The following is a 70988-nucleotide window of genomic DNA, read 5'->3' as shown; positions in this document are numbered from 1 at the left end:
ATCCTTTGTAGACTGTCTCAGAACAAGTTTTTCTAAGAGTATGACTTAAAAAAAAACTATCTGAATATTATTATACCATTTATGGTAATAAAATGGTTAAAACTAAATAAAGGCAAAAAAAATGAACGTTCAAATATTCTTTTTCACAAAGCGTTTTGGTATGAAGTCATGTTGAAGTAATTCAACATTTGGAAGAAACGTTTGTAGTCACTATGATTAGTCATGTAATGTGAAGTGTAGATTCAATATTAACAATTACGGAAGATTTGGAAATAATTGTTCAAACAAATAATTTGTGCCTATTTTAGATTACAGAAATTACGTAAACTTTTTTTAACCTCACATGACCTATGCAGATGTGTGGTTTCTGATTAGACTACCGTTACATTTATGCTGAAAAAACAGAAAAAGCGATTTTCTTATTTTGCCAGATCTGCAGGATTTATTGCGTAAGACAAAAAGCTTATTTATGCCAAACTTATAGGAAATTTCTTACTAAACTAGTTTTAGAGGAAGTGAAATACGTGTCTGAGTAACCAGAGGTTTCTAGTGTAAACAAGCTCCAGTTTTGATCGGGGCCACTATACACTGCTAAAACTGGCCCCAACCCAAAATTCGGACCCCCATCTGCAGATTTTTTTAAATAGGAAAAAATAAATGAATAAATAATGGGGTAAGAAAATGGTCTTACCAAGAATTCATATTTTGATAAATAAATTATTGTCACTTAGACATGTTATCTCACACTAAAGCTATTTTGCTAATAAAACATTTTCTTGATAAGATGATTTTTCTTGCAAGACAGAAAATAAGACATTGAAAGAAGGCTCTTTTTACTTTTTTAAGATTCCGTTTTTGCAGTTTTCTTGATTTCTTTCTTGATTTTCCTGATTTCTTTCAATCCCTTTGAGGCATGTTAGGTTTTTTTTTAACCCTTGTGCTATCCTAGGCACTTTAACAATGGGAGTTGGGTCATCTAGACCCCACTAGACAGTGCTCTGAAACTTTGTTCTTTAATGATTTGTTATCTTCACTGGTGTCCATGGATTACATGAAATCCTATTCACCTTCATCCACCTTTGTCATGGTAGGGAGAACACGTCAATGTAAGGGTGGGGTCATAGGATAGCATAAGGGTTAAGAGGTTTTGCTAAGCGTGTTCACACCAGGTTTTAGTTAGCAATCACCATAGCTGCTTTGTGTTTGCTGACAACCCCTCAGTACATATAAGTCCATGGTTTCCTTTTGTTTGATTTTACCATTGTTGAGACCTTTGTGGCATTCATGCTCATCTTATTTAAAAAACTGTTTGTTCATTTATTCAATTATTTTGGCTTCTTGATAGATTAACCACTGTTTTTTAATGTAAAGTTGCATCAAAATGAGGAAATGTTAGATTTGTTCTCTTACACTAAATTTAATAGAGAAGTCCTGCCTTGTTTCCCTTGGTGTCTTATTTGTGAGGAATGTCTTTTTTTTTTTTCTTCGCTGCTGCCAAATGGATTTTTGGACCACTGACTGTCCTTAAGTGTAAAGCAATTAGCCATTTTTGACAATTTTCAACTTTTTTTTTTTAACTGCTGCTCTGGTGAGGGAAAATCACTATGGGCTGTCACAGGGTGAAGGGAAAAATATGTGGGTCCATGTAATCTGCGTGTTTGTTTGATAGGCAGAAACCAAAAAACCCGTTTTTACTGATCCTACAGTTTGAGCTTTTACAGTATAGGTGGATTAAAGTCAAACACTAGCGTCAGATTTTCCCCTCTGAGCAAAGACAATCTAAAGAAACCAGCTGTTCATTTTACATCCAAAAGCTGACTTTATTCTCATTTAAAAAAGGATTTCCGCCCTCTCCCCGTTTTGTACTTTATGTGCTGTTGAAGAGGATCAAACCTTTGAGAGCTCACATCGGATCCCACTGAGGAAGAGGAGAATTATTTAGCAGCCTTCTTGGTGATTTGCCTGTGGGATGGGGGCCAACACCTCTGGGTATTAAATTGTCTTCCCCCTGCGTTCCTCTGCTGTTCTGGCTGGGGGTGCATTTAGGAGGTCCTGAGGAGGGAGGAACCCCCAGAGTCCCTGATCCCCTGAGTTCGCACTGTTTGATAATTTGCACTGCAGACGCTCACAATACATGGCCAGATGCAACCCTAAAAAGTGAGAAGATGAGAGGCTGAAAAGTGGGTAATGATTTGGTGACAAAGAATTAAACCACAGTGGAAAAGTTTTAGGATTTTTTTTTAGTTAGCTTCTGTCTAAATGCCCCAACTTGGAGTGTTTCGCAGAAGTTGTGGGTCAATCCTGAATGCAAGCTGGGGGAACAGTCAGTTTCATTTCTCTATTCTACAATTTGATGCCAGTCAAGAGGCTCGAATTTGCTGGATCAGCTCTTCACACAACAGAAAATCATGGTTCAAAAAGAAGAAGCTGCATCTACTGTGACCAAAAATGGAAAAAGACAAACAGTTTGAGTTCCCTCAAACTATGATTTATGTTTATATGCGTATTAGGGTCTTAGGGCAGGGATATCCAGTTTAGTTTAGTTAGTTCAGTTTAAAATCTTTCTACTGAATTGTGTGTGTGTTCACGATCCTTTTGATTTTATGTTTTACCCTACATCCATCCGCACAAAGCCCATCGAGACAACTGTTGTTGTGATTTGGGCTATACAAATAACATTGAATTGAATTGAATTATATGATCCAATAATTTGCAGGGATTGCATTTAATCTATTCATCTAATCTATTTGGCTATGATTTTGGTTGCAGTGCTTAGGTTTTGAAATTTCAAATCTTACTCACTGGTAAATAAGCCACGTAAACCTTTTAAAGACCCACTGAAAATTGTGTTTTTGGTGATTTTTATCATATACTTGTAGCTTTTTTCTGATGATGGAGGTCAAGTACTTGCAACATTTAGGTATGCTCCCCTAATCTTACTTTATTATTCATTCATTCATTTATCTACTAAGTCGTTTTGTCTCTTTCGGGGTCATGGGGCTGCTGGAGCCTATCCCGGCCACTTGTGGGCGGAGGCAGGGGACATCCTGGACAAGTCGCCACTATGTACACTCACATTCACACCTAGGGACAATTTGGAGTAACCAGTTAACCTAAGAAGCATGTTTTTGGATGGAGGGAGGAAGCCAGAGTCCTGGAGCAAACCCACGCATGCATGGGGAGAACATGCAAACTCCACACAGAAAGGTCCCCCACTGGTGTTCTGTTTTGGGTCCCCAGCCGGGGACTTGAACTGGGGGCCTTCTTTCTGTGAGGCAAGAGCGCTAACCACTGCACCACTGTACAGCTCCCCCAATCTATACTTTACAAAAAAAAAAATAAATAAATAAAATAAAACCTCCCTGCTCTGCTCCATTCCGAAGCATTCACTTGCAGACAAATGGATCCATGTACGTTTTCATTTTCCTCATCTGAGCTGGAATCTGGCTCGTAACTGGATCGCTCTAATGTGGCTCGCCATTTTTGTTGCACCTCTAACGTTAGGTTGGGATTGTGAGGGGCTATAAGCTAGCGGGGGAGAAGGGGGGAGGGGGGCTATAAACGATACAATCAGAATTTAAGAAATCACTGGGAAAGCTTTTACAATAGATCAAAAGATGAGTGAAGTGGGACTATAATACAAGGTGGTGTCTTGAAAGTGCAACTCTGTAATTTTTTTTGCTCTTTGTTCCGTTTGTTTTCTCTGTTTCTGCTGCCTCAAACAATCACAGTGACCTTCATGATTGCTCCTTCTGTCTTTTATTTTCCTCTCCTTCCTTCCATCTTCTTCAATGGATTTGTGGAGCTGCTACAACAGGTTTTGGACCAGCGTTTGCTTGTGCAGTAAAGAGAGGAGATAAATGATGGGAGGATTTTATTGCTTCATGTGGAACTCCTTTTGAGTTTTTTTTTTTTTTACTGGATTGTTAGAAACTCTGATTCTAATTATTGGAGATGTTTGTCCATCTTGTCTGTTCATTAAAACCTGGTGGAGACAAAGGCACCATTATGCAACAGATCGACCCCCATAGTTGCAGATGTGGGAATCTAGATCAGCTTTGGTTATTTCACTCGTTCTGCTTTTGTCTCCAAACCCACAAAAGAATTTGAACCAAATTTCCACAGAGCAGCTTCAGTGGAAATTCATCAGGTCTTTCCAGTGTGGACGCCTGAGGCCGCAGCATCCCAGCCTGCAAACATATGAGCTTCACAGATGAAAGTCAGCAGCCTCAGCCTTTACGATTAGAAGAATTTTGAATATTGTGTGGAAATCTAGCGAACTTAATCCTCAAACCTCCCTTGGTAGTCATGTTTAACCCTTGTGCTATCTTAGATGACGGTGGGGGGGTTCATATTACACCTGAGCCGGGGGTGTTCGTGTCCCTGGGGGGTGTGTCCTGGTCCTTGCCCCTGAGCGCTGGGCCCCGCCAAACTTCCAACATGGCCGAGCCTGGTCGGGCCATATTTATAACACCCCTTGTGGGCCACCCTTTTTTCCCCGGGGTTCCCCCCTCCTGGGCGGGGGCGGCGGGCCCCTGCCTTGCTCCTCCCTGGACCAACCGTGGGCCGGGTGGGTGGCTGCCTGGAGTGCGGAGCGGGTCTTCCTTGGGGGGTCCTGGCTCGTACCTGGGGTTGGGGCGGGGGGATGCCTGGAACTCCTGGGTGGTGGTGGGGTGCTCGTTTGGGGCTGTGGGCGTCCTTCTCCGGTGGGGCCCTGCGTTGGGCTCTTCCGGCGCGGCGGGGGGGCTGCTTTCCTGGCTGGGCTGGGGCGGCGCTCTCTTTCCCTCCGCGCCTCCCTGCTCTCTGGCTCTGGGGGCCTCGGGGCGGTCCTGCTGGCCCTGGCCTGGGTGGCGGTCTTGGTCGCCCGGGGGGCGGTTGTTCCCTGCCTGTTCCCATGTGGCGTTGGGGGAATTCCGGCTGCCGCTGCTGCTGCGGCAGGGGTCTGGGTGTGGGGGTGGCTGGGCGCTCCTCCTCCTTCTTTTCACATTCCACCATCCATTTTAGAAGAACATAAACACTCACCTGAGCACAGGTGTTAGCTCACCTTTGCACTTATAGTTTGCATGATTGAATGAATGAAAGATTTCACACTAGTTGGTTTAAAGGCATAAGTATGCGTGTGTGAACACTATCTGTTTTGTGTACATGTTGACATGTGAACATTTTTTGCAGCTAGCAGGTGTGTTGATAACATTTGAGTGTGTGTGTGAACAGGCCCCGCCCTTTTTGTACTACATTTGAACCGTACCGTAACGATAAACAACCAGTAAACCTGTCTGCTCTATGCTGCTTCATGGTCTTACCCCCCCTCTCACTATCACCCCCCCCCCCCCCCCCCTCTGACATCCCTCCCTCTTCTTCCCCTCTTTCCTTTTCCGTCCGGTCCAACACCAAAGATTTTCAATCATGGTTGAAATGAATAAAGTTTGGCCTCAATTACAAAAGGGGTTTATTCAGTCATACCTTTGGTTTGTCTGAAGATTAATAACCCCTCTTGTTAAAGTAAAATATGTCCAACACAAGAGGCCCTCAGCTCTCATCTGCCTGCCTAGCTGTTGGACAGGACAAGTTAAAAAAAAAAAAAGAAATGCATCAAAATATTTGACAAGACAAAAAAATCATTTACAAAATAGGAAATGATCAGATAGGCCATCACTAACTTATGATTGTACTGTAGGTATAGTAAAGAAAGCACAGTGTCTACAGTACACAGGGTATTCGAAGCATTTCAGTCCAGAACATGGATTTTATGTACTAAACAGAAGAAGGGGTTTTTTAAGTGTCAAACTTTACATTAAAATTTGTCCTTAGTCCCCTTTCAAGGGACTGAAATCATAAAAAGTTACTAAACAAGGATGCTGTAATCACAGGTACGTGTATGAACCTGGGCACTTTTGGGAAGAGGAGGCGGGATCAAAGAAAATGTGGTTAAAAAAAGGAAGACCCACCTCCATGTAAACAGGGGATCTCCTCACCAAACACAAAAAAGCCTTCAGCAGCCAGCTCACATCCAGCGGAAAAGAGTAGAAAGGGCTTCAGAGCGCTTTAAAACATTTTAAACGGGCGGAAAGGCAGAGTATAATCATTGATTAGTGTAATTACAACCTGAGCCCACTTACTCTTTCATTTACCGAAATGAGAAAAGAGGGAGAGCGGAGGCTGAACTAGCTTATGGAGATGTTAGGATGCTGGAAAAATAACAGCTACATCTTTCTTCAGATGACATCACACAAACACAAGGAGCTGCTCATCACAGTAAGGCTGTTTCTGTCTGTAAAACAGACATAAGAATTACTGAAAGTGAATGCTTACAATTAAATCCCCCCAACGTTCTCATTTACATCTCCTAAAAATGTAAATTGAAGTTGCAAGAAGTTCCAAATGGTCTTTAGCTCCAATGGTGATGGCTTTTAAGACGAAATATTGTTTTAAAGCCCAAGCTTAGATTTGTAGGTTCATTTTAAATACATTTTTTTGTGTCTTCATATTATAAGTATGCTCAGCAATTTTCCTGTCATGATCTCAGAGAAAAATATTGATCCAACTGTGATGGGTGACACCTGTGGGGTGTGGCTCTGGCATCAATTGTTTTTAAACAGGAAGGGGCGGAGCTACCTGGTCCAGTGCCAGATTCTTGTGGGTGGCCAGGACAACTGCATGTGTGTCAGTTGTTTGAGCCAATCTGGTAAATATGATTTTATTTTAATAATCGTGTGTGAATGACTGGGTGTGGGTGATAATTGTGTATTTTAACGGATGATTGATTTTTTTAGTTTTGTTTTTTGTTTCTGTTTCTACACTCAGTTGTGTTCTATGAGCACGTGAGGTGATTTTTGCAGTGTTTTGTTGTGACCGTTCTCTGTTTTTTGGTTACCCGTGTGCAGTGTTTACAGCAGCTTTGTCTGCCTTACTGGTGTGGGAAGTCTTACTTTGCTCTGTGACAGCTTGCTGAAAAAAGACGAACAGATATGAGACCAGAATACACTTTTTTTGTGTTCAATAAATATGATTATTTGTATGAATGTGCCTGTCTTCAATATATCCAAAATCCCCAGAAGCACTTGTAACACAACCACCATGGCCACCAGGTTTTTCACCTTTACCAACATCCATGGGACGAATGCAGGGGGCATCTTTTCAGGGGGGTATTCCAGAAAGCAGGTTATGCTAGCACCCACGGTAAGTTTGAGGATAAGGAAGTTGATAACCTCAGCTTTCGGTTCCAGAAATGGAGGTATGTTTCAGGGTATGTCAAGTTGCCATGGCAACTCATGCTCTGAACATAACCCGGTCTGGAGCAGGTTTAGTTGAAGGTTAGTTTGTTTTCAGAGAGGTGAAGCAGCATGGAGTGTCCATTTGAAGATGATGAGTGGATGAAGATGCTCAGATAATACATTTTCCAGTGTGAGAGGGTGATAAGACCACATATGGATGTTGGGAAAATATACTTTTTTACTTTGTTTATCTAACTTAATTATTTGCTTCAGTTAAGATCATTAAAAATCATGTTTTTTGTTAAGTCGGTTTAAAAATAACACATAGTTTTCAGACAGTTATTTTACTTTCATTCAAATTAATTCAATTAAGTAGGTGTAACTTTGGTGCTGCTGTTAGATCGGCAAAGCAAGGGATTGTGGGATATCATTCCCTTTGCCTGTCTGGACGGATTTGGGTTTAAGTGTGGCTTTTTGACCAAATGTTTTTAGTTGTTTAGCTGTTTTATTGTGTTTTGCCGAGTTATTTTTTCCTACTTTGCTTAAGCCTTTGCACCATGACTGAGAGGGAGGGAGAAGAGGATGAGTTTATATAGCACCACTGCTATCACACTGCATAATGACAATGTTGGAAAATTTCTAAATGAATATATGTGCTCAGTGCACATTATTTAGTTTTTTTTATCTGTTATTTAGTTTTTTTTATCGCTATTAAAATTAGTATATTTGCTCAAACTTAGACAAATGAGAGTTCAAGAATTGTAATTCATTAAGATGAAAAAAATATTAATTGAACTGGAGTAATATGACATTTAGTTAAATAAATATGTAAATTTCAGTTGTATAAACAATTATTGAGTTTTATAGACGTAAGAAATTAGGTTGAATACATTTAACTCAATAAATTGTTACCAATAGAAGTAATTCATTTAAGTTGGAAAAATTGGATAAGTTTTATATATATATCACAAGGAAAATGGAAATAAGATCAGAAACTTGTGCGTTTACTTTCTCTGTTCTACTACAAGCAGAAACTCTTTCTTTTGCTGATGCAGCCGTGTTACTTTATTGATGGACTTATAATCTTCATACCCCGTCATTAATCTCAGACTCCGTCTCACTGAAGTATAGGGCTCTATTTTTTTCACCACATGTTTCCATGGTGACTCCGGAAATCGGCGATCAATTGAGAATGTCTTTATGTACTTGCTGTGCACGTGCATTAACCCAGGGTTACCCAGTCGAGCATAATTACGCCAACTCATATCCAGTCTTTTGGAACCGACATACCCAGAGTAAGCAAGTTCAGGCAGATTTCAGCCAGAGTTCAGGGTTAAAGTCAGGCTAGTTTAAACATGCTTCCTGGAATACCCCCCAGGGCCACAAACACAACCACACACTTTCTTAACCTCGGTTTTAACAATAAACTCAGTCCAAAGCAAGAGACTTTCTCTGTTTGCTCAGATGCTGAAAAGAACAACTTTCTATCTCAAATAAGCCTTTACCTTTCCAAAAGTAAAAGAAACACCTTAGCTGTTGTCTCACTTTATTTTAGATGATTGCTCAATCTGCAGTGAAGCTGAGCTCTGTGATGCCTCACCTGCAGCCTACGTTGAAATTGAACAGGTAATACCAATAAAAGTAAAGATTTTGATTGTTAAAATGCACAAATCCATTGGAATTGTACAAAAATTGCATCTAAAGCAGAGACCAGTGGACAACTGTATTTTAAACATCTCGACAGGTGAGGATTTCCCAACGGTCACATTTCCATAGTCAGTTTTGCATAAATCCAGTAACTCCCAGTTATCCAAATGTTATTCGTATGTAAAACAGGTTCAACTTTTCGTCCCTCTGTGTTTGGTTTAAAAGTGAACATAGTTTATGTTTGGAGGCATTCTCAATGTCATTGTGGCATATTTTACCGTCAACTGATGAAGTGAGAAAGCAGCCAACGCGAGCCAAGTTCCTATCAGGCAGAATCCATTAACAAAAAGGAACATCTGGCCTTGGTTTCACATATTCCCGCATCAAATGACTCTGCTGAAGTTACGCAATTTAACCGTTTGGCTCCGGGAGCTGAAAAGTGACAGTCAACTTGATAAGTTCATTTTTATTCATTTGACTTTGAGCTGGTTTCATAATTTCTGACAGACCTACCTGACATCAGGGCTGCATGCTGGCTCTTTTTTGACAGCACAAAGCAACACATGAAAGGAGCCTAATGTCTTAACAATGCATTCTGCGGTGGAGGCACGTAATGGGGTTGAAATGACATGCATATGCCTTCAAGCTTATCTCTCACTGGTTTCATTGAAAAGACGTCTCCTTCTGCACATTTGAAAGTCATTCTGAGCTGATGTCAGCGTCCAAACACCATCCTGTATTCAGATCTCAACTTAAACATTTGGGTTTCTTCAGATTCTCAAAGTTAGAGGAACTGGGAGCAAAAGTTGGAAAAGAAAGTGCACCTTTTCAAAAATATCCCAATTAAGATGACATCCATAATTGATGACGCCATGAAAGAAAAGGCTTAATGACTGGAGCTTTCACACATTACTGATATTAGAATTTAACTTACTTTACCACCATAAACCCAAATTGCTCAGGGAGAAACTCCATCCCTTAGAGGTGTCCCCACACCAGATATGTCGTTCATCTTTTATTCAGGAAGTTATCACATCAGCGTTCTTGGTAATGTGACTCATGCATGACTGCTATCATCTGAATCCTTGTAATGCAGCACAATGAGAGGACGATGAAGTAACTTTTACTAGACCGAGAACATCCTGAAGTACTCTTTGTTCCTGTAAGATCACATTTGGGCTTGATCAGATGGATTTGAAAATACAAAACAGAAAAATGATGACATTCAGTTGTTGTTTTTTTATTGAATGGAATAACCTGGCTGACTTTGCAACAGCTTCAGTTTTTTGGGTTTGTGTGTGACCTCATGTCACTGTGTTTTTTCATCTCCTGCTTTGTAAGGTTTGGGTATCACCAATCATTTCCAGAATCGATTCTATTCGATTCACCAGAGTCTAGATCAATTCGATTCACGATTCTTTCAATCTACTCGATTCAGTTCAAATTTGGATTTGCATGGTTTACACATTTAGACATATTTGTATAGAAATACATTGATAATCTATGTAAGTTTTGAAGATATGCATATTATTCTGATACAGTTCACATACTGTAAAATGTATGTGTGAAATAATAAACAAGGGAAATTGTTAACACTGTACAGTGTTCCATGGTTTTTCAAATGTAGAAGCTCCAATGAAAATGTGCAGATTATTAACAAGCTCCAAACTGACACAAAAATAAATGTCTCTCTGGAGGAGGTTTCAGTTTAAGTTTCCTTAAAAGCCTTTGAAAAATTCAGCTATTAAGTCAAACGAGTGTTAGCATTAGCCGTCCAATGGGAAATTCCATTATACGTTAGCATCGAGCTAGCAGACTTTGGCTTTACTGCTGTTATTCGTTAGGTCAGCGGTAAAGGAAAGGCATAAAAGATCGATCTCTACTTTTATGGATCAATTATTGATCTATCAAGCTTGGATGGATTCGGATCCGTTCATCGATTTTATCAACCCAACCCTTCTGCTTTGTCTTAACTTCTCAAACAAAACCTAGAGAGAGTGAAGAAGGGAAACCGCAGTCCGATTGGGTCTGACAAAACCCGCCAAGCTCACCTGCTGAACCACATTCCTCTGCGGTGATTCAAGTAATTCAGAGAACCTACAGGTGTTCAATTCACAGAAAAAGACGTCATTTTTCCTGAAAAGCTTAGATGGAAATCTCACATAAATTCATAGAAAACATAAAACAAACTACATGCCAATAATATTTCCAACGTAAAGAGACACTATGAGAAATTTAAAAAATTTGTTATTTAATAAGTAAATCTGTTTTTTCAAGTTTTAAAGTGAAATGTGTAAACAGGTTTTCACTGGTTAAGACTCTGTTTAAAGGAGGTTTATTTAAATAGGATTTAAAGTGAAAGCTTACCGTACCGCCATGCATCACTGATGATGCTTTGCAGCTCAGATTTTTTTCTAAAAGCTCGTGTCGTACTCACAAAATAAGATTCAAGCTTCTCAGACAACCTAATCAGAGTCTGCGTTTCATTTTTTTCTTCATCCAGCTGTTTTACTAAAAATGTTTTTGTACTTTTGGTTTCATGCGAGAATCTTGATCATCCTGGCTCGATGGTTTTGTGCTTTCGTGCTTTTATGTAGTAGTCTACCTTTTGCAAATATCTCTGGGAACTGAGAAGTCCTTTACTTTGAAAGGCATCCTCACTTGTTACCAATACTTTTCTTTACTATTTTTAAGATTTGAAAGACTGTGTTTAGAATATTAAGCAAAACAAGTTCAGGTTAAAGTTTTGAGAGTGATGTTGACATTTCGGAGGCTACATTTATGAGTTAAAACATGTTGGTGAACGGCTCAGGCAGAAATGGACACATTTCTGGCACAGATATTGAGGATTCTGTTGGTTTTCTTGGTTGTTTTCCACCTGTCACAGCCTCACCTGGCTTCATTTGATGATCATCCACAGCTCTCTTTGTTTACGTTTTCTTTGGGTTTAAAGTTTGTTCATGTTCAAGTTTATTTATTAAAACCTTCAAGTTTCTACCGTGAAGTCTGGTGAAAGTTTTATTCAAAAGGAAAAATTCCACATTTATTAGACTTTATGCACAAATGTTCAATTCTATTTTGATTTGATCATTAAAGTGACATGAAAAGTTTTATTTCATAAGTGCAACTTTACATTTTAAGCATAAAGTTGAAATGTTTTTCTTTTTGGATGACCATAATCCAGAGGTGGACAGAGTAGAAAAAAGTGGAATTTAATTGGAAATAGGGGTAGTTCAAGAAAAAATCTCCAATAGAGGCAGAATAGATTTATCAAAACCATTCTAGCAAGTTAAATTTAAAGAGTAAATTGAGAAAAAGAAGCTTTGACACTAATGTGACAAATGAATAAGTATAACTTTTTAATTAATTTGTAAAAATGTTATTTTTATGTTATAAAATAAAAACAAAAGTGTGAATTTTGTTTACACTTTTTCTGGTGACAAGAAAGTGGTTTATAGAACAAAATTAGAAACAATAATAATAAATAAATTGTCAAACATGAAGTTCATCTTCATACCTCCTTTCTCACTGCACTGTTCTTTCTGAAAGTGTTGCTGGCAGGAATGTCTATAATTTTAAATTTGCAAACATCAGTGACAACATGGAAACTCCTTTCCTTTACATGTTCACCCCATAAACAACACGCAGACATTTCTATTCTTACTAGTGCAGAAACAACCCATAGAGGCTAAAAAGAAAAACAAGATAATCTATGACATTTTTGTTACTTTTCCAAAAATCAACCAGGTTTTAGAGGAAAACGTTTATATATTGTGTTTAAAGATTATAAATGATTGTACAGATGTGTTTTTCATGTGTTGCTGTTTCTGAAAATGGTGTAAAAACTTCTTCTTCTTCTTCTATGGTCTGCTGGCAGGAGAAACTTGTGAGATCACTGCAGTAAATCCCTGCAACAAAACAGTCTGTGGTTTCTTGCAGCGCACCAGTGCCACCTTATGGATGCAAGAGGTACTGCATAACTGGCATCCAAAACTGGTTTTCTGTTTATTTTTGTTCAATGTTTTTTTTTATAAGATATGTTTTTATGATTGTCCCTTTATGTTTTAGACTACAATGTGCTTTCAAAAAGCTGACATATTTTACACTGTAAAGTTTTTCCACACATCTAAAATATTCTCTTTTTACCTCTCACTGACCCTTCCACCAGCTCAACATGATAATCTTTGGAAGATTTTAGCCACTAATGAGTCACATTTGTTAATAAATGATGACAAACTCATTTTGTCATCAGGAGTGCCAGGAGTTCTCTGACGTGGATTTTTTCTTTGCGGTTACTGATTTGCTTTAATAAAGTTTAAAAACAAACCACTTTGTGGCCTCTTTATCATTCAGGTTTCCCCGCCTGGAGGTCAGATCAGTTTTATCTTTTAAATGTTGATGCTTTCAAACTGAAAGCACAGGGAGAAAAAAGCTGCTTTACTGGTTCACACCACACTGACTTATTTTCATCTATTTATGTCTCTAATCCTTTACTTTTTGGTGTTTAGTTAAACCCCCTCTGATCTGAAGAACTATGCCCACCATCCACAGCTATGAAAAATAAAAAGCAGTTATTGCAGTGTGCTGCTTGTATTAACTCCAGTAAAGTTACACTTTGCTCTTTATTTCCGCCCTCAAGACTCCTGTTTGTGGTCAACTTGGTTTGATGCAAAGACACAAAAGTGTAGCAATGTTTTCCGCATAATAAAACTTCTTCCTTTCCTTCTGCCTTTTTATTATTTAACACATTGGATAGCAATAATACAATATACAAAAAGGTTGTCGACAATTTGTGGTGGTTACACTAAGGGAAAATCCAAAAGATTCTGCTTTCTGTTTTTAATCCTTTCTTATTTATATAAATGTATGTAAACTGCTTTAAAATCTTAGTATTTATAATATTGCATTTTTTGAGTGTAGTTTGTCCTACAACTTCTGCTAGAAGTCTCTATGGACTGTTTAGACCTACTGTTTAAACCTGTTTAAAAAAATAAACAACATGTATGTTAATTTAAAGGTTATTGGTATCTTCAGAAATGCAGCAAATGTAAACAGTGGTGTATTTTGATATTTACACAAAAATTAACAATAAGTGGTTATCTGTAAGTTTTTGCAACAAAACATTTTTTAGATTTGACCGGAACTGGAAGTCCGGTCAAATCTTTCCAACTTTACCAGTTAGAGTTGTCATACTGCCCTCTAGTGGTCACATTGTATAACTGCAGAATTAAGATTTGAAGCACTAACAGACGTTGCCATCTAGTGGCCACATTGCGTAAGTGCACAAACAGCTTGACACACGAAACAAATTTTATATTTTATTTAAACATAAACAAGTGAAAAGGCTATCCACAAACGCTTTCAATGATTCCACACAATGTATAATGAATAAAAATACAATAAGGCTTATTTTAGTATTAATAGGTTAACAGATAAAATAAAAAAAATAGAGAAGAAAAAAAAACAATTCTGTTATCAACTCAAAAGTAATGGCTGATTTTGATTGTTTAATTTTCAATAAATTTTAATTTATTATTACTTTTGAACGTTTCAAGTCATTTCAATGAACATTGTGGACTTTCTTTCTTTAACTGAGGGGTACCAACAATTTTGTCCACCACTGTGCTTTGGCTGAGGCAGAATCTCCCACTTAGCAGTTTTGGTTCTAATGGCACAACATAGAACCAGAGAAATTTACCAAGGCTTCCTAACTGCATCATAGTCAGCACTCCAATCAATATTAGGTGGTGAAATATATAAAATAAAATCATGTATACTTGAATATTTCTTTCCGAACTATGAGAAACAGATGTTTTTATTTGGATCTTGTATTGTATTATAAAATAAATAAACAGAATATTTAACAACAAATTTTTATGTATATTTGACTATTTAAAAAAATGCGGTCAGAAACTTTGAAAGCTATATTTAAATTAGGTCTGACTAACAGAAACTTTCTTTAAACTTTTATTTTGTTCGATTTTACCGGAAGTGAAAGTCTGATATTTTTTTTACTACAAGTTTCAAATCTGTAGCATTCAAAACAACAAGAAAACTACACAAATATATAAAAATATATCAAAAGGATCATTATTTTGAATTGTTTTTTGCCTTGCCTTTGCCTATTTTTAAAAATTTTGTTTTGTTTTTTTCTGTATGCGCATTTATAACGTTTGTTCACCCTAACTTGGTTTGTATATGAGCATTTAAAAAAAATATTAACGACACACAAAGGGCCTATTACTATTATTGTTGTTTGGTCTTATATGTGTGTTTGATATTAGCAATAATTTCTTTATTGTGCAACTGAACGTGAATTACTCTAAATTGAAAATGTGCAATAAAGTTTATTGGGGCGAAAAATTCAAATCTGTCTCTATGTTGCCCTCTAGTGGTCATAATCTCCAACTACAGACCAGATGTCAGCAACCGCCTTTTATGCCCGTCAACAACACCCATGCAAAAGATGATGCCCCCTTGTGGTCTTTTAGTGTAAGTACAACGTCAATGCTTTACAATGAAGCAAAAGCTTCAAACTGCCATTGAAGATAAAATCCAGATGATAGCCCTCTTCTCATTGAATAATCTGAAAATATGAGGTTTAGTGCTTTTTATTGTTTTTTTCGTTTTCTTGGTCACTATCAAGTTAATTTTGTTTTTGTTTGTGTACATAGCTGTTTCAGTTTATTTAAATAACATTTGTGTATTTAAGAATCTGGTTGCAGAGTTTCTTCATCAAGTCCTCTCAATTTCATATGCGGCTTACTACACGGTTGATCGTGTTTTTTTTGTTTCACGACTAGAGTTTAAGTTCTTGGTCATAGGATGTCTAACAACATTTGGGTCCATCATCGACCACACTGACGAGAAAATGGTGAGATCCATAAAATACAGTTTTGTTAAAAAATGTCGATTACAATTTCTGCGCAAATGTTGCACCGACTTCCATGCATGGTGGTGGTAACATCATGATTGAGACAAACTTTTATTTTGTACTCAGAGTGGAACATGAGTTCCATAAACCAGAGTATTCTATTTAAACATGACTCCATCTGTGCAGCAGTACAGCCTGTCTTATATGAGGTCATGTGATGAAAGCAAAGCAGCAAAAATCTTACAAACAAAAGGAGGTGTTGTGATGGTGTGAAGTACAAAGTTACCAAAAAACCAAAGTACTTTTCTAATTGGTTGGTGATACTATTTATTTAATCTGCAAATTAGTGAACAAATAGGTAGCTAGTATAAACCTTTGCATGGATGTCTTTGGACCTCCTAGAAACCGGAACATCTTCAGACTAGGAAACCTTTGCACGTTGAGGAGCTGCAGATCAGAGTCTGAATCCACATCCAGATCCTCTGAAGTTTAAACAAACGGACTCGAGAACGGTAAACAGATTTGTAGGGGTGTTTGGGACGCCACTGTCAGTGCCACCTCCATGCAGGGCTGCTGTTTCCATAGCGATGAGACGGTTTCCCATCTACCCCAGCAGTCTTCTCAGTGGCACAAGCACATGTTTGATCTCAGCTTTTTCCTGACAATTAGGATGATGATGCTCAGGATTTCAGCTTCATCCTTCCATAAAGGCAAAGACAGGAAAAGCAGGACACTCTACCAAACCAAAAAAACAACAACACCTAAACTAAAAGATTTACTTTAGCGCAGATGCTCATAGAGCTGTTTCCACGGCAACAACCTCCATATACCTTCATTATTCATACCTAAAGATAGAGCCAGAGGTACAAGAGGTGAAACTCACAAACATTGAATAATTAAAGTTGAGGTGATGGAGAGGGGGCAATTATAAAAACCCTATTTAGAAAAATGGTGATGAACAATTATTATGTGTGCAAACATTTAAATAGCTCTCAGATTAAACGATGCTCTAATTACTGATTAAAATGTCATCTTATTAGCTCTTTCCACTGAAAAGTCAAAGACGAAAATGGAAAAAAAATTAGGTGGAAGTTAGAGAAACCCTTGCAAGTTTTGATTAAAAGTACAGTAATAATGAATACAATGAATATATGAAAGACATGTATTAAAAATAAAATAAAACACGTTAAATTCAAAATAAAAAAAATAGTAAAAGTAAAATGCTTTTACTACAGACCGCGTGCAATTGTTGTGTCAATGTAAAAGCTTTGAATGTTTGGCACAAAGAAACTTATGAAATAATGAAATATTTTTTTGCTTTGTAAATTGTGAAAAATAAACAAAACACACTAAAAATAAATTTCTATTATGTTTTTACAGTTTATATCTTTCAAAGAGCAGTTTTATCTGCCAGACTTTATTTTTTCTGTTTTTACAGATAGAAAATATATTTTATTCAATCACTCAAAGCATAAAATCACAATGAAAAACTGTCTGTTAAAGCTGTTAATGAGGTTTATTTAATTTTAAATTGACGCTTCTTTGGCTTTCAAATACAGAGGAAGGGGGCGGAGTCCTGGTCCTGGCCCCGCCCACTGCAAGCAAGCTGCTGTTAACAGAGCTGCGAAGACATGGCCGAGCCTTTGTCTCTTGGCGTGATGAGAGCTTGCTGCAGAGATCTGCTGACTCTGGTGAACAGATGAAAGACGGCTCGCGCTTCGCAGGCGGCCGCGTGCTTGCAGTGAAACGCTCAGACAGCCTCCGCCTCTGCACGCAGACGTCTGCAGGTTGACAGCTGACCGGCTGAAGTCCGCATGCTTCCACTGTTCACGCCGTGAGTGTGGTGGGAGGGGAGGGGAGGGGAGGGGGTCTGCCATTGTTGTGAATGAGGGGAAGCGTGACGTCATGAAGCCAATGTCAACAATGCAGCTCCTGGAGAAGAGCGGGCGTTCATCCAGCATGAAGCTGCGGAGGCTCCGTTACCTCTGAGGCGCGCGCGGACCGCGGACGTGCAGGGATAGCGGGTGAGTGAGGCGGCGGCCCCGCGCGGGATGGAGCCCCTCCGCCGCCTCCGGCGTAGGGCTGCGGGAGTCCGCGCTGCGTGCGGCGCTTTGTCAGTGCGCGCGGGCTGCATGCTGTGACACCAGTGAGACCAGCTCAGGCTGGCGCGCGGGAGCTGCGCCCGCCCTCGCGGGACTTAACTTTGTAAAGTTTGTATTTGTTCGCGAGTAAAAAACGAGCCCCGCACGCTCCAACGGCAGACGAGGCAGACAAACCCGCGCGCGAGCCACGGACAAAGGAGGCAGCCCACCCACCGCCGCGGCTGCCGCCCTGCCGCCGAACAAAGCCCCGACCGCGGCCGCCGCGGCCCAGGGGGAGTCGCTCCGTTCAGCAGAGTCCACCGGAACCGTCGGGGATGCGGCTGCTCGCGGCTTTTCCACGTTCACGTCGTGCATGAAAGCTGGATGGGCTTTAATTGTTGTGCGCACGCGCCCCGCGAACAGATGAGCTCTTTGTGTCCGTAAAGCAGCGGGCTCCCGTCCGTCTTCCAACTTCTCCACGCTCACCTTTCACCTTAAGGCTTTTCTGCCGGCAGATTCGCTCCATTATCGATCCGTCTGAAGTGATCAGCTGTCAGTTTGGTCACCGTCACTGCGCAGGCGTGCAGCAGGTTTATCTGAATCAGTCTGCAGTGATGCTCCCAGATGTTTACCGCTGACGCGGAAAATCCCGCAGATCTGAAGCCAAGTCTTCTGGACCCGACTAATCCGAACAAAACTCCTCCTAAAGAGGCCAACAACGCACTTGGTTTTTATTAAAGAAAAAATAGATATTAGATGTAAAAGAAAATCAACTTAACCCGGAAAATTCCGCTGTTTGAAATGGTACCAAGTTGTGAGAGCTTATTTCAGCCCCCAAATCGGCGAAATGTTGAAAAACTTAACAAACAAAGAAAACAATCATTTTAATTTTTTTTAATTTTTAAAGATTCTCCTTCCCATTGATCAAAGTCTACCTGACTGTAGTTGTAATGCATCCAAATCTCCCTGTCAAAGGAAATGTGCTGATTGGACAATCACAAATTCCTTTCGTCTTCCTGATGCTTTCTTCTGTGTATTTCTACTGCTAAGAACAATTTTAGTGAGTGAAGACACATTTTTAAAGCAGCATGTAAAGCCGATATGAAGGTGTTAAAGACCCACTCAGACAAAAAAAAGTGTTTATGGTGTTTTTAACTTGTTCTTGTGGCATTTTTCTGATGATGGAGGACATATATAAAGAAAATTAAGCTCAAAATTGCATTTCTGAGTATTTATTTAAATTATGAACCAGGAGCAAATGAAAAATGGAGTTTGAAAAAGAATGTATTTGTGATGTAGAAAATCCACTGGGCGGGGCACAAAATCCCTGCTCTGCTCCATTCTGATGCATCCTTGCAGACAAATAGATCCATGTACGTCTTTGTTTTCCTCGTCTGACTACTGTGCGGCTGCATATTGCTCAACATTTTTGTTGTATAGTTGGAAATGTATAGTTGGGGGTGTGAGGAGCTGTAAACTAGCATAAGAGAGCGTAAAGTCAGCTCAGTTCTGGCTGATGGGAAGGGGGGGCAGTTGCTCTGCTCCAATTGCACCGCCCACAAATCACATGGGGATTACTAAAGAACTCCTGCTGCTCTGCAGAAACTATGTCCAAACAACACAGGTTTTCTGATTGTTGCTAAAAACATCCTAAGTAAAAGACCTCTGGGAACGCTTTTAAAATAGATCTGCCTTAACGAGGCTGTAGGCAGATCACTCTGACCTCGGAGAATCTGAATGAGTGCGGTGAAAGTGAGAGCTTCCCCGAACAAAGACGTGAAATCGAGGAGGCACTGATGTCATGGGGGATATTTCCGGAGCTCAGGAGCTCCTTGAGGGTGGAGCTGCTAATGGAGCCTAACCCAAGGATATCTTCATCTGAGATTGTGTTTCATCTCTGTTTGTAGTAAACTTGTTGTGCAACAGAAAGCAAGACAACCACACATCTTTTAAAGGGATGGAATTAACCAGAATTTACCGGTGAACCTACCTTTAAACACAGGTTTATGTCTTTCAAACAGAAAGCTGTACCAGAGAATATACAGAGATATTTGACATTTTTGGATTTTTTTTTTCACAATTGTTTTTTAAAGTCTTCCTCCAAAATGTTGTTGGTTAGATTTTGGTTTATTAAGGAGCTAAAATGAGAAGCTATTGGTTTGGATTTGAAAAACACTCGTACCTGTGCAATATTGCTGTTTACATGACAGTGTCAACATTTGTTTGGTTTTCACCACCACAGCTCTCAGCATTTTCTTACATGTTGCCTGAAGATATCCCAGCTCTCAGAAGTGGATCCCTCTTCTTGACAAATGACTCAAACATTGTTAAGGCTAGTGAAATATTCAGTGTCTTTCCTGTTTGCCCCGATAATAATTTGGATCCTCGTTGTGCTGAATTGCTTCTCATCTGCAGAGATAATTTATTTTTATTGTTATTTTCTTGGGTCCTTGTACATTTATTGAGTTCTTCTAATAGTAATTCTACTACCTCTGTGTTTCGACATTGTGATTGGAGTGGCCCATATTTACTGTTGTAGTGTGGGGGGGTGGGGGTCAGCAGAGTGGAAGACCAGGTGGGCCGGCATAGGGCCCAAGCAAATAAATTGAGAGGCTCAAGATTTCATTTAAAAATATGGCTTTTGTTGTTTTTGCAATGCTCACATAAACTTGTTAGTGATTTATTAAACTTTATCAATAATTATGCTAATATTGACTCAAAAATTGGGGGGGGGCAGTTCGGGAGGCAAAGCTTTTTGCTGTGGGGGGGGGGCTGCTTTGCCACCCCTTGCAAAGCAGGGGGTAGCTCCGCCCCTGCCTGCCACTGATGTGTTTCTGATAGTGCTTTGACACAAAAGTGGTTCAAAAACAAAGAGATCACAGCTACACCAACATGTTATCTGCTTCAATGGATTAGATTAAAAAAAAAATACTATTTTGGTGCAATTTTTATCCTAAAAAAATAAATAAAAGCATGACACACCTGAATATGAAGCTCAACACTTCAGCTGAACTATGAATATACTGTCTTCAGGCAATCTCAGCAGCTCTAGGCGTCCACAACACTAGTGTTATGTCAGCTCCAACTACAACAAAAACAATGGAGGTTCACAAATTCAATTTAAGATCCATTATAGCCAAATTAATTTACTGTACCTGATGACCCGGGACTGTGACCAGCAGAGCACATACTGGCTGTACCAGCATCTGCATTAGCTTGATGGTAGTTGGCATCAACAAAAAGAGCTCTCATTTGGGATTTGAACAGTTTGTTGGGCAGAATTTACATGTGGGGGCATGGTGGTGTACCGGAACGGTATGCTGGTCCTCCAGGTAACCTGGTATTATGCTCGTGCTGGTTTTTCAGCAGACCAAATGTTCTTCTCCAACATTCATCAGGTTTCTTTCTATTCAGTTCAGTTTACCTGCAGTTACGGGACAAACAGGTTGATCTATGAGCGAACATGGGACAGCACTGTGTGGACAGATGGTCTGTATAGACAACTATATCCTACAAATACCTTCAGATGAACATCAGACATAATCAGGGCAGGAAGAAAGTAGGTCATAGCCCTACGTGCTGCTATACACATCCTCACATAGTGAGGCCAACGGATGAATTACTACAGTTTGTTGATGAATATTATTTGCTGGTGTTTGTAGCTTTGGGGAAACCTTTGTGTTTGATGAAGCTGCTGCTGAGTTGAATTATTAACAGCTGTAGGATTCTTTGTGTGTTTGATCAGGGAAGTTGGAGTCAAAAAAAATTTGAACTCTCTTGATTCTTCTGTGTACCGATATTTGGTTTGGTTTTGGTTTAGTACCACCTGATTTGAGGGCGGGGACATGTCAGGAGAAACCATATTGATCAAGAAGGTCATCTAAATACAGAAATGTTTTTAAAATCAAAGCCTGTTACCTATAAAAGTACTTTTTACAAAGACTGTGCTCTACGATTAGGTAGAAACGGCAAACTTTTAGAAAACATTAGAGCTGAATTTGCACTGTTCAACAAAAGTACCAATTTAGATTACAGCTGATTAAAATAGATGTGTTGCCCCTTGTAGACTTAGACTCTGGAACAGTTTTGGGATGTTCCTTTGCCCAGCTGTCATTAGACACATATCAGTGAGCTGCCTGTCAGCCCAACAAGCTGCTTAAACACACTGTCCTCTCATCACACTGCAGACAGGATGATGAAACCAGCCGAAACGTGTTGTGCAGAAAAGCTCCCCATTGTTCCTGAATGGTTTTACCCTAAAGGGAGAAAACTCAACGTGGAACTTGTTCATGCAGTTGTTGAAATGGTTTTAGGCATTTGAAGAAATTGTTTGCACGGTTCTAACTCTGCATTCCAGCAGGTTTCCACTTCTCATTTACTGGTGTACATGTTAATGGAACTGAACGAGCAGAGCACACTGAAACAAACCAAAGAAATTAACGCATTTCTCTGGGACTGAAACATGGACTGATCTAGCACTATTGAACTCTTTCGGTGTGTGGCATTGAGTCATAGGCTTTCTTGTAATCAATCTAGGCTGTTCACAGGTTGGTGTGACATGACCTGCAGTCTTGAGCGAGTTGGTGTTTGGCTCCTCTGGAGTCTCTACCAATGCCCTTCTGTGTGTTGCTCATATATTGATCCATGTGCCTATTTATCTTGGTTGCAATGATGCCTGATATGAGCTTCCATGTTGTGGAGAGACAGGTCATTGGCCGGTAGTTGGATGGGACTGCACCCTTTGAGGGATCCTTCTTTATCAGGAATGTTCGCCCTACCATTAGCCGTTCAGGGTTCTCTTAGCAGCTGGTTCATTTGTGCTGCCAGGCGCTCATGGAGTGCAGTGCGTTTCTTTAGCCAGTAGACATGTATCATGTCAGGGCCCGATGCTGTCTAGCTCTTTATACCTGAGACCCAGCTTGTGGCTGCCCAGTGTATTTTCTACATCATAATGTGTATTTTTTAAACAGCACTTTTTTTGTCTGCTCCTGTTTCACAACCATTTTTAATAAAGACATACTCTGTAGTGTTTTTTTATCTTAATTTTCTTAACAAATGTCCTCCTTCATCGGAAAAATAAACGAAAAAAGGTTAAAAACACAATTTTCATTAAAGTGGGTCTTTAAATTTGTATTTTTATTTATCTAATAAAGGAACAATGCATACAAAAACATTGTGAAGTTCTCTAATAAAGAGAAACACCGAAATCTCCTCATATCTCAGGATGAGTAAATCTATTATCTGTTCTTACCAACCAAACTGAATCCAACTGATTGGTTGTTCAGAGAAATAAAAAATATCAAAGGGAAGTTGAAGCTCTTTGGTCTTTTAATTCTTTTTGAACCAAGCACTATAACAGCTCATGTGGGGGATGTTTTAGTGTAGTAAAGATTAAGAGCTGATGAGACGAGGTGAAGGATCCACCTGCAGCCATGAGACATTTGGTCCATCAGCCTTGGGGAGTGTCTCATTGCCAGCCCCCAGTGCTGCCATTTTAAAGCTCTGACTCAGCAGAGAGCTCCGCTGAGTTCCTGCTGACACACACACACATACACACACACAGTGTTGGCTGATGAGACAGGCAGACTGCATGCTCAGCTGTCTCCGTCACCCATTATGAACTACAGACCTGAACGGCACACAAAGAAACAGCTTCTCTGCTTCTTTATTCACCTCTGCAAACGGCATACAGACTTTTTATGAGTGGAACTAAAAGTACTGATGTCTCAAGGTGTGGACCAAGCTTGTGGAAGTAAACCCACTGTTTAAAAAGGGAACATCAGACTGTGCCGTAACAGGTGGAAAAAATTTATACAATATTTTTTACATCCATTTTTTTCAAAAGTGAAAAGGCAAACACTGTTGTTTTCCTGGAAATGGTTAAACCTCATCCAGTAACCCTTCATTATGTCCACTGTTTAGACCAGGAAAATATTCTTTATATTTTACATGCGGGTAAAAATTGAAGAAATAACGTTTATAGACTGTCCTGAATAGGACCTTTGATGAACCCTCCTTTAGTGCTGATGTTTTTATTGTGGTGTAGTTTCATTGTCAAACACCATATGATAGTAACGTTAATTTTGTTTTAGCTGGCGCTAATGAGGTTTTTCATCCTAATGCCAACATCTAACCTCTCTTTTCTTCATTTGACATCTGGATGGTGTTGGTTTCAATTTTTCTGGCTTTCCTGTTGAGCCTTGATCTTGATTGACTATCGATTATTTTTGGGTTTTCTAAAAGCTGCCCCATTATTTCAAACATTTTTGGACTGGAATCCTCAACTTGCCGTGGGCTTATATGTATACAGCGTATATGCTTTGTCATCAGTGAAGCCCAGTGCAGTCATGATGTCAGTTATTTCTTCCTACAGGATATTCTATTGGCAATTACAGTATTACATGTATTTGTGTGCACATGTTGCTGTTTTGTCATAGCTTGTAGAAAAACTGAAATGGGTTGTAAATGCATGGATTGCTTATGCTCCCTTCACCTGATCTCCCTTCTGCAGAGGGTGTCGGTGGAGTGATGTCGGAGCAGCGGGACGGTGAGGCGGCAGCGCCCCTGTATGTGTACGAATCCAAAGTGCACTGTGCCAACGTGCTGTTGAGCATGGACGAGCAGCGGCAGAGGGGGATTCTCTGCGACGTGACCGTGTTGGTGGAGGGCAGGGAGGTGCGAGCGCACAGGGCCGTCCTCGCTGCCAGCAGCCGCTACTTTCTGCAGGCGCTGCTGGGAAACGATGGGTCAGCAGGTGATGCTGAGCCCATCATCACACTCCCAGACAAGGTAGGAACTTTTGGTCGTTCTCAAGCATTTATTTTTTAGAAAAGAAACACAATGCATCATTGTGTACAATGCACGATGGAACCAGCATCTGTACTATTTATACTCACGGGCCACTGTCCGTAAGTATAGGTCCAGTTCGTTGACAAACCTCTAAAGAAAAAAGTCTGACACCACTGGTATAAACTTTGCTTTGTCCTTTCTAGCTGCATTAGTAAAACTGTCTAATGATTTTAAATGTTTTAATATTCTTGGAGAACCCCTAAGTTTCTTCTGGACAGTATTTTGTGTCTCACACTTCAGACACTTTTACCCTGCAGTCTTGTTGAAAGTGGGCTCTACTTTACACCTTGGGGGTTTTCAAAGCTAATACTGTACATCCAATCAGACCCTCACTCTTCTGTGATTTACCTTAATTTTACCTTAATTTTACTCCGGGATGCCATGCTCAATTGCTTTAGTGCGTCAATGGCACACAGGAAATCAAGGATCCATTCCCAATGGGCTTCATCCAGAGTGGGTCCTTGGGCAAGACTTTTCGCACAACTGCCTAATTATGTGGCCAAAAAGGGGTCCTAGTCTGGACTCCCCCAGGCTGGATAACATGCAGAGTTGTCAGGAAGGGCATCCGGCATAAAAACCTCAGCCAAATCACCTGTGCGATAAAGTGAAAGCTGATATGCAATGGCGACCTGAAAGGTGTACAGAAAATATTTGCCAGAAGAAGTTCAAATCAACAAACAATTGGAAAAAATCTGAAGGGCAGACATTGAGAACTGAGGGACTGCAGGTGTTTATTGATGTGAAAGCCAGGTTTTGTGTTTTCTTTACTCTATTTTCTTGCTGTCTACTTTTGGTCAAAACATCCCCCGTATGAGCTGTTGTGACTGTGAAGCCTTTCCAAGAAGTGCAATGTGAAACCATCCAAACCAAATGGTGTTTAAGTTCTCTGCATCCTCTTTTTTAATTGAAACAAGCCTGCAGGACTATCCTGGTTGGAAAGTTCCTGCTGCAGAGAATCAAGCTCACCGTGAGTTTTCCAAAGGCACAGGCTTTTCAAACGGTCTTTGTAAGGCTGCAGAGTAGGGTAAATTTAGGAGCTTCATTTAAAGAATTAGGTCAGAAAAGAAGGGATCTATTTATGAACCTGGGGTTGAGCACAATATTAATGAATTTGTCATTTTATTCACCTCCAGTCGCCTCTGAGGCTGATGAGGGAGCCGCTTTTCTTCCTCCTGTCTGCTGCTGTTCACACTGGCCCAGATCTGTCGTACTGATAAATATGTCTGTGAGTCAGCATGCTGTTGTGTCTGTTGTTTGTCCTGGGGCGGAACTAAGATTGACTCCCAACCTGCTCTACGTGTGCCCCCCCAACCCCAGAGAGAACCTCTGTGAGCAGTTCACAACCCGGGACGAATCCTCACCTTGATAATCTGAACATGATTTTCTCTTTTACTATCCAGATCTTTATAGAATTAACACATAATACAGATTTTCTATAACATAAATGGTCAAAATGCAAAAGCGTTAAGGCCCCACCTATGATTGAACAGCTTCTAGATGCAACTTTCTCAACAACAACCTAAAAATATATTTTTTTTATGTATCACATTATTGATTGACCGATTTATTGGTTTATTTCAAGGTATTTTCAGCAACAAAAACAAAGAAAAATGTCATGATCTCACAAGACTTGGCAGACCCAAATGCTGGAACCCGGAAGAAAACCCAGAGAGGTGTCAGGTAAGGAGAAATTATTTAAGTTCACATTCAGTGAATATGATGGCAGATGAGGAACTGGAATCTTGACTCTGAGGCGAGGCGGGCTGGAGGGTCGGCGGAAGTAACCGGATGACTTGGCTTGAACAGGATGCGAGGTTTGGACGAGGAGCATGGACAGACAACAGCGACCAGAGGAGCACTCGTGGTGATCTTTCCTGTAGATAAGTTGAAGATTTAGCTAGAGGTAAGCAGGCATGAACGAGAACATAAGGCGCCCAGACTATACACCGTAGAGGAACAACGAACTGGCGATGAATGCTGGCACTGGATCTCCTTAAGAGGCTGCAGGCTGATGAGGTGAGTGGAACCAGCTGGTCGCGTCAGGAGCAGAGCAGAGAGGGGAGGGGGAGGAGAGCTGGAGAGCTGACAGAGGCATCATGACAGTATCCCCCCCTCAACGACCGCCACCTGGCGGTCCAGGACGCCGGTCCGGGTGGGCACAGTAGAAATCATCGATGAGGGTATGGTCCAGGATGAGGGAACGGGAGATCCAAGAGCGTTCCTCTGGCCCTTACCCTCCCAATCCACCAGGAACTGGGGGCCACGACCACGGCGCCGGACGTCCAACACCTGACTAACAGTGAACGCCGGGGTGCCGTCGATGATGCGGAGTTTTGCTGGTAGACATAGGCGGACACATGAGGGATTGATGATGTGGTCAGTGACGTAAGGACCGATGTAGCGAGGTGCCAACTTACGGGAGGAAGCCTGGATGGGGATGTTCTTCGACGAAAGCCATACCTTCTGCCCAGGTTGGTAATTGGGCCCACCACCCTGTGACAATTTGCCATCTGGCAGTTGCTCTCCTTGGTGTGGAGGAGAGCTACCCTGGCCTGGTGTCAAATCCTTTGGCACCGCTGGAGATCGAGTTCCTGTGACGGAAACAGAGGTGGTGAGTACCCTAAGGAGGCTTCGAAAGGAGACATCCCCGTGGCAGCAGAGGGGTGAGTATTATGGGCATATTCTACCCACACCGGGTACCAGTCAGCATTGTTTTGAGCTGCCAGTCACTTGAGTGCCCCCTCCAACTCCTGGTTCGCCTTTTCCGCTTGGCCGTTGCACTTCGGGTGATAACCTGACGAGAGACTGACTGTGGCTCCGAGGGCGGAACAAAAAGCTTTCCACACCTGTGAAATAAACTGAGGTCCGCGGTCCGACACAATCTCACTGGTAATGCCGTGATGGCGAAAATTTGGTTAACCAGGATGTCAGCGATTTTGGTAGTGGAGGGGAGCTGAGAAAGAGGGATGAATTGGACAGCTTTAGAGAAACGGTCAGTGACGGTGAAGATTACCGCATTGCCTTGGGATGGTGGTAGTCCAGTCACAAAATCCACAGCGATGTGGGACCAGGGATGACTGGGAGTAGGAAGGGGCAACAAATGTCCAGTAGGGGGAGAGTTGGAGGCCTTGGAGCGAGCACAAGTGGTACAGGCCGCAATGTATTCGTGAACGTCCTTCTCCAAGGAGGGCCAATAAAAATATCTCTTGAGGAGACTAATAGTCCTATGGACCCCTCCATGGCAGGCAATCTGGGACGCAAGTCCCCAGGTGAGTACTTCATTCCTAAGAGAACCGAGTACTAACAAAGTTCCAGGAGGGCATGGTGCATAATCGGGTGCCTCACCTTGGGCTTGTTGGACCTAGGTTTCGATGTCCCAGGTGAGACTGCCCACAAAACATGAGGTAGGGATGATGGTAGACTCCGTGGTGGATCCTGTGGTATTGTATTTCCTGGAAAGCGCATCCACCTTGACACTGCGGCTTTCGGGCGGTAGGTAATGGTAAAGTTAAAATGATCAACGAACAGGTACCAGCGGGCCTGACGGGAGTTTAGTCGTTTAGCAGTTCGTAAATAGGCAAGATTTTTATGCTCTGTCCAAACAATAGCCAATGACGCCATCCTTCTAATGTGAGCTTTATTGCCAACAGTTCACGGTTCCCGACATCATAGGTTTGCTCGGCGGGGTTGATTTTGCGGGAATAGAAAGCACATGGCTTGAGTTTTCCAGATGAATCCTCACGTTGAGAGAGTACAGCCCCAACTCCGGAATCGGAGGCGTCGACCTCGACAATAAATTGTTTCTGAATGTCAGGTTGGATGAGTGTCGGGGCAGAGACGAAAAATTATTTTGCAAAAGCAGTGTCAGCTGCAGGAGTTCAAACGTAAGGTCTATTGACAGAGGTGAGTTGAGTGAGTGGTGCTGCAATACTGCTGTAATTGCGAATAAATGTTTTATAGAAGTTGGAGAAGCCCAGGAATTGTTGTAATTTTTTTTGCGTGTCTCAGGGATCTCCCAACTGGTAACAGCTTCGATCTTGGCTGGGTCAGGTCGGATGTTACCAGCCTCAATGATATAACTAGGGCTGAAACGATTCCTCGAGTTACTCGAGTTACTCGATTACAAAAATTCCTCGAGGCAAAAACTCTGCCTCGAAGCCTCGTTAAATTCCTATGACGCGCATTATACGCGCGGCGCAGGGATTTGATTGTGTCACACGGACCGTTTATTCACACGGACCTTTTGAATTTAGTTGCCGCGATGGCGGAGAATAGATCTATAAATAAACAGCAGAAATTGTCTAAAGTGTGGGATCATTACACACTTAATAAAAAGAGAACAAGGTGCAGTGTCTCTACTGCAAAATAGAGCTGGCATACCACAACAGCACATCTTCCATGATTCAGCATCTGAACAGAAGACATCTGCGCGACCGCTAGAACCCCGACGCCTTAGGCACGGAACCAGCGCGTGCCGCCAGCAGCGAGCGAGGGGCGGCGTCAGCCGCTCCGCGCCCCCTCCGCGGCGACCAGCGCGGGCCGCCTCGGCGGGCGGCAAGAGCCCCTAGCTGCGGTATTCAGGCGACCGGGCCTGCTTTGAACACTTTTCAAAGTAAACGTTTTGGACCCCGCGGGACACTCAGCTAAGAGCATCGAGGGGGCGCCGAGAGGCAGGGGCTGGGACAGGCGGTAGCTCGCCTTTCGGCGGACCGCGAGGCTTCTTTAAGCATTGCAAAAATAACAAAAGCATTATTTTTACACGAAATATAAACAATGATAATGATCAAATATGTTTTTTTGATTCTTTTATTTTTAATGGCCTTCCATTTTGGTGTTGTGCCACCCTTTCAAAGTCTTCTGTCCCCCCCCCCCCATACAAAATGTTCTAGCTCCGCCACTTAAAAACACCAAAAGTAACATTTGCATTAGAGCGGATCTTTAAAATAAAATGCTTGTTCATTTTACAACCACATCATTTTTGTTCTGCATTATTTGTTTTGGTCGTTCAAAAACACACACAAATCGTTTTATCCGATTACTCGATTAATCGATCGATTAAGTGCTAGATTAATCGATTACAAAAAGAATCGATAGCTGCAGCCCTAGATATAACACAAAAAGGGGATGGTGGAGACATAAAATTCACATTTTTCCGATTTAACAAATAAGTGATTTTCTAATAGCCTCTCCAAAATGAGACGGACATTCGTGTTGAGTTTGGTTGTTGGAGTAGATGAGAATATCATAAGGTAGACAAAGACACATCTATTGAGAAAATCACGGAGGACATCGTTAACAAGCCTTTGGAATACTGCGGGGGCGTTAGTAAGTGACGAGGTTTTCGTAGTTGCCTAAAGGTGTATTAAAGGCCGTTTTCCATTCGTCGCCTTCTGGGATGCGAACAAGATAATAGGTGTTACAGAGGTCTAGCTTGGAAAAATACGTGCTTCTTGGACTGAATCGAAAACAGAATTAATGAGTGGAAGAGAATACTTGTCTTTAACGGTTATTTGGTTTAACTCACGATAGGCAATGCAGGGTCTTAAGGATTTGTCTTTATTCTCCACGAAGAAGAAACCTGCACCTACCGGAGAGGAGGAGGGACGGATGCGACTCAAGGAGAAAGCTTCCTGGATATAATTCTCCATGGCGTTTTTTTTCAGAACCTGACAGATTGAATAATTTACCTTTAGGGAGAGTAGCGCCGTTATGGAGTTCGATCGCGCAGTCATAAGGCCTGTGGGGCGGTAAGGCGCTAGGTTTGGTCTTACAAAATACAGACTTAAGATTATGATAGCAGGGAGGAACCTTAGACAAATCTATGTTTTCTTCAGAATCAGGTACGGAAGTAGTGGTGGAAGGAATAGGTGAATGAAGGCAATTAGCCATACAAAAAGTACTCCAATTGGAAATACGGGGAGTAAACAAGTCAGCATGAGGGTTATGAAGTTGGAGCCAGGAGAACCACAGAATTATAGGGGTCTGAGGACATTGAGTGACAAAAAATCTATGATATTCTCTGTGGTTACCGGAGGTGAGAATGAGAATAGGTTTAGTACGATTCGTGATGCGGGAAAGTTGTTGACCACCTAACCCGGCAGCGTTGATAGGAGAGTCGAGTGGGTAACATAAGTTGTTTAACAAGATGCTGATCGATGAGGCTGTGTTCAGCACCAGTGTCAATAAGAGCCCTATATTCGTGAATAAGACTTTGATGCAAGATCTTGACAGGAACAAAAAGGAATTTCTTTTCTTTGGAGTTTTCTGAATTATCCCCCCGTGGCCTGTCATCTAACGGTGGATTCTGGAGTTTAAACTGAGGTTACATTGTGATACTAAGTGACCAGAGTTCCTGCAGTAAAAGCATAACCCCTCTTCCCTATGTTTCTGTCTTTCTTCAGCCGTGACTTTAGAATGACCGACTTGCATGGGTTTTTCAGTGGAAAGTCCTGGTGGTTCATGTCCAGATTGTGAAAAAACATTCATCATGGAATTACGAGAGGGAGTGTTGGATGTTTGCTTACGGTTTCACTCAGTTTGACGTTCTCGTAGCCGGACGTCTGATCGGAGGGCTGCGGAAACAAGATCCTCAAAATTGTTAGCTTCAGGTTGAGAACATAAATGATCCATAATGCTTTCATTTAATGACTGATAGAATTTTCCCTTGAGTGCGGTATCGGGCCAGCCAGCCTCGACCGCCAGTACCCAGAATCACTTTATTAAGATGAGATTTTATTCTCCTGCAGTTTCCTGAGTTCTCCTACTGATAGATGTTCCTACTTTTGGCTCTGAAATCTTGGATGTTCAGACAAGTTCCTTATTGGCCTTATTTTCACCAAATTTGGTTCTTGACCAAACACTTTTACCTTTGGTTTTTCCTGTCCCGAAGTAGAATCATTTTTTCTTGCAGTCCACCTGAACCAAACTTGTTAAGTCTTTCTCCACCTGGCCTGTAAATAACTTTAACATTTACAGTTAGAGTTCTGGGTTTCTTGCTGTTACTTTGACCCAAACATGCTGGCTCAACCGCTCCAGGGGAGATCTGTTTTGAACGTTTTCCGCTTATTACTTTCTCACTGGGGAATAATAGACCCTTTATGTCTGCAGATCCTTTGGTAACACTCTCTGTGTATCAATAACTGGTTCTTTAGGATCTTTATATGTGTTTTCCTGCTCTGATGAACTCAAATTCTGCAGAGCAGCAAACTGACAAAACGTCTGTGTTTCTACTGAGTTGCTCGTACTGAAGATTAACCAATAAAATGCTTGTAATTAGCAGCATCTGGAAGCCATTTTCCTCCTTATGTTGTTTAGATAGAAGTGTTATGGCTTCCCTTTTTGTTTGTTTTAGATTTTGCATGTCTAGAAAAATACAACACATATTGAGTTGTGAGCAAGCTGAGTCACAGCTGTCCATTCATACAAACACAAATGGGACTTCAGCCTCTGTGGTTAAAACAGACGCAGGCCAAGCAGTCTTTAAGTGAAGCTTCCGTCTGTCAGCATCGCATCTTAGAAAAAAGCTTCAGCATGACAGGATGTGCATGCTCCGTTAGCACCTTCTTTAAACCTCCTGCATGTTTGACCTGGCGGCGACGCGCCAGGTGGTGAAAGGTGGAGGTGTGGATGAGAAGCCGTCCATGATCCTACCGGCTGTGATCATCACCCGATGCTGCAGTGAAGCCTGCGTGACTGCTGTGTGGTCGCAAGCATGTGGGCTGCTGATGTTAGCAGAAAACAGGCTTACATTGCAGTGCAAACGCCACATCACACACACTCATGAGCTCTCATGAAACTGAAGGACGAAGGAGATGGAATGAAGACTCTGAGATTTGAAGAAATCACACAGTTTATGCAAATCACAGGTCTTATGTTAACCCTGAAGATTTAATTTGACTTTATTTTTTGTTTGTTTCATCATCATCATCATCTTTACAAACGCTTTAACACAGGTAAAACCTGAACAATGCCCTGTACATGTTTGTTTATTATGGGGAGCAGCGATTAAGAGCAACCAAAAATGAAATAAATAAATAAATACAATTTAAAAAGCGGCCAAATTTGTCCCTGTGGATTCTTCAGCGACTAATCAGCCAGTTTATTTTTTGTATTTTTTAATCATTAAAGAAAATAATTTAGATTATGGGTGTCATAAAATAACTGTTTTTAGTTGTCTAATTTTATTTATTTTAAACCATGGAATTCATATGTTTTTTTTCTAAAGCTCTTCTTCTGAAACTATTTTGTTTTTTTTTTGTCTCGAGTCTCCCTGTTTATCAAAAAACAGTTTCAAATGCTTTCAGACAAGTTTCGATCGATAAGTTGACCACAGTCAAACCGCTGCGTCCAAACTGGCTGCTGTTAATTATTCCTACTGTTTAGAATTTGGATTCCATGCTCCCTTCATATATAAAGATTTGTTATAGATTTCTTAACAAACAGGGAATGTGGAAGGTATTTGTTCACTGGCTTCAGGCAAAACTATTTCTTTATGGCAAACTTCCTAAAAGTCATTTATGTTTGAAAGTAGAATAGTATCAAAGCAAAGCACCCACACTTTACTTTCATTAAACACAGATCAATAAATCTGATTATAAAGATTCATCAAAGTCTAAAACAACTGTTTGTGCATCACGATGAGACCAAGACTACAATGTCCTGCCTCTGCGGCTGTTTGATATTTTCTGACATCACAGGATCAGAGGTTTGAGCTTGTGCAGTTTTCAACCCCTACTTTAATAGAGCTGTGCATATCAGACCTAAAACGTTTTAAATATCGACGAAAGTCTTCCCATTTTAGAATGGTTTTGAATACTCTGTATTTGGTTACATCTTATTATCTTTAACTTGTTTTAGATGTTTTACTGCCCTTTATGATTTAATGCTGCATGTTTTTAATTTTTGTTCTTAATTATTCTCGATTATTTTTTAATATCTATAATTGTAAGGCACTTTAGCACCGTGGTGGTGTTTTAAAGTGCTACATAAATACATTAATTCACTTATTTATTTAAATCAGAACTAAGGAAGTGTGGGGATGTATGGGGGGGCATGTTTGTTATGGATAAATAGCATCATAGCAGAAGGTTTAACAAAAAAATGCCAACATTACAATAGGTTTAATTTAAAATAAAGGAAGCCCAACTCTACTTTAACACATAAAAAACAGCAGGAAGAAAATATTTCGGCAAACATGATTTAATGCCACATTAATCCTGCAGGATCTGCCTGCCTTGAAACAGAGAATACAGATGATGTGAAGAAACTCAAAAACAGAATGTTTATATGTTGTTTTCCCTCTTAAATAAAAACATCTTGGACTATTTAGTTTGGAAATTCATTTGACTTTGAAGAATAACCAAGTTCTTTTTTTTTTTGCAGGTCACAGCCAAAGGCTTTGCCCCTCTGCTCCAGTTTGCCTACACTGCCAAGCTGGTATTGAGTCGAGAAAACATCCACGAGGTCATTCTGTGTGCCGACGCTCTGGGCGTGCACAATCTGGAGGACTCATGCTTCCGGTTTCTTCAGGCTCAGCTACAGAATGATGGACAGCACTCCAGCAATGGCGAGCTGGATTATGCTAACGATGAAAAAGCGTTTTCTGATGACTTGTCCTTCGATAGCTGTTCTGATGCCAGGCAAGAGAATGCTGCTTCACCCGCCATAGACCCTCCACAATGTTCCAAATACAGGAACTATCAGCACCAGGTCTGTGATGTCAAGCACAATGGAGAAACCTTGGTGAGCTCTCAGCTCGAAGACAGCAGCTGTGCTCCACAGACTCTTCTTACCCCCTCCAGGATTAAGGAGGAAGCTTTTGTGTTTGAGGATGTAGTGGATGACAGGAATGGTTGCCACCCAGACTTGGGAGCTGAAGAGGTTCTGGAGATGGAGCTAGAAGTAGAAGGGGTTCCAATGGCAGCTGAGCACTCTGCAGGCCATGATCTACCCTCATCCTGCCTGCGTTCCTACCTCGAGCGAGGAGGTCTGGATCTCTGTAGCATTCCCAGCACCACCATTCAGCAGCTCCTCACCAACCAGTTTTCCCTCAGCCACTCCAGAGAGCTGCTAAGGGACCGGCAGAGGAGTAAGAGCGACCCTTTGGGACAGACTGATCTCAAGGACAACGATGCATTCGGCAACATTGAGAGGTCGAAGGCCTCCACTTTGCAGCGGGAAAGTGAGCTTGACAGACGTAGCGTTATCTTCTCTTCCCCAGCTGGTGACCAGCATTCACGCCAACTAGAGGAAGAGAAGCCCAGGAGTAAAGAAGAAATAGTCTCCTCTGGTCTGAAATGCCTCACCAGCTGTGGTCCTGTTTCTATCCAGACATCAGCAGACTCAGATCTACCAGCCTCCACCCAAACCCCGACATCCCACTCCTCGTTCTCATACCCTGAGGACGCAGCAGGAGGCAGCTCGCCCCCCAGTCTAGACTTGGATTTCTCCTCGCCCACTCGGACCAGCTCTGCCTTGGCCCTGCCTCGCTTCCTGGCTGGGGTGGTGGAGCCTGGGACTCCTCTGAGCAGAGAGGTGCTTATCTCTCAGAGTCACACCAAGGTCAAAAGCGAGCATGGATTTGGGGCCAGTGGAGGAAACTCCAGCGACGAGTCCGACTCCTTCTCAGACGGGGACAGTGAGAGCGGCTCCAGAGCCTCGGCTCCTGAGGTAAGTAGAGCCGTCTATCGCCATTGTGCAGGTTCTTCCTGTTCACAGGAATCTAAAAAACATATTTGAGTCTGGATTTAGCTTCCTGCATTGTTTTAGTTCAGTCAAATGTAGGTTTATTGTCGCAGCGTCTGCCCCACTTCTTCTCCCAGACCCAATTCTGCTGCACATCAAGTGGACCTCCAAACACTCTGGTTCCCTGCAGGCAGGTAGAAGGTGCTCTGTCCTCATTCCCTCCACCATCTGCTCCATCTGACCTCAGAAGTGTTTGATCCAACCGGGCCAGTCCACTACATCTAAAAATGTCAACTTTCACGAGCCCAACTCTATTTTAAAGATATAAATCATTTACAAAAGTCAGAAACACAATTTTTAGCTGCTAATCGAAACGTGTTTGCTATGATTGAAACTATAGTCCTAAAATCAGACGAAAAGACATTTATTTTCTAGTAATTATTGTTTTTTTACTTTACCTAGTATTATCTCATTTATCTTACAAATTTACGAACACAAAAATATGTTTCACTGTGATGCAGTTAATTTTCTTACAACAATAATCTATCACATAAATAGGCTTTTAATAAATGGAATAAACTTAAATCACAATTAGAAGGAAATCCTCTCAATACTAAAATATTAGCTGCATTTTCCTTAAGTGTGCTACAAGTACTTATAGTCTTTACTAAAAGTGAGGCCGTATTCTTGAAGTTTACTGTTACTATCTATATATTTTAAACTTAAAATGTTCCAATTTAGTCTAAATGAGTACCAAGTTAGTATACCTCCTAAACTACATGTTCACGGTCTAAGGCAGGGGTGGGCAATTATTTTAACTCGCGGGCCACATTGGGTTCTAAAATTCGATAGAAGGGCCGGACCTGGAGCAGATGTGTGGAGTGAGAATATAACATGGAATGTAGATGAAAACATTTGGATTGAAAATTATATTCTAAAACAGAATATTGTAGAGTTTTTAGTTTCAAACCTTTGTTTCCATGTTAGATCTCTTTTTTATTGTGAAGCCCTTAGGTACCTTCAAAGAGTTGAATAAAGTTTTATTCATTCATGATCCTTTCAATAAAATAAATAACATTATTTATGAAATAAAACAATGTCCAAATTACACTTTTTATTAAAGACAAAAATTGAGGAAAAATATACTCCTCCTTATATTAGAAGTTTTAAGTAATTTAACTCAATCCCCTAAATGGCTTTTCAAATAAAATTGTTTAATCTATAAAATTTGTCATTCCAAACTGGACACTGAAGCAGAAAGTTGTTTAATTTGTAGTTTGGAGACAAATAAATCCGAGTTTCTGTCTCCTTCTTGTTTAATTGTAAAACATTTCTTGGAAACGTTTTCTAATTCTACACAAATGATCACCTAGATTGACCAATTTAGTGGATTCTACTTCATAGGCGGAAAAAAACTAAAGTTTATTGTTATGATAAGAGACATGACTTCCCCGTTTTTTCATAACAACAGTATAAAGATGCAGGGCAGAGCTCTGAGGAACACCACAGGTTAATTCTCTCACTGTGGGACATTTCAGACGATGAAAAAACGGGTCAAATGGGTTCTGATGTGCAGCTGTGCACCAATGTGGGTCAAACCAGAGTCAAAAATGGAAACCAGAACAGGAGATAAACTGGTAACCATCGGCCCGGCGTCGCCATGTGACTCCAGAGAGATGGACCTATATTTAGACGTCTATTGAGCAGAGAGGCACCTAAACACATCCCACACTCGGAGCAGTGAATGATGTCATGCTGTGAGCTGCTTCACACTGCTGCTGTGAAGGAAAGGAGGCCGATGCAACGCGTCATGGTGGGAACAGGCGGTTGTGCCTGGTGTCCGTGCAGCCATGGATTACATGAACTGTTTTCTAATCGGTGAAGACATCTAACTGAAATCTTGTAAGAAGCAGGAGATGTAAACAACAAAGTGTGATCTGAATGCTTCAGCATGTGGTCTCTTTGTGTCTGATAGCTCAGGCTGATGCTGCCATCTAGTGGATGTTGCTTTACATGTCATCAGTTTTTACATCAAAAAGCTGCAGCTTACTAGACATGCTGATTGGTAAATGAGGAAAATCAAGACCCAAAAAATCTCTCCTGAACAATTTAATAAACTGTGTGAAGAAGAAAAAAGAAATAAATTTCAGAATTACTGATAATATATGGTCAAAAATAATTCTACTCTAAAGTGCTCAAATATCTCACCAAATCACAACTTTTCAAAGCAATTCCTGTTAAATTCAATGGCAGGAGCAGTACGGGTCTCTGAGAGAGATCCCTCATAAAACGTACTTAGAACTGGGTCACATATAAAAACAAATGTATTTGTCAAGAGAGTAAAAAAAGTAATATTTCAAAAAATGTCCACCTGAATACTATCTTCAAGAACTTGTAAAGGTGGAAGAGGTGGAGTTGTTCATTTGGGACTTTCAGGTGTCCTTTAATGAATAAGTTTAATAAGTCATCAGGACTTACGGTAGTCTACTCTTAGTTTGCTGTACTGTAGTTTTCTCTTTTGTGTGATTGTGACATTGGGGTTGTGTAACTCCTGTTTTAGCTATGTATGTTTTAGAACAGTAGCCATCCAGCTGGGCTTTATGAGGTTGATGAAGATTATTAGTAAAGGGGCGAACACTGTTGAAGCCCCAAAAAGCAATTTTTTCGTTAGTTTTTTTTTTTGCCCCCATATTAACTTTTCTCTCAGCTGAGCTCTTGTTGCCCTTTTTGCACAACCTATGAACGTTACAAATTCCAGAATAGCAAAATTTTAGGACTAAGTCTAGGAAAGAAGGGAAAAACAAAAAAACATTGTGCTATTTTATGTGTGAGGTGTGTGAAGCTTAGAGGAATCTTCAAAACACAATATCTCTGTTACCTTCAAACTCATCAAACACTGAGATTAAAACTTGTTTGCATTTGTTTTCATGCTTGTTTTGGGCTGTCTCTGTTTCCTGTGAGAATTTCTGAATTACATTTTTGTCTGACTTCTTCAGGTGAAGCTTCCCTTTCCTGTTGACCAGATCACCAACCTGCCCCGCAACGACTTTCAGGTTCTCATCAAGATGCACAGACTAACCTCAGAGCAGCTGGAGTTCATCCACGACATCCGCCGCCGCAGCAAAAACCGCATTGCCGCCCAGCGATGCCGCAAGAGGAAGCTGGACTGCATCCAGAACCTGGAAAATGAGATCCGCAAACTGGTACGTCCTGAAAGCCAGGACTTCGTGTGAGGTTGTTGAACTCCATTACCCAGAAACCTAACTACTGTGAGGAGTTAAAAACAGCACTCATGTGTTTTTATTTCATTAACAACGGGTTCCCAATCTTTTCTTTTGCATGTTGATGTTTGTAGCAGTTTGTATTTACACCACCAATGCTGACAAAAATCATTTTGTCATCTCCATGTCTGGAGCACTGTTTGGGTGTACAAATAAACTGAACACGTTTGTTTTCTGATCCAGGTGTGTGAGAAGCAGAAGCTGCTGAGCGAGCGCGACCAGCTGCAGAGCTGCATGTCCGAGCTGTGGCACAACCTCTCCTTCCTCTCCCAGCAGGTTTGTAGGGAGGCCCAGAGCGGCCAGCCACCCCCAGTCTCTGCCAGTATCGATCTCACGTCTGCTCCGTCGTCGCCTTCTTCTGACTCTGAGTTGCCTGCAACGCAACAAGAAGAGGCTCAGGTGGCATCCAGTCGGACAGGGAGGGGAAACCCAGGGAGTCCTGTGGGGTTGGGAGCTGTTTGTAGCCCCTCAGTGACTGTAGATTTCTGCCAGCAGATGACAGAGAAGTGTACAACAGAAGAGCAGAATGCACAGGACTCCTCTTAGAAAAAAACTCTTCAAACCTGTGAATACTTAAAAAAAAAGCTTAGGTAGTTTCTCTGTTTTGTCACAGATGACTTCCATGTCATCAGCAATACTGTTGGAACTCGTGTTGTTGGACAGATGTTTCTTGAATCAACAGTCCATGGACACAGTGCTCATTGGACAGTTTATATGGCCGCTTGTTCTCTGAACAGGATCCAGTTGAGATGGTGGTCTTTGGACGGTTGTGAAACCACCACTCTGGCAGCTTCTTTCTCTATTTACATTTCTTGTCTTCTGTTCATGGAGGATCAAACTCAGGAACTATTCATACTTTCATATACTTGGTACACTTTCTTTATTCTTTACTATTCTATGCCTTCATTGTCCTCACACTTTGGTCTAATTCAGTCCAAAATGGCTTCATGTTGGGTTTTATGGACCAGTTCTACTGTCTATAAGGGTTCATAAGAATCTCAGAAGACAACCCTGACCTTCTGCAGCTCACTAAGCCCTGAACTTTAGCCCAGGCTTAGTTTACAAGGCTAACTACTGTTTACAACACTTCACTGATGTTTACAGGTGTTTTTTTTTTACATGTTATGCCGAAACAATGTGGGGTCTCATGCTCCTGAGTTCATGGCATGCACAGTCTTATCGCTTACTAATTTCAGCAGACAAAAAGAAATTTTCTAAGTAGAACATTTTCATGAAAGGAAGCCTTTGTCCTGCAGTACAATTCTACTGGAAAAGAGTTGTGTCTATGGTAGAGTCATGAAAGAAGACTTCTTTCCTATTTAGCGCTGAGGCCAGAGCCTTAATGTTTCCATCAAAACACCAACCTGCTGTCTAAAATGCAGAGATGGAGATTTGAATTTGACAACTTGACACATGGGGGCAATTACGGTGTGTTTACATTTATATTTGCCTCTTGGACATGTATCTGACAAACAGGATCAGGTCAGATTGTTCATGGTACCACATCTACATCATGGTGCCACCTGACTTTTTTTATGTCTCTAAAGACACATTCACACCAGCAGGTTGGATTTGCATCATGGTTTATTGGTGCGCTGTGTTTGGCAAGAGTGACCGCTCATCTGACCTTTGGGGTGGATCAGGCAAACTGAGGTCAACTTGAGATCAGGGGTCTGAATTCACTTGCAGAAGAGTAAATGATGAGTGATCTGCGTATTTCCAGTAGCAAAAAAGGAAGTCTGCCTAAAAAGCACCGTGTGAACATAAATGCTAAGCTCAGACTGAATGTTATAAGCTCATAATTCAATTCAGCTACAATAGTCTTTCAATAGTTTCAATGATGGAACTTTTGTTTATCATTTATGAACTGCAAAAATTATTTTTCGAACTGTTTACATTAAAACAGTTTTTTACAGACTTGTTGGAGTTGAAAAGCCTGGGAAATTAATTAATCTAATAAGGTGGTGATTGGTCAAAACAAAAAGAAACATGTGATGATTAGTCAAAGTCAAATCATATATACCAGTAACCATTGACTGTATCTGAGAACTGGACTGAGGGATTTTGATGTCCCCCATAGAAAATGGTTTACTTTTAGCCTTATGTTGTCAGTAGGTAGTGATTGTTTGGAATCAGTTAGAGCTTCTATGGCAACTACTCCCACCAATCAGAAGTAAGCTTGTTGAAAGTCCACATCTCTAACAAATGAAAGTTACACAATCAAATGTTGGATGTGAGGGCCACCAGGCAGGCACCACCTACATTTGGAATGGTCACTCAAGTCCAGTTCTCTTATACAGTTAATGTACATAACAGATCAAAACACATGAAGCAAATAAAACCTTAAAGTCCAAAGATGACAAGTGAAAACATGTATAAATCTATCTGTCAATAGAGATATGAAAATCTCTGCACATTTATCAACTCAAGTAATGTGAAGCCAATGTTTGGTGTTTTTTTTCCCCCTCAACTGAGCATGTGCAGAAGCCTTTGGTGCCAAAGCCTCCTCTGAACAGCCAGTGGGCCACACCAACACGCGCTGCATTTCCACTTTCAGGGCTGTTCTTATTTCATTTCCCTGCTGTTATTCAGGAATAAAAATCCATATCCAGCCCGGATGCACAGCTGCGGTCAAACGGGGTTACGGGCTCAAACAGTTCTCACCCACTTCCAGGAAACTAAAGCAGTTCTGAGAAACGATAAAACCAAACAATCGAGTCCATCATGCATCATTCATAGATATTATTACATCCATTGTAGTTATTTAGTATAGAAAGTAGAGGGCTAATTAGTTTTAAGTTAAATGACTAGCTAAAGCAGTGTGAACGGTGTTATGTAAAGATTGCACCAATGATGTGACCTCTGCCTAAACTCTGACCTCTTGTGGCCCCTGTCCTCCTGGGGTTAGCGGACTTCAGTTCTGACCTGGGGGTCAGAGATCCATCATTCTGAGGTCAGAACAATCTTTTCCATTGCAATGTGCATGAACACCGTCGTGCACCGTCAGAACCACAGCATGGGTTCTTCTCCTAAACAAACCAGCTGGTACTAAACTTTTACCCCCCACCTTCCACCCCCAAATTGAGTAAATTTGTCTGGAGTGTTATGATCAGTTCAGACTGACAGATCAGTTTCTCTAATGGCATATAGTTTGATGCTGAAGCTCCAGATAAACACGCCGGCACATTATTGATCTTTGAGATGCCAAATTCATGTGCTGAAAAGTCAATGCAGCGTCACGCGGCTGCAGAGAGTGCAGCTGCTGATCCGTCACTTTCCTACTGTAATGTGTCCTAGCAAAGATGATCAGCATCTCAGCAGGAAAGGCTCTTCAGCATCATGCCAGCAGACCAGCATCCTGATGGAACAAGGGCACACAATTTTACTCTTTCCAACAATTCTCCTTGTGTACATTTTTCATAAAAAAACCAAGTCCAGTTTAAAACTCACATAAGTGCAGCTACAACTTTCCGCCTTTAAGACTGAAAAAAAAAAAGCAGGAACTAACTACAAACAAACAAAAGGAAGCAAAGATGTATATAAAAACACCTCTAATCATTTATTAGATATTCCCCAGCGTTTATTCAAATGAATTTGTCATGCATAAGTGTAAATATTTTTTTTCTCAAATCATACAACTCCTATGTAAAGTTGGGACACAAAAGCAACAAATTCAGCATAAAAATTTTACTAAAAAACACACCTTTTTTTTTTTTTTTTGCTTCTACTTTATCCTTTTGATACAAATCAGTGCAAAAGTTGTCCACCTGTGCACTGATGCGTGCTTCTTACAAGGCGACTCTGAGAAATAAAAACCATGGATTTACAGTGGACTTGTTAAAGGTAACCCCAGAATTCAGTTTAAGGTTTAAACTGACTGAAGTTAGGAAAGAAGTGACCTTTTTTTATCTGAACTGATCGACCCGGGGAAACAACTGTCGCTGTCCGTGAAAATGCAGGTTAATATGCTTCCAATGACAAATCTTAAATCAGCTCTCCTTCTCCACAGATTAAGATTTGTAGATTTTTTTTTTTAGGTTTTATGTGTATTTGCAGAGTTATTGTTTTACACAGAAATCAACATTTGTAATTTTGTTATCTCTGTACTTTGAAACAAGCTGTTTGGATTTTGTAAATATCGTGCAATGCGTCACATCTTATTTATTTGATAAGAAAAAGGGTTGAACACTCAGTTTTGGTAGAGAAATAAAAGCATGAAGACTCCACAGGAAGTTGCTGTTATGGTTCCAATCACTTGCTTCAGAATGTTTACTGTATTTCATGTGACTATAACGGAAAGGATCTTGAAGTGATGCCATAGAATTGACTCTACACAGACATGAATCTGTTGAAGAAAAAATTGTACGTTTCAGAGGCTAACAGTTCCTCTGAGTTGAGTCTCCATGTCTTATCACAATTCCAGAAGGGTGAGGACGCCTTCGCTTGATGACCTTTTGCAGATTCTAGAAGGTTCCTGGGGAAGTTTGATGCCTTGCAGACTCGTTTGGGCCCAGTTTGATTGGCGTTGACAATGGACACATCCGTTTCTGTCTTTTCTGTGGATTTCAACTCCTACCATGTTTGCCTTGCCTGCTTACTTCTTCATGATGGACGAGATGTCCAGAAACATGCTCTGTAACACACAAACATGAATGTTATGTCTTACATAAAGCTGATTTAAGAATAGATCAGTAATGTGTAATCAGAATCACAAAACATGCATTGAATTTAACAGTTTCTTATAAGACTAATATCCTGATCAACATTTATGATGCCAACATGGTTCTAATGCAGATTCGATCATAGTTCATGGAGGAACTGAAGACCTTGCATGGTTTATACATTATTAAAGGAAAGTAGAGTGCCAGTTGATACCAAAAGCAGTTTGTTTTACTTTTCAATGGACAAAAACCTAAAATCTTCCTTTTATCGTAGTAGGTTTAGGGGCTGTCAAACATGACAGATGACAGCCCCTAAACCTACTACAATTGAACCAACCTGGATGAATGAGAGTCTTCATAGACATATTCCTTTTTTTATGGCAAAAAAGGTCAGTTTTCATCTTGTGATTTGAATTTCTAAAGACAATTCCAGTATTAATGTGAATCATATGAGATTTGTGTACCAATAAATGTCTTTCAACATCTCGGGTACACAAAGTTGCAAAAATATAGACATAGTAGCACATTTATTGCTTAATTATAACAGAAAAGTATTACAGGAATGTCGAGGAAACCCGATTTGAACAAAAATTGACATCGAGGTTTCCTGAAATTATTTTTGATTGTGTGCCAACACGTGTTCAAGTGGCCACGTCCAATGAAAAGTCTTTCTAAACGCACGTCAATGCACGTTTCGGGCTTCCGTGTTTAAAACGTTTGCGTTCACACGTAGCTATGCAAGTTTCTTTTGGCTCTACCTCGCCTTCAGCCATTGAACATCGGTTGAAAGTTAAAACGGGTCGAACTTTGATTCGGATTTGGTAGTGACCTATGGATGGCGTCCCTTTTAATTAACGGCAACCGTTTGAAAATGGATCATGAAGGAGAAAATAATAAATATGGTTTGTCCCTGGCCGGAATTGTTTGACGCCAAGGCTTTTATATATCAGAATTGAGATGGGAAAGAAAAAGCCTGGAGCAAGACTTGCAAGATCTCACAACAAGACTCTTCCACCTGTAGGTGCGCTAGTAAACAGTAGAAAATGGAAATAGAACCCCCTCCCTGTTTCCGCAGATTGAACACCATTGACTAAATGCACATTCAAGAACCTGCTTTTACTGCATTCTTAAACGTGTGTCAGGTGTGTCTGTAGCTTTAGGATGTTGTTTGAGATTAATCAACATAAACTGATCTTGATCAATACTTGCCATGGACATTCTTCGACCGCCTGCAGGTGGCATCATGGGCATGTCTCCCTGCAGAGAGCCCAGTTCGTCTGACTCCTCTGAGCTGTGTGTTGAAGGAGCAGTGGAGTTGCTGATGGAGGATAAGCTCTCAGATGCAGGTCTCATCATGACACTGGTCTTCCTGGGGTTGGTGAACAGGAGCTCACTGACTGAGGACTCCCGCCTCTTGTCTTCAGTGTGATCACGGATTATTCCAGACCTTAAAGTGCTTCCAGACTGCAAATGTTCCTGATGGCTGGGAGGACGCTCTTCCTCGTGGATGTCAACAAGTTTTGTTGCATTCATTTCCACTGGGGACATGACGGAGCCCCAGGCTGGATGATGTTCCATAAATACTGTGTGTACTTCTTGACCTTCGTGAGTTGGACATGTATGTCCAGACCGGGGTAACATCCTTGTTTGGGGGCAAGTGTAGCCAGTTGGACCAAAATGAACCAAACTGTTGTGTCTTGGCACTTCCTGGTTGACTTTGAGTCCACTGCTGTAATGAACAGATTTCATCTCTTCCTCTGGTATCACTTTAAAGGTCTGGGTCAAAGGCCCATTATGAGGCGACATGCTGCTCATAACACACAGCTGTGGTAAGGACGCCTTTTTCTTAGACCTGTAAATCAAACTGTCGTCCTCCGTGTATCGCTCTCCGTACAGAGTCTGTTTTATTTTACGAACACCCAGGTGGGATATTTCCAGAATGTTCAAGAAAAGTGACACTCCAGCAATCGCAATCATGAAGACCATGAAGATTGTCTTCTCTGTGGGCCTGGAGATGTAACAGTCCACGCTGTTGGGGCAAGGCAACCTCTCACATTTATATAGAGGCTCCAGATGAATCCCATAAAGAATGTATTGGCCAAGAATAAAGCAGACCTCCACCACGGAGCGAGCAAGGATATGAATGATGTATGTTCTCAAAAGAGAGCCTCTAAGAGGAGCCCTCTTCACCTTCTTGTGCTCTTCCAGCCTTCTCAGCTCCCTTTCCACGCGTTTGTGCTCGCTAATATCCAGATCTGTATCGTCCAGCTCCTCTTTCAGGTGTATGCGACGCCTGATGCGCTCCTTCTCCAGCATTCGAATGCAGTACAGAGCGTGGCCCATGTACAGCAGGGAAGGTGCGGACACAAAGATGACCTGCAGAACCCAGTATCGAATGAGGGAGATGGGGAAGGCTCTGTCGTAACAGACTGTCTTGCAGCCAGGCTGGTCCGTGTTGCAAACAAACTCGGACTGCTCATCATCCCACACATCCTCGGCGGCTGCTCCCAGGATCAGCATGCGGAAAATGAAGAGGATGGTGAGCCAGATCTTTCCCACAATGGTGGAATGAATGTGGACCTCTTCTAGGATGCTTCCCAGCAGGTTCCAGTCCCCCATGGTCAACTTCCTACCATTTCAGTGCCGCATGCTAAAACTGAGGACACACAAATGCACATCATAAGACTTGCAGGAGGGGAAAAAAAACACATGGACACCTTAAAGGAAAAGGTTGCAATTTTAATTTTAGCCAACTCCGTGCAAACTAAAGCACTTTTTCGACCCCTGCATGGGATTTATGAATAGTAGTTAAAAATGGTAACCAGCAGGTCAGAGACTTGTTTTAAGCTTTGATTATGATTACAATCCTGATGCATCAAGAGGGGCATTCGGTGTAAATTCATTCAAATATAAAATAACTTTCCTGACGTGATCTCTAGAAAGGAAAGCAGATATAAGGTAAAACACGTTGCCAACAATGCATTTGATGCCCTCCATATTATTTTGTTTAAGATTACCAATGTGCTAAATTTCTTACAGACAATACCACAGCTGAAGCATGCCAATACATCCACAAGTCCCAATAATCAACAACTCTATCTCTTTACTTTTTTTTCTGGCTCAACCACCAATCAATCTACTTGTTTATCCATGGTAGTAGTTTAAAATATGGCAAAAAGCATTTACCATACAATTAATCTTCCTTTTGTTTTACTGTAAATTCCAGGAAGGAGTTTATCTGAAAACACAATGTGTGAATTTATAATCATAATATAAAGTTTGACAGTACACATAAAGGGAAATCGCCCGAGTAGCTAAATCTGGAGTCCCCAAAATTTACCCTGACCCCCCGTGACAAATCATTGGAAGCACAATGTTGAGGATATTCTTCAACTCATCAAATGAAGATTTATAAAGTAAATTAATTATGGTTGATGATTAAACAATTTCTAAAGACTAATAAAACATTTTGAGCCATTTATACCTTTTTGCAACATCAGTGAAATTGAAGTGTCCTTACATCACCAGGTTTTATTGCCTGGACCTGAACGGTGCTGCTACCACAGTTCAAGAAGGATTCTTGAACTTTGACCCAAACACAAAGGTGAAGTCCACTGTCATGTTGTAAAATGGGATAAGGTAGCAAGAATTTTACAAAAGCTAAACAAAAGTGACCAAAAAGCTCTTATATTGCAATTTAAAACATATTAACAAAAAATGAATAGGCTGGCATTATGAGCTCCTGACCCCTCTCACATGTCAGTCTTTCCACTAGAATTGTCTTGAACTCTCGTTCGAGACTTTTTCTAAAATACTTTAAGCTTAAAAGCTGACAGCTGTATGAATCTGTAGATCTGGTTAAATCAATCCTGCCATTCCTGTTGTTTTCAGAAAGAATGTTGTGTTTTTTTTCAAAGAGAAAGCTTAGAAAAGGGGCTCGCTTGTACTGACCTGCAATGACCTGCCTCGGTGGAGATTATTGGACCCAAACTTTGCATAGAAAAGCACCAGACTGAGATCATAAAAGTTAAAGGTTTTTCCTTCAGTTTGTTCACATTTCATAGGTTACATAAGCTTAACCCTTGTGCTGTCTTCAATGACCCCACCCTTACTTTGATGTGTTATTCCTACCATGACAAAGGTGGATAAAGGTGGAAAGATTTCATGTAATCCAAGGACACCAGTGAAGATCACAAATCATTGAAGAAAAACGGATCAGCGCACTGTTAGTGGGTCTAGATGACCCAACTCCCAATGAGAACCAAAAAAATAGTAAAATCTGTTTTCAGGTAGTTACTCTTGTCCTCAGAGCAGAATTTCCAAGCCATTTTCTGTTAAACACCCAATTTTTCAGCTTCTGATCAGAAATCTTTTTCAAGACACTTCAGACAAGAAGTTTGGCAAAATTGTGGATCATCCTGTTTGAGAGAAGCTTCTGAAATGCTGCCCAAGCTACCAAGGAAACACCGTCTGGAAAAACATGATGATCTCCTATCTAAATGCAAACAGGTTATAGAATTTTTTATTGAACAGCTTGATTTTACAGTAGATTGACGTCCTACGCTCAAAATGTAATGACAGTGCAAAACTAGAAAAGCAGATGTGAAGCAAAGAGAAGAGATAATGCATAAAAGACAAAATTGTCAGCTTACTGGACAAAGAGAGAAACGCAAACCCATATCAAAGCAACCCATAAAAGAAAAAAAACGCATTTTTTAAATGTAACTTTAAAAACACTATTTTTGCATGAAAAGGTTCAATTTCAGGTAATCTTTGAAACATCTCAGTTCATCTGAAAGCTGTTTTTTCTGGCTATTGGAGAAGTTCTGTAGTGTTGTCTGATCAGGTTCGGTTCGGCTATTACTACAATATTTCTGGTGATACAGTTACTGAAATGTGGAGAAATGTTTTTCCGGTTGGAGTTCCTTCCTGTATCTCTTCCGCTGTGTTCCTCTTACCTGTCACAGCTGCATTTTCCCTCCAGGCCCAGCGCTGCACGCCATCCTGTTGAAGATTCCTGTCTGCATGCGGATGGTTTGACCCCATCAAGGGGTTTGAATGTTCCCGTGTTGTGTGCCGATTCCCATCCCTTCTGCTGCGTGTGTCCGTGATGGGAACATTCCCCTATGTTACATGCAGGGTTCACAGGATGTGAGCATTGATCCACTCCCGCCGCTACACCTCCCCCACGCCAGGAGGCCAACTCCAGCTGGGACCGTCAATATGGGGCCCGAGTGAGCCTGAGCCGCTGAAACTCAGAGTGAAGGTGAAACTGGGAAAATCTGAGGTTTGTCTTCTGGCATGCTGCTGTCAGGTCTGCAGTTTTATCACGTCGAACGGTTGTTACTAGTGTGTTCATGAGATCAAGGGCTCCATGCTGTTTGAATTCAGTGTCTGCACAGCCTCACATCCAGAGTTGAACATTTTTATAAGAGCCTCTTTGGCAAGAGAAAGTTTTGACAGTCTAAAAAGCAGACAAATTCCAGTTTTCAAGCCATTATTTGGCATTTTATTTGATGACTTGTTTGAACAGTACTGGTCCCCGAAGGGCATTGAAATAAAGCTCGGATGTGTTTGATTTGTGGACCTACAACTGAACTAATCCAGAAAGATTAACTTGAAGTTATAACTCTGTGAAGACACTCCTGGCTTTTCAAGGTCTTGGACAGATGACATGTTTGCTAACCTGAAGATGTGATAAACATCTGAGACGAGCAGAGAGAGATGCTTCATGGTTCACACAAAAATTATTTCTGGAGTCCCACAGGACACCGTACTTGCACCTCTACTCTTCTGTTAATAGATGTTTTAGGAAGGTAGGATTTTTAGATATAACAAAGCATTCTCTTACTGTGTTGATGATACAAAGCTTTACTCAAAAAATCCCACAATTACAGAGTAAAAAAAAAGGAAATATAGATCTCACCCTATCTGTAATAGAAACACATTTACATTTCAACCAAAGAGTTGTGGTATATTGATACGGGAGCAAATCTCAACTGTTTTACTACAATTCTTTCACCCCTTTGAGATCTATCCCCATTCACAGTTGTATTTCACCATCGAGACATATTAAAGAAACAATATTAATATAAATTGTGTTAATGTAAAGACACTGTAAAGACAATTCAATTCAACTTTATTTATATAGCCCAAAATTTACAACAATTAATATCTCAATGGGCTCCATACCGGAAATTGTGTAATAAACATGAGTCATCCAGTATTTTTGTGAGATTCTTCCTCCAAGTCAGTTTAATAAAAAGATTATCTGACTTTACACACAACAAAACATAGAAACAAATATCGAAAAACAAAGGAAAAAAATGCAAACGTCTGAGCTGTTAAGATTCAGTTGGCAGGTGTTCAGTGACTTTCAAACTAAATTTTCATTGCTGTTTTAAAAAAAAACCTCGGGTAAAAACTGCAAAAATACGACTCATCAGACAGTAGAGAGAAACAGCTCTGAAGACAAAAAGCAAGAGAAAATAGGATTAGTTAGCAACTACAACAATGACAAACTGGCTACTCTAGTCCAAATTTACTCACTACTCTCCAACCCCTAAAAGACTATGAAGTGTGGAACTATACAGTGCCCTGGATTTTAACGCACTTCGGGCACATGCTCACCACTTTTTGGCGAAGTATACACCATGATAAATATGAACATTTCATGAAGACTATTTAGAAATTCACTGAGTTCTGGTGATGAAAACTTGGATTATTCATAAAAAATACATTTTCTTTAATGACAGATTGTTCAAACACATTGCATTGTGGTCTATATGCGCCATTCTAGTGAACATCAATGCATCCATTTTTTAGAAACTTCTAAGACATTTCCAGGGCACTGGACTTTGGAATTTTGATGCACTTAGTAGGGAATTCGGGCATAACCCAAGTGTGCAGTACCACATCCAATGCACTGGGTTTTACCGTCCACTTTTTTTTATCCTAGTGTCATATATTTTTTTGCTCTTAGCTGATATCTTCCATAGTTTTGTCACTCTCCTCATCCTCTAACCGGTTCAGTTGGGTGAGCTTCCTACCAGGTACCGGTTCTGTTGGAGATTTCTTCCTGACCTTTTGTTCTCCTTATTGCCCCCTGTCTTGTATATACTCAGTATAAAGAAGTCAGTAAGTGTTCAGTCAGTGTTTTATTGATTGGCATCGAATAGAATAGAATTTGTCCCTGTTTTAGCTGATTGAATTTTATCTTTAAATGTTATCTTTGCGAACCTGCTCGTGTTTGCACGCGGTCATGTTCATCTGTCAGAGAATCACCAAATGCCATTGGCTGGACTTTAGAGCTGTTCTGCTCGGCTGCGTGAAATAACCAGCTGTGCCTGCGGGGCTTTAATTAGATTTCCATCGCACCCTCGCACAATCGATGGAACATTGATTTGATTTTCCCTTCAGAAGCTGCCGCGCAACCACTGGTCGCTGAGGCCGAGAGCCAGATGTCACACCAGGATCATTGGGTTACACAACCAGAAGCTTCATCAGAGCTCCGCCCACTGGATGAACTCACCAAAAGGATACGCCCAACTCAAGCACAATTTGTCAACAAACTTGCAGAACTGGAAAATTTGATGTTTGACAAGCAAAAACAAAAAAACAAAAAATCAAATTTGGCTTCTGTAATATAATCCCTTTTCCAATGGAAAATACTACTATTTAAAGTATAGATTTAGTCTAAAGACTGATAGTTAAGTTTTAACTCACTTCTTCTTTTTCACAAATTTTCCCTCACTTTTTTCACAAGAAGACAATGTAAAAAAAGATTGAAACACTAATTAGAAATATTTTGGACATGCAGTTCAATTACAAAACAGCTGCTGGTGTTTTCTCTGTTGTTAGTTTGGAGTCTGAACTCATAAATGGATGATGTCTGTGCCAAATAACATAAATTGTACATTTCATGTCCACACCATCACACTCCTGTCACCATGTTTGACTGTTGCTATTTGTCTGTCCAGGTGTCATTTGGAGCACATCACTACATTGTTATTCTCCCATTTTTAGACTAGCGTAATAATTCAGTCTTTTCATGGAGTCCGTTTGGTTGGTTGATCCATCTGGGAAAGAGTTTCACCTGTTCCAAACTCCCTTCGTTTGTAGATAAAGGCTCTGAGTGATCTCAACACTGCAGAAATGTCTCTATAACCCCATCACACTGAAGCATGACTTTGGATCAATAGCTGTAATTTATATTTTACATGGTGGTCTTGTCTTAATGGAAATGTTAGGAACATCAACTAACAATAATAGTGAAAGCATTTTCTTCTGTAGACCTCGCCTGCATCACGGTGTGTGCCAAGTCACGAAACGTAACCAAACAGACGACTTGCTGCTGCTTTAATCAGTCGAACCCATTTCCTTCTTTTGTTCTCCACTGGAATCTAAAAGACATCTTCTTGTTTAATACCAGTTACGCTTAGATACTGGGGCTTTGCCGATGTTGTAGTTCTTACCATTCTCGCTGGCCTTAAGCTTCTTTAGCTCCGCCTCCAGTGTACTGATTTGCTGCAGCAGTTCCTTCGTGTCTACCTGTGCTCTGAGTTCCGCCTGCTGCTCCACCTCCAGAATCTTTCTGTGGCACCAGAGCTCCAACTGAGCCGAGACGGTATCAAAGAATCGCTGAGTCACCTGCAGCGATGCCATCAATTAGCTTAACCCTTGTGCTATCCTAGGCACTTTAACGTTGGGAGTTGGGTCATCTAGACCCACTAGACAGAGTTCTGAACCTAGGGAGAACACGTCAATGTAAGGGTGGGGTCATCTAAGATAGCGCAAGGGTTAATACAGTAGTAGCGCTCTTGCTTCACTCTTAGAAAGTCCTGGTTCAGATACTGGTTGTGACATTTCTGTGTGGAGTTTAGATGGTCTCCTCTTGCATGTATGGCTTTTCTCTGGGAAAACATGCTTCTTAGATTAATTGGTATTTCTAAATTGCCTCTGTAGCTAAGTGTGTGTCCCTGCAACAGACTGACAACCTGTTTAGGGTGTACCTCACCCTTCTGAAAAATGAAAAGTTTCTCTGCAAATAAACAATATCAGCAGCAGCAAACCTGATTTCTGTTCAAGAAAAACAAAGAAGTGTTTAGAATTTCCTTTTTCAAGTGCATTTACACCATAAGTGACTGCTGTTATTACACCTCCAAGCTGTTTTGCAAGGTAGTCGGAGGGGACACTGAAACATTTTGCAATCTGGTAAAGACAGCTCTTCAGATCCCCTGAGTTCTGCTCGGTCTCTGTTGGCGTATGGTGCTGTACTGTCTGTCTTTGGTCAGCAGTGCTTCTGGCTTTTGTCAATCTTATCCTATATTCTTTGTTCCACGAAAACTGATGCAACTTCTTTTTGTTCAAGTAGAACCATCTACAGACTGCTGCTTTTCACTTGCAAGACATAAATTCTAACTTACTTCCAAGCTGCCACACTGATTTTTTAATCATGTTTTTATTTATTCAACTATACCTACAGAGGATTTTGTAAATGTTAAACATATTTCACATTTACATTAATTACACATAGTTCTGGTCTATCTGGGAGTGTAATTTCTCTTTTTAATGCCTGAATTCTTCATATATCAGTGTTAAGTGGACGTACAGGCAGGTATGGCATTCATCTCACCTCCATGGCGTGCAGATTGTTCCTCTCCTGGCTGAACGTGGGCTCAGGGGGTCGGCTTGAGAAGAATTCCAGGACTGTGGAGCTGTCAGGGCGCTCCCTGCTGTTCACACTGGACCTGCCCTCAATGCTGTCCTGCAGTTCTGCAGACAGCCAGCAGGGGTCAGAGGAGTCCAGTGGGAAGTGAGAAGAGTGTTCAGCGGGAGAAGGGAGTGCAGAGTTCTGCTCAGCATCTATGATAAGTCAGGATGGAAAGTCAAAACCTTTTAAAGTTGAACTCTGAAATAACAACTGAAATTTAACTTGTTCTGTTTAGGGACAAACCTGAATCTCGGTCCACCTTCATCTCAAAGTACGTCCCCCCCTCCGCTTCCTCTGTGTGGCTGTCTGCAGATCTGGAGTTCAGGCTGCTGACGGGGGTCTCCAGCACCAGGCTGCTGTCTCCAGACAGCAGAGGGGCTGACTCCAGGTCTGCTTCAGATGGTTCCACCGATGGAGAAAGCAGCAGTTTTTGATACTGGCCTTCAGCTGGGACCCCCTCCACCCAGGAGAAACACCACCTCCTCAGCTCCTGCCTCACTGTTGCCTGTGAGACCAACCCTGAGCTGTCACCCGTTTTACAATGGAGAGTCTTCCTCAAGAACAGCTAAAACAGATCTTCATTTTCTTTCCTGGCTCAGGTGTTTTCATACCTGAGCCATTCTGGCCTCAGCTCGGATCTTCGCTGCACTCTGCTCCATCCTGGACATCAAGCTGTTCCTCTCTGCAGCTGCTCTGTCCTGGTTTATCGCGTCCAACACTTTCAACTGCTCAGAGAGGAATGTTGTGACTCAGTCTGAATCTTTGCCAAAACATCTCTGCGAGCCACAGACTGACCTGGTGTCTGCTTTTGCGCTCCATCCTGTCCAGCCGTCTGGTGACCTGCTCCTGCACCTTCAGGATCCTCAGTCTGGTCTCCTCCTGTGTGGCTTTCAGCTGCTCCTCCAGCTTCTTCAGCTGCGGCCCGCACTGACACTTGCTGGCTGGAGCCTTTAGAAACAACCCCTCAGCAAACATCCACGGTAAACACGACCACGCTGCCCCAAGCTAAACCCACCTGCTGGATCCTGCCATCTTTGTCTCTGTACAGCGTATACAGCTGGAAGGCTCTTCCTATCGGAGCAGAACCAGCATCTTCTTCATCACTGAGGGCATCTCTCTGGCCTTGGGCAGAGCGCCGATATTCAGGTGAGTCGTTTTCTTTTACAGCCTACAGATATGACGCAAGAAACTGTATTAGTAAAAATAAATTTCACTTGAAATCCATGAAATATATTTTACCTAGAAGGACAAAAAAACAAAAACAAATCCTAACTTTTTTCACAGCTACTTATTAAAACTAAATGGGCTATTTCGGGAAAATATTTGTCTAGAACAAGTTTGCATTCAGCCAGGAGTTTCATGGGAAAACTGAGAATCATTCTGAAGACTCTTAACTGCTCTCTGCTGTCTGTTGGGATCAGAAATGAAAAAGCACAGCAGCCTCTGGGATGTTAATGGAATGTTCCAGGTGTGAAACAGGCGACAACCCTCTGGATCCCTGATTAAACAGCAATTTACTTGTCACTTTGTTCAGTGCAGCACTCTGTAGCAAAATTTAGATTGGTTGTCATATTTTAAACAAACATAAGTGGTAGATGTATTTGTACAATACCAAACCACTGGCAGACAAATAGATACATACATGTATTTGTTTTTGTCTTCTGAGCTGGAATCTGGTTCAAAACTGTAAGACTGGATAGCTCATACATTGCTTGCCATTTTCGATGCACCTGTAACATTTGATTCGATGGTGTGTGGGGCTGTAAGCTTACTGGGAGTGTGTGTAAATGATGGGAAATGAGCGGAGGCTTACTTCCACATTAACAGTCCTGCCCACTCTGAGGTAGATTTCTAAGGATCTACTGTTGCTTTGCATAAACTGTGTCCAAAAAAAAATATATGGTAACGCTTTATAATAGGTGTCCTTAATAAACTATTCAGCAAGAACTGCGTTTTGAAAAATAGCTCCGAAGATGATCTGAGCGGGTTTTTAAAAGAATTATTTGGGGTAAAGTTTATTTTTATTTTTATTAATCTATCCTCATGAAACCAAATATGATGTCAACATTGTTCTGTTCTTGAAGGAACAAAAGCATCACATGGTTATAGAAAACCTGCACATCTATGTTCAGGAAACTGTCAGCAGACACAGAGGTAACTTGCAATGATTGATTATTGATGCAACATTACAGGTTCAACCATTTGAAGGGTTTAATAATGACAGACAGCTGTTCCAAGAGCTAAGAAGCACAAGTGAATTTTTTTGTTGCACAGCCGCTGGTCTGTCACATAACCTTTTTATTATTTATTTATTTTTTCAATATAGGGACAACGCATATTAATACACATTTCTGTCAATATGACAGAGTTATCCAAAGGGCTATTTTTCATCTGCAGTCCCTGGGTAGATGTTAAAATCACCCTAAAAGATCAAATTGAAAGGTGGTTCTCAGAGACCGGAGGTTGCTCTAAGGTTCTGTTGATGGTGAATATTTACCTGTACGTCTGTCTTGGAGTCAGTCGATCCACTGCTGGGCGAATCTTCTACCGCAGAGCTTCTGTCCTAGAATCAAATGAAGGCTGCACCTTTTTACAAAAGGAGTGAAAAACTGGTAGCATTGTTTAGGAACATCTCGTCTTCTTACTTTGATTGGTTGCGTTTCTGCTCTGCAAACAGATGGGCCACTTTGAGGTCTCAGTTTGAGTTTCTTTTTGCTCAGACAGCCGGACTACAGGTAGAAACAACATGATGACATTGTTTCCTGTTTTCAGCGCTGCATTCGGATACAGACAACCTTTGCTTCTAGTTTAACACGATGGCCACTTGGCCATTCAGAAAGACATATACTCCATCTTTAGTTTTCCTATTTTTACTTCTTGTGAATCAAAGCTAAGACACAGCTGAACTTCAGGATGCACATCTATTTGTTTGAAGTCTTGAAGCTAATGTTAGAGATTAATTTATGAGCTGTTAGTATTTGGCCAGTGGAAGGTCGTAGAGAGGAGCAGCCGCATCTTAAGGAGAGTGCAGGTATATCTTGCAATTCCCCAGAGACTCATACAAAGAGGCAACATACCATTGTTGTGCGTGTGGTAAGTGTATTGTGAAGTATGTAATCACCCATGTTTAAATGTTAACCTGTCATCCACAGCATGATCACAAAAGAAAAAGTGTGTCATGTTTTTACTCTAATTGCTCAGTGAGCAGTCTACAACCTTGATATTTCCTACAGCCCACTTGCGTGCCCCATACAGGTTTACCCATTTTTAGCCCTTTGTCCTCACATAAGGGTAGTTGTGACTAAGGCTTCAGGCTGAAACTGTGACTTGGTACCAACAGAACCAAAAACATTTTCTGATTCATGAGTCTGTTTTTTCTCTCCTCGTAGGCCAGGATCCCTCAGGATTGTAACCATGTTAACAGAAAACAGTGAAAGACTTTGTTTCTTTTCAGGAACCTGTGGGGCATCCGTCAGAAGAAGAGCCACCTCTTTATGCCGGTTGTTTCTGGCTTTGTCTAGGGCTGTTTTTCCCACCTGGAGCAGAGCAGCTATAGTCAATCAAAGCAAACCTTTTTTTTATTTTAAACTAAAAATTCTGTGGATCCAGAGCGGCACTCACATGGTTCTGGATTGTTCTGTCGGCACCGGCCTCCAGCAAAATCTGGACGGTTTTCTTGTGGTTGAGAGCGGCAGCAACATGAAGAGGCGTTTCCCCTTTCTACAATAAAACACACACACACACATGCACACAAAATTGCTTGTTACCGTCTCTTACATCACATCCTTCAAACAACTCTGCGTCTGCAATCTCACTTTTTGAACTTCAGATCATTATCAGGTTAAGAATGCTGCTTTCCTTCATTTGTCTTTTTTGATCAACCAATCTAAAGCAATATCTAAAGGAATATCTAAAGGTATGGAGTGAACCAGGCCAACTTTCACTGTGAGTTTTATCAAAAAGCAAAGCTTGATTTGATGACAAACATGGAGTACTCATGAGGCAAAGCAAAGCTATGTTCACACCACCCCTGGTAACACGTGCTCATGAGGCAAATTCTAAGTAAAAGTCTATATAAATGTTTGTTTTGGGTTTCCACGTTCAAAACTGTTGTGTTCACATGTAGCTTTGCAGGTTTTTATGGCCGTTTTTGGGCTCTATGTACAAAATGGGTGGCCATTGAATGCATGTTGCAAGTTAAACCAACTGAACTTTGACCAACCAAGGACTATTTGGTAGTGACGTATGGATGGAGAATTTAGTTATTGCAGTTTATGTCTGGCACCAAGTCTTTCATAGAACTGTGCTGTGAAAGAAAACTCCTGTTGCCAGTTTTGTGAAATTTGCACCGCTTGGGCATTTTGGACTTCCCGCCATGTTTGTCACTGTCAAACGTGACAGTCGATAGTAGAAAAAGAAGAAGAAGCCTTTTCCTGCTTGTCCTGTGTGAACACCATGGGCTAAATGTGCGTTCAAGAACGTGCTAAACGCAGGGTTCTTGAAGTCGCGCCCCATGCCTGGTGTGTCCGTTGCTTTAAGAGAGGAGTGTGATGGTGGAAGGCTCTCGCTCCTATTCTACTTTTGGAAATTCCAGAAACAACTAGGATTTCTGCCGACTGAGAGAGGTGCGGTTTGTGCAGAGGTGTTGTCATCTAGCCACTGGGAAACTTTCTCTCACTTAGATAAAGTTTTGCAGAAACATCAAGCTATCAATCAAGCAGCTTTGTTTGGTTCCTAACTTGGTCAGCAGGTGAGTGAAGCATCACTGAAACACTTTTTGATGATTTGCCTTCAGTCAGAGAGGTTTGATCTCAGACTCACGGCGTTTTGAGAGTCTGGGCTAGATCCTCCAAGCAGCAGGAGGCGAGCTGTCTGAGTGTGTGCGTTAAGACATGCCAGGTGAAGTGCCACGTTCCCCACCTGAATGAAAAAAAAAATCAAACACTTCTAAACAAGTAGCATGTTTGAGCTCATGTTTGGTTGTGATCCTGCTGTGGAATCAGTGGAATGTTTTCTTGGAGAGCCGCCTGACCTTGTTCCTCACTTTCACATCAGCTCCGGCCTTGATGAGCTGTTTGACACAGGGGGAGAATCCATGCCAGGATGCCTCGTGGAGTGCCGTGTTTCCGTCCTTCAAACAGTTTTACTCTCACACCAGGCTCTATACAGTAACTGTACGAGTGATTGGGGGGAGCGCTCACCCTGTCCTGCAGATCCACAGCACAGCCTCCATTAATGAGAGCGGCCACGGCTTGAGCATTGCCCACCTTGGTGGCGCGGTGAAGCGCCGTCTGCAGACCTGAACCCTGCTGCACACAGGCAGACACAGGGTCAGGCAAATGCTCATTATCTGAGGATCTTTAGATGTTTCAGGTATAAAACATGTTTAAACATTTAAAAGCCACCGGCTACCTTCAGTAAAGGCTAATGTGAGCTTCTGAGAGAATATTTGACAATACTAGAGAGATTTTTGATAAGAAAAACCACAAAAGAAAAGTTTTTCATGGTCCTTCCAAAGATCCAGATGAGCATGTAAAAACTGGGGTAATTCATGAGACACATGTCTTGACTGTATATGAGAACAGGACTGAGTGGCCCTCCTCCTTGGCGTTCCAAACAGGAAGTCCCCACTGGCTCCAAAAAAAAAAATCCAAAAAAAATCCCACAGACTTAAAGAATAAAACAGCTGTTAAGGCCCGTACACACCGGGATGAATATTCGCCAGGCGTTATTCGCCAGCGTTTTTCGCCAGCGTTTTTTGTGTTCACACCCAGGCGATTTTTGCTGACGATGAGCCGAGCGAACATGCAATTTCATTCCCTGACATTAGATGGCGCTTAATGTACAGAAATACTCCTGTACACAAGGTGGCGCTGCGCAACTTTACGCTTCTTGAAGTCGCTTTTCACTCAGAAGAAGAGAGCAAGTATTTACGCGCTTGTCAGAATCATACAAAGAAAACATGAATATTTCAAGCACCAGTTGGAGCAACTGGTGCTTGGTTCGGGGATATTTTAGAATGTCCGTCATTATTTCTTCGCGGCTCGGCGTCTATCTTCTTCGCTGGTATGTGTGCTCAGCAAGGCAGTTTTGTGTTTGAGCGCCCCCAAGTTGTGTTGTACTGTAACTTCAGAGGCTCCAGACATGTGTGCAAAAGCGCCGTTCTCATTGGTCGAATAGATTTCGACGCGAAGCGTCAAAAAAAAAAAAAACGAACCCGAGGCGTGTTTTTTTTTTTGACGCTTTGACGCGTGCCGTTTTTTCGCGTCGGTGTGCACACTCTCATTGGTGCCCTTTGTTTAGTCACGAGGCGTTAAACGTCGGCGAAAATCGCGCGCGAAATTCGTCCCGGTGTGTACGGGCCTTTACTCAGTCATATTTTTCTGAATAATTATTCTTGCTTCTACAGGCCTCCTCGCCTGTGGAAAGGTCTGCCTGAGGATGTGAGGGCTTCATCCACTGTGGGGTTTTTTCAATTCAATTCAATTTCATTTTATTTATATAGCCTAATATCACAAGACAGTTGTCTCAACAGGCTTACCGATAATTGTAAAAAACATAACATACATAACATAACATATATAAAATACAATAGCTGATTGCTAAACTAAACTAAACTAAACTAAACAAACTAAGGAAAACTGGGACGAAGGAGGACGAACTTTAAACGAATCTTTTTTGCTCAGCTTTTAAGTAGTTTTCAAATTTCCTTGTGTTTTAGATTTTCTGGACTGTTTTCCCCTGTTTTCTTTACATATGTATGTGTGCTGAGGGGCTTTTATTAAGACAACTAATTTCACTATGATGTTTTTATTTAATCTAAGGCACTTTGAGGTGTTCTGTAACAGTAAAAGCTCTCTTAAAATAAGGTTGAGATTTAATTTTTTAACATGTTCTTGTTAATCCTAGTTTATTTCCATTATATATTTTTTTGTTCTGTACAAGTTATTCAAGTTGTAAACCGGCCAATCAGAGCCTGTTTGACAGACTTTGGACCAATCGTTGCTTTCGGGCTCCAACATGGCGCCATCCATACCGCCAAAACATGGCAACTGAATTGACTTAATTTCCAATGGAACCAGTTCTATCGGTGATGTCACACTCACTATGTCCAGTTCTCATATACAGTCAGTGGATGCAGGACACACATTGTTATGTCAATTTGATCAAATATGTAATTTTTCCTCACATTTTGGAATAGAAACACACAGGTGAAAAAATCAGATTCCGATTGTTCGTTTGTCATTCATGTTCAACACATTTAAACGTATTTTAAATGTTTTACAAACAAACCTGTTAATATAGGATAAGTAACAACATTGTTTTAAAATAATGTACGGGGGGAAAAAGCCCTAACCTTTGTGTTTTAGAATAATGGGTCTCTACAAATTGTTGAAATTTGTTCCTTTTTTTAAAGCTGAGAGACAAATCTCAGCCATTAGCAATTATCTGCAGCCCCTACAAGTTAATGATGTAAGTCCTTCACCTTTTTTGAATATCTGGAAAATTAATAACTGATAAAAAGTCATTTTAAAATAAGTTTGTTTAAATAAGTTCACTATAAACCTCCTACTTGTAACCAACATTGCTGATGCAGACTTGCAGATCCTGCAGCGGTTCTAAACTTGGAGTAAGCAAGTCTTTATAATCTACACCCATGCAGATAATTAGAGGACTAAAAAAAGATGTCAGCATCTAAAGTATTTCTCTGAAAAAGCTGTAGAAAGAAGCAAAGACTTTTTTATCTGCTTTATTTGGTTTTAGAATAGACGCCTAACCCTACCCCCCCGTCCTGTCAGAGTGGCTCAAACTCATGAAAGTTCACATCTGTTACACAAGTAGTTTATATTAACACACGAAGACTAACAATCAAAAAAAAAAAAAGCAAAACATGTTCATCACAAGAGGCACTCAGCTGGAAACGGTGTGTTCATTTGCAGTTGTAGAGTTAGATAAGTTAATTCTTCTCTGTGAGTTCTGGTAAATCGCCTGTCCGTCCTGGGGGAGGATCCCTCCTTCATGTGGGCACCCCTGAGTTTTCTTCGTTTTTTCCGGAATCCGTTTTTTTAGGAGTTTTTCCTTACCACGAAGGGGGGTCTAAGGGCAGGGATGTCCAGTTTAGTTTAGTCAGTTTGTTAGTTCAATTTTGTATTTTCCTATTGAATTCTATGCATTCATGTTCCTTTTGATTTTATGTTTTACTTTTTCAATTACCGATACGAAGCCCATCGAGACGACTGTTGTTTTGGATTTGGGCTATACAAATAAAATTGAATTGAATTGAATTGAATTGCTAGACAGGATAAAAAAAAAGAAACAGACGCCTAACAGAAGGAAGTTAAAGCGTCAACCTAAAGAAAAGCTATGGACACATTCCTAAAGCCTTTTCATGACACAAACGTGAGGCGATAACATTCAGGGTGTGCTTTTAATTATGGTGTTTCTGTGTATCTTTATAACCTGGATTTCAAAATTAATATTGCATTTGAAGACCTTAAGAAAAGCTTTAAAAAAGAAAAAAAACGACCTTCAATCAAAGATTTTATTCCATTTGGATTGAAAGGCATTTGTTTATTTGATTTTTCTTTCATTTACATGTTTGATTAATGCTTCTTTTCACTCATATCTTTGCAAACAGGTTATTTCAACACATTGCCTTTTGAAGGGGATCATTTTAATGTGCTGTGAATCAGATGGACTGACCTTGCAGACAAAGTTTTCCATTTCAGAAGATCTCTCTGGTTCTCCTGCAGAATGGTGGCACCTGGTAGCATTAAAAGGGTAAAAGTAACACTCAGCTCATGCTGTAAGACAATCTATATACACTGGTGGTGTCTCCAAGTTCAGGCTCATAAAAGCTGCTGGGACAGCATGTGAGATAAAAGATGGCTGCATTAGCTCAGATGGTCAGATTATGCTTCATGGTTGGGGGGGGGGGGGGGGGGGGGCTGCCTTTAATCTACATTGTGGATACAACAGTCATGTACATGAAGCATGTGCACATGCAGGGCTGTGTCCTCTCTAATCCCTCAGTGCTGCTGCTTCTCGCTGTCGCTGAGTGTTGCTGTTTTCTGCTTTTTCTAACGCACTCCGGATTGATGTGTGCAATTTCATTTTGATCTGATGCGTGGGCCGGGGGGGGGGGGGGGGGGGGGGGGGGGGGGGGCTGTGTAGAGCCAGGCTGAAGTCTGATTCTGGTTCCTCAAATGTGGAGGATATTGTTTCCTATTAGGAGAGACGCAACAAATGCACAGCACACAGTTTACAGACATTTTTCTTCAAACTGAGGCTCGGTTTCTGTGTAAAAACAGAACTACATCATTGGTTTTTGCTCAACCTTTATCCTCTAATTTATTCTTCTCCCTTTAAATGACTGAAAGGTGAACTTGAATGCTATATTACATTTTTTCCTTTCTTCATTTGCCTCAAAATGGGAGCCATTGATTGATTCCTAACAGAAGAAACCAAACAACAGTAAGATTTTAAAACCCTCATGTTGTTAAACCAATGCCAAGGTTTTCATGTATTTCAACCTTAACCCTTGTGCTATCTTAGATGACCCCACCCTTACATTGACGTGTTCTCCCTACCATGACAAAGGTGGATAAAGGTGGAAAGATTTCATGTAATCCATGGACACCAGTGAAGATCACAATTTATTAAAGACAAAAAGGTTCAGTGCACTGTCTAGTGGGTCTAGATGACCCAACTCCCAACGTTAAAGTGCCTAAGATAGCACAAGGGTTAAGATGACAGTGGGATAGGTCTATAATAATCAATGTTAAATACCTCTTTGCCTTTGTAAATATTATCCAGGTATTAATTTATTGGGATTATATCCTTTGATGGACTTTTTGGGGGGCTTAGAATAAAATAGATTTTAAAAAAAAAAACCTCTAGAGTTGCCATGGTGACAGGTGAATAGATGAGATTAGCTATTTTATTTGCAAAACTATAATATGTGTTTTCTGTAACTTTTAGGAGGGCAATGTTTATATCTTTCTGTAGAAAGATAAAAGAGAGGAGACTTAAAGGGATAATGGTGGTTTGAATTTGAGCTACATTTCCTCCTAAAATGTGTGTTTGTGTAGTTGCCCCCTTTAACATAAAATATTTTCACAAGTTCTTTGAGTTTGATGTGCCACGAAACTGACTGAAAATGTGGGTAAGACCCTCCTTTTGGAAAAGCTTTGCTGCATTACTAAAAAAAAGAAATTTTGCTTTTTGAAAGTAGCCTCCTTTTAGGCCACATTTTTTGAGAAGTCAGGAGTAAAAGCGAGTTACAGCGAGTAGGTTCACCTTCTTCAACTTGACGTTTGAATGCAGTTCCACTGCCAACCTCTTCAACCTCCAAATGTGTAAAATACCACCTGTTAAGAAGAAAACATCAGTCTAATTTCAATTTCTTGAAACACGTGATGACAGTTTTTCTATGACAAACTGTAAAATCCTAACATTTAAAAATTATTGGTCTGTTTGACTTGAAAAGTTTAACAGTCAGGATACAAAAGTATTACAAAAGGAAACTAAAGTACATTTAAAGGCCCCAGTGTTTCTGCCAGTGACCTCTTTATTAAAAAAAAATACCAGGTGAAGCTGAGTCTAAAACAACTCAGAGGAATGTCTTTTACCTGAACCTCCACGGAGCCTGGGGGAACTTTCTGCAGCCAAAAGGTGCTCTTGGTTGAAGTCCAGCAAGCCTTTAAAACCAGCGTTTGTGTGTCAGAAGATGCCGCAGCAGCAGGCGGGTCGCTCGGCGATTGAAGATGGGCAGGGAGGATGCCAGATGTGGTGAAGCATCAGCTCAGAGGGCGGGAGCTCATGTAAGCCTCCATCAGTAAATGCAGACTGCAGAGGAGATGTGAGGAAGGCAGAATTTAATACCTGTCAAGCTCAAGAAACATTCAGATAGCAAAATGATAGAGCTGCAAAAACAACTCAGGTCGTGATTGAGTTCCTCTCAAATGTATCCCGTAAAATGTTGGGATTGATATTTGTATGAAATCTGTGCTAAACTTTGTTTCAGCGTATTACAGATCCAATCTGAAGCATTAAACATAACAGGGCTAAACGAGGAACAAAAGTGGTGGTGGGGGTTATCATGATATGAACACAGATGTGAAGCTCTGATCTTATTAAAAGATAATTCCTTTTCATCATCAACAGCTGGCATGTCAGTGATGATTGCAACTTCAGACAGAAAAACTCAGAAATACTGCTGGTATATAGATGTCTGCATGGAAAGCTTAGTCACAGCAGGTACTTTTTTAAGTGCAGCAAATTCACTTCAAAACACATGGAAACAAAATTATTTCAACCAGAAAGGTAAACCATTTGTGACTCAGTGGTGATTCATGGGGTTTTGAGAAGACAGTTGAAGGGGTTTGTGCTGTTGCCAGATTTGATCTTTGCTTTAAAGGATTTGGGACTGAAAATGATGATCCAAAAAATGTTTGCCCTATTTTGGACTTTTGTTTTTTTAAAGCACCACTCCGATCCTCTTTTGATCTATTTTCAAAGTGTTTCCAGTTGTCTTGTAATTAGGATGATGCTGTTTCTAGGCAAAATCAAAAAAAACCTGTGTCGTTTTCTGGGACATGGTTTCTGCAGAGCGGCAGTAGTTCATTAGAAATTCATCTCTTACTTGTGAGAGGTGAATTTCTACAAAAGGACTGTTGGAGGAGCGTAAATCTGCAAGTGGATGCATCCGAATGGAGTGGTAAAAGGAGCTTGTGGTCTGCCGATTGTTGCTCCTATGTCAAAGCTATGAGCTGTGAAATAGAAAACCTAATTTTCCTTAATATATGTCCTCCGTCACGAGTAAAATCCCACAAGAACGTGTTAAAAACACTAAAAACACCATCTTAATTAGAGTGGGACTTTTAAATTAAGGTGAAATAAAAAAAAATCTACAGCAAAGCCTTCACTTTAAAAGAAAAAAAATTGCAACAAAAGGACCCTGAATATACACAAAATACAGAAGAATTGGAAACAATGCACATATTTTTTATGTAAGAATTTCAATAGACATAAATAAAGACAATATATTTAAAAGCACAAACAGGAAGATCAGTGGGATTCACGTCATTTGGAAGCACCCAAGTGAACCACTCAAGTTTTATCTGATTGCTCCAAACCCAGGAGAAAAATCAAGAGATGATCATTTCAAATAATTCAATGTTGTTATGGTAGTTACTAAATAAAATTAAAATTCAAAATTGACCCAAAGCAGTGAGTTTTGATTGAAGACTTCTGTTATTTGTCGATGCTGTACTTCCATTTAAGTAACTTAACCTTTTTGGGGAAAACAGTTTTGTGGTCTGATAGACGTATATGCAATATCACTAGAAGCTCCTACAACAGTTACGTTAAAAAAAATGAAATAGAGGAGGAGGCTGTCTGAAAAGTTAACACTGCACCAGCTGAGTCTTTCATAACGTCTGCATAGGGTCAGAACGACAATAGTGACAAGGACGTCTTAGTCAGTCAGACAATAAGATTTGTTACATAATGAGACAAAAAGGTCTGGAGTTTAAGAAGAAGTCGTCTTCAGCTTAAAGGGTTTTGTGGAAAAGATTTTAAAGATTGCAGCTGAAGTATAGAAAACCATTAAATATAATTGTTTTTTTCCTGAGCCTCATGAGTCTTTACATAACAATCACAGCCTCATTGTTAGGAACTAAAACATGACAGTGTAAACTCCCAACTCAGGCTGGGAAAATGTATTTGATCAAGACAACAAATTGGTTAACAAAAGGTTAATCTTTTTTTTCCTTTTTTTCAATTGAAAAAATGAAGAATTTTCTGGAAGCCATCATCAAAACTAATCAATTTTCAAAATGAACAACATTACCTGTTTTTATCCTTGCTCTGGCTTGGAACTTTAGTCTCAAACTTGGAGGTGCAAAATCTTACCTTTATGCTAAGCTACAAACGCCTCCAGCTGAAGCTGAAGAATATGACCACATCATCTGCAAACAGCTCAAGTGGAATTCTGAGCTTCTAAACAATTTGGCTGCATCTGCCAATTCCATTCATGACAGTTCTGAACTATTCTGGTTACAAAGGGCAATTCTGGCTAAATCCAACCTGAGATGATTCTGACTTCCTGCTAGCCATGCTAGTCCTGGACTGTTGAAAGGGGCATTACAATGACCCCACTACCAAGCTGAACTCCCAGAATATCAACATAAAAAATCCTAAGATACCGAGATATAGTTAAATACCTTCAAAATGACTGTAAAACATATGTTAAACAGATGTACAAACTCCCACGATCCTTCAAGGATCTTGGTTAGGACAGGTAACAGATCCAGTGTTCCATGGAACAGAATCCACATTGTTCCTCCTGAAAATGAGGTTTGATTATTGTTGATAATCTTTTCCAGTACCTTTGGAAAATGCTTTATCAGGTAGAATTATTTCCCCAGTTGTTGGAACATATCATGTAAAAATTAACTTTTTTATTGTCACATATATTGTATGCAAGTGTGTGTGTGTTTGTGTGTGTGTGTGTGCATTTCCTCCCCTTGGATAAGTGAGTTTTCTCCCCTCAAAAATTTGCACCGTAGGTCTATTGGTGAATCCATCTTGTGCCTTGGTGTATATGTGAGCGTGTGTGGCTGTGTTGCGCTGCAATGGACTGGTGAACCATTCAGGACGTAGCCCACCTTCACCCAACAGTACCTGGGATAGGCTCCAGCAACCTAGTGACCCCAAAAGTGACTGAGCAGGTTTGGAAAATAGATGGACGGAAGCACAACCAAGTGTGACTGAATTTGTTTTATGCACTTGACCGACTCCCTGGCAGAGCAGCTCTTTTTTTGATTGAACAACACCTCTCCTCACTTTTTGAGTCTTTGGCATGAATAGACTGTGAATTCAAACCCATATCCTCCCAATTTGAGGTCCAACACTCTACTACAAGTACCACTAAGCTGTAATCTTTCTTTTCAAAATAGAAGACTTACTTACCCAGTTTACCAATCCAGAGGTTTCAGCCGTTGACGTCTTGTTGCAGACTAGGTATGCCTTCAACCCATCTCCAGTCAAGGTCATCAACTACTTCCAGGTTGAAGGAAAAAATTGAGTCAGTGCCCCCGCCTTTTTTTTTTTAAACAATTGATCACAGATGATCTCAACCGTTTTTAAACATTTATGGCATAAAAGACCGCTTTTCATGATAAATCCTTGCTTAACTTTTCTGAAAGCCTGGCAGCTGTCTTTACCTGAGTGAGGAGTAGTTGTGCTGGCCAACCTTGACCTTCCCCTTCAGTCCTTTTAGTTTCTATGCAGTTAAAGCAGCCAAAATATATACATTTCCCTAAACTTCCATGTATCACTTTAAGAAAATGTGTAAATTTAAAACGCATCAAAAATATCGTCTTGACTGAGAGCTGTTCTTGCGGTTGTGAGGTAATTTTGAGAAGTGTTTTTGTTTGGTTTTTCCTTTTCTTTTTTTGTTTTTTTTTAAAGGTTCTATCAATTTGTAGGTAGATGTTTATAATCAGGGTCACCGGAAATAAGCCTTGGCTTCACCCGACACCTTTTTCGGTTAATTTTGTTCAATGTTTATGTTGACATTGTTTAGTGTCAATGTTTATGTTGATGTTTTAAGTTTGTGTGTTTAACGTAACCGAAATAAATGTTTCTCTTTAAAAAAAAAAAGAAAAGCTACTTTTTTCAGACTCGTCCAAGTCAACTCATCTTTGATGACTTTACAGCCCACGATTAGATGATGCACCAACTGAAATAATCTCTGCTCAAAATCACACAATAAAGACTGGAATTTAGCTTTACTCTGCTGTCATTTGACTTAGAAGATTTGTTTCTTTATTGTTTTCATGCACTCGATTGTGTGTGTGAGCGCACACGTGCAGGATCCCCTCTTCCTTTCCAGGTCAACGATGGATTGCATAACTGCCACTGCTGTCTGCATTACAGTGTGTTACATAAGACAATTTGATGAAGAGTTCTAATCCTGCTGTGCTGCCTGAGCGTGCCCACATCTGGGATTTCTAGCTCGAAATGAGCTCTGCACTCAGCTCACCTCAGAGTGCTCACACAGATATTACTCCATGTGGAGAGCTGGGTCAGAAAGGTGGCTATGCCAAGGGTTTCCCTGCCTGACCGCTTGGTGTTTGCCGCTTTGGGGGCTAAACCAGTTTTTCCAAACGTTGACAAAAGTTTGATTTTTTCTTTTGTTTTTTGTTTGTTTTTTGAACACACGGTGTGTGAAACTTATGGTTAAATAAGTTGCAAAATTAAGAAAAATCAAACAATTCAACTTCCGCTGCAGGTTATGTTAAGCAGTTCAGAAGTGGCTTCACCAAAACAAGAGATGAAAGGTTACAAACTGATTAGGTGGCCCAGTCAGACACATTTGGTGTGCTCCATCAGACTCTGCCCTGACTTTGTCTTTCAGCACAACCAGAGGTACGTCGGCTCAAAATCAGCCGGAAACTGTCCAACCGGTTCCTTCTTTGTTCTCAGAAATCAGCGAACGATCACATTAGAGGGATTTCATATCACATGCTGATGCCACGAGCTCGTGTCTCACACAGTTGCTGTTCCATATCACATCTGCTGTGTCTTTTAAATATGCTGCGGTGGAATTACCCTTTACTTTAGTGATGTTTCAGATTTAATGGTTATTTTAGTCAGATGACAGATGGGAAGAAGAGCTGTACTCGAGGGCAAATGAAATGCAGTAAAGTGATGTAGGATGACTTAACCACTGTCAAGTTAGTCCAGCTTTGTGGCTCCATGCTGACAGTCTTTGTGCAAACACTCTCTTCAATTAAATAATTTCAAAACGGCGGTTCCTCGTTTGTCGTTGGAGTTAAGTTCTAAAAATAACCCACAATAGACGAAATCTGCAAAGTGGTCTGCTACAATTATTATAGGTATTTTAAGGCTGTAAAACCTGTCAAAAAACACACTTTAGACACCTTTGTTGGATGTGAACATTTTCACACTTTTATTTCTTGTTTAAACTCTCAAAATGCCAAACTTTATAGAAAAAAAGAAATCATGCAAAATTGGACCAAAAAAACCTGAAAAACGGCAAGGCTGCGAAAGGTGAACCGTGTTATAGTAAATCCTTATAAAGGATCAGTGCAATTATCCTGTCGCCGTCACATCACTAGCAGGTGTTAGAATCAGCAAACTGAAGAGTCAAATCCACACAGAAAACATGATGACAACAGCAGGATCTTTAACAGGAAAAACTAAGTCTTCCTCAGTCTTCTTCAGGCCTTCTGTTTTTTTAAAAATTTAAATCATTGCTATTGTTTTAATGCTGCCTTTTTTTATCAGCTGTGGTTGTTGTTACCTCTATGTCAGGAGCTCACTTTGGGTTGATAGAGAAGAACATGTCAGTACATTTAAGTGGATGTTTTGGGTTGAGCTTGGAGCAGCTAAACTGTTGAGTTCTTCCAATCACTCGGAGATAGTTTGGTCCACATTTGGTCTAAGTCCAGGATTACTACTTATTTTTTGGTAAGTTTTCTCGTCTGGATGTTGTTCAACATCCATCTTTTTTTAAAGCATTCATCTTCAATCATTGGATCCGTTTTGGAGAGTAAACTACTTTCGGATGAATTCAGTCATCTGACTTTTGTTTTACTTCAATATCTTTATTTTAATGAAAAAATGGCTTTTATTCTCTTTTTTATTTATTTGTTTGCAATAGACATTTGTCATTTCATTACCATATTCCACATGTGGTTTGCACATTACCTACATTACTGCATTTTGTTTTTGCATTAACATGGTGATGTTTTTAATCTTTTGTACATGTGGACAGTAACAATAAAAGGATTGTATTCTTTATCTGTGGTTTTCTCTGCACATTTCACTTTTCAGTAAGATTCTTCTTGTCTCCACTGTGTTTTTCACTTCTAGTCTTTACAACAAAGACTTTTTTTGGTCAAATTCATGAAGATAGTTTTGTCTCTTTCTGTGCTCTTTGACCATAAATAACAATAGCAGAAATGAAAATGAATGTATTCAGTCATTTCTTGTGCTCTCTATAAGACATTATTGCCTCATTATCTCTTGTTTGTTCTGCATCTTCTAAAGCCTTTGTTCTTTGATTAGTCTCCAGGGTCATTTTTGATGTCATTTGACCTTTTCCACGTTTTTTTACTTTTTTATAACCATTTCCATTTTTCTCTCTCTGTGATTATTTTCCCTTTCTGTTTCATTTTTTTCTGGCTGCAAACAGTTTTGTTCATGTTCTGATCCATTCCTAAAATGACAGAGTCAACGAGACCATTTTATATTTTTGAAATAAGAACAATTTTTTCTTTTTCTATGCTACTGCATTGAAAAGTCCGCTGTGATGTTGATGTGTGAGGCACACTAATCTTGAGGAAGGCCTGAGGGCTGAAATGTTGATAAGTGAAGATGAATGAATTCTTACTTTTCTTGGTGTCTTTTTTTTTTTGATCTGTGTCCAGCGATCAAAGTGTCATTTTAATCTTCTGAGCGCTCAAATGTTTGATCTCCTCTGCAGAAACAATCCTGATCGGGCAAAAGTCTGAGTAAAAACAGAAACTTAAGCTCGTCATGGAAGCTTAAAAACTCTCAAAGGGTTAATGGCGTTGTGAGTGACAGGAATTCTTCTTTGGAAACCTTCACAGGTGCCAATTTGGGAATAATCCTTCCTCCCAAGAGAAAATATGATCGCTGCTGTGCTTGTATTCCTAATGTGAGCTGCTGTGGATGTGTGCGGCAACCTAGATCCAAAAAAAGGCACTTTAGAGCTTGTGCCTGATGATGAGGATGTGTACTTTCATGCTTTTGATTTACTCAGCTCTTAATGTTTAATGCACATAATCCACCTCTCGGTTTGGTAAGAAGGCTCTAACACTTTGGCTTTGACTTCTTTGGTGTGCGGTTGGTGCTGCGAGCCCCAGCGAAACACATCTGTCCATACAGCCTCGTTTGTTGGAAACCTCAAAGATTCCCTCAGTCCTCTGTC

At 40.7% G+C, this 70988-nt stretch overlaps 3 protein-coding genes across 7 annotated transcripts; 1 reads left to right on the top strand and 2 right to left on the bottom strand.

Annotated features, from left to right (window-relative positions):
- Window positions 1–17478: 17478 nt before the first annotated feature.
- On the top strand, window positions 17479–42537 carry LOC101172454 (transcription regulator protein BACH2). 2 transcript variants are annotated; one of them, XM_023951783.1, is made up of 5 exons: window positions 17479–17569; window positions 24328–24605; window positions 34047–35333; window positions 38345–38551; window positions 38813–42537. In XM_023951783.1, exons 2-5 carry the CDS (start codon window positions 24345–24347, stop codon window positions 39173–39175), a joined length of 2118 nt encoding a protein of 705 aa, XP_023807551.1. In that variant the 5' UTR covers window positions 17479–17569; window positions 24328–24344; the 3' UTR covers window positions 39176–42537. The 2 variants fall into 2 exon arrangements, with proteins under 2 accessions (XP_023807551.1, XP_023807550.1); XM_023951782.1 differs by lacking the exon at window positions 17479–17569 and adding an exon at window positions 17582–17759.
- Window positions 42538–42653: 116 nt separating this feature from the next.
- LOC101172208 (gap junction alpha-10 protein-like) lies at window positions 42654–48707 on the bottom strand. Its single transcript, XM_004082433.3, has 3 exons — window positions 48249–48707; window positions 44500–45946; window positions 42654–43262 (listed from the first exon to the last, which is right to left on the bottom strand). Exons 2-3 carry the CDS (start codon window positions 45907–45909, stop codon window positions 43224–43226), a joined length of 1449 nt encoding a protein of 482 aa, XP_004082481.1. The 5' UTR covers window positions 45910–45946; window positions 48249–48707; the 3' UTR covers window positions 42654–43223.
- An 807-nt stretch (window positions 48708–49514) lies between these two features.
- LOC105356955 (ankyrin repeat domain-containing protein 6-like) lies at window positions 49515–67094 on the bottom strand. 4 transcript variants are annotated; one of them, XM_023951787.1, is made up of 18 exons: window positions 66977–67093; window positions 63634–63850; window positions 63302–63372; window positions 61706–61766; window positions 58204–58311; window positions 58035–58133; window positions 57824–57922; window positions 56624–56722; window positions 56461–56538; window positions 55648–55731; window positions 55500–55565; window positions 54018–54170; window positions 53798–53950; window positions 53614–53727; window positions 53246–53507; window positions 52925–53154; window positions 51765–51939; window positions 49515–51692 (listed from the first exon to the last, which is right to left on the bottom strand). In XM_023951787.1, the coding sequence occupies exons 4-18, from the start codon at window positions 61724–61726 to the stop codon at window positions 51649–51651; spliced, it is 1785 nt and encodes a 594-aa protein (XP_023807555.1). In that variant the 5' UTR covers window positions 61727–61766; window positions 63302–63372; window positions 63634–63850; window positions 66977–67093; the 3' UTR covers window positions 49515–51648. The 4 variants fall into 4 exon arrangements, with proteins under 4 accessions (XP_023807555.1, XP_023807552.1, XP_023807554.1 ...); XM_023951784.1 differs by having other exon boundaries at window positions 49515–51939; window positions 66977–67094; XM_023951786.1 differs by having other exon boundaries at window positions 49515–51939; window positions 58204–58308; window positions 66977–67094.
- Window positions 67095–70988: the final 3894 nt, after the last annotated feature.

The sequence above is a fragment of the Oryzias latipes genome, chromosome 22, assembly GCF_002234675.1.
Source record: "Oryzias latipes chromosome 22, ASM223467v1".
NCBI lineage: Eukaryota > Metazoa > Chordata > Actinopteri > Beloniformes > Adrianichthyidae > Oryzias > Oryzias latipes.
This window is presented reverse-complemented; position numbering and strand designations above follow the sequence as displayed.

Excerpts from the sequence above, each read along its gene's own strand:
- LOC101172454 (XM_023951783.1), top strand. The coding sequence starts at position 24,345 with ATGTCGGAGCAGCGGGACGGTGAGGCGGCAGCGCCCCTGTATGTGTAC. Across the intron at positions 24,606-34,046 it reads TCATCACACTCCCAGACAAG|GTCACAGCCAAAGGCTTTGC; the intron begins GTAGGAACTTTT and ends TTTTTTTTGCAG. Across the intron at positions 38,552-38,812 it reads AAAATGAGATCCGCAAACTG|GTGTGTGAGAAGCAGAAGCT; the intron begins GTACGTCCTGAA and ends TTTCTGATCCAG.
- LOC105356955 (XM_023951784.1), bottom strand. The coding sequence starts at position 61,726 with ATGGAAAACTTTGTCTGCAAG. Across the intron at positions 58,312-61,705 it reads TGGAAAACTTTGTCTGCAAG|CAGGGTTCAGGTCTGCAGAC; the intron begins GTCAGTCCATCT and ends GCCTGTGTGCAG. Across the intron at positions 56,539-56,623 it reads ACAGAACAATCCAGAACCAT|GTGGGAAAAACAGCCCTAGA; the intron begins GTGAGTGCCGCT and ends GCTCTGCTCCAG.
- LOC101172208 (XM_004082433.3), bottom strand. The coding sequence starts at position 45,909 with ATGGGGGACTGGAACCTGCTGGGAAGCATCCTAGAAGAGGTCCACATT. Across the intron at positions 43,263-44,499 it reads GCGGTCGAAGAATGTCCATG|AGCATGTTTCTGGACATCTC; the intron begins GCAAGTATTGAT and ends TGTGTGTTACAG.